Source organism: Geotrypetes seraphini, chromosome 3, assembly GCF_902459505.1.
Source record: "Geotrypetes seraphini chromosome 3, aGeoSer1.1, whole genome shotgun sequence".
Taxonomy (NCBI): domain Eukaryota; kingdom Metazoa; phylum Chordata; class Amphibia; order Gymnophiona; family Dermophiidae; genus Geotrypetes; species Geotrypetes seraphini.
The window spans coordinates 189,203,018-189,275,106 of record NC_047086.1 but is presented as its reverse complement, the minus strand read 5'-3'; the positions used below and the strand labels follow the sequence as shown (position 1 = coordinate 189,275,106).

The window sequence follows — 72,089 nt, the reverse complement described above, 5'->3', positions numbered from 1 at the left end:
AATGAAAAGTTATAAATAAAAAATAAAAAAAGTATAGCAACATATAATTTTCTGTTTTAATATATTTTAATGACTTTTACTAAACAGTTCTAAAAGAATTTGATTCTTTGTGTTGGGGTTTTTTTTTTTTCTTAAAGGGATCCTGATGCAGTTTCAAAACTGGACTTCTTTGCACATGAACAAGTAAGTATGCAATTCTTCTTTTATTTCTTCTTCTGTTGTAGGTTCCATTGGGTATCAGTGCTCTTCTTATTGGGTGGAACAGCTCCTCCAGAGAACAATAAACCTACTCCCTAACTATAAAAAAAACAAAAAGGCAAAAACCTATATCCCTATGAGTTGGTTTAATTTTCTAAAAATATATATATATATTGTGGACACTAGTTATCCAAGTAAAAAAACAGATAATTGAAGTTTCCCTCCCACAACATACATTAATTTTCAGACTAGATTCTAAGGTTAAAAATAAAATATTTATTTTAACACACTTTTACTGACAAAGAAGTTAAAGAGAGGTAGAAAAAAACCATACACCAATTTCCAACTGACCTCCAATATTTTTCCAGAAACACTGAATAGAATGTCACACAAAAAATGATTCAGGCAGACAAACCAAAACTTTGTAGGAATCAACTGTTACCACAGCAGCTTTAATTGTTACCACTGCTCAGTTTTTTAAAATGCCTAATTGACATTTTTTATTTTATAACCTCACATCAGCCAGAACCTAAACACCACAGCTCAAAAGTGATACACAAAGGGCTCCTTTTACTAAGGTGCGTTAGGGCCTTAACATGTGGAATAGCACGCGCTAAAATACTGTGCTAGCCGCTACCGCCTCCTCTTGAGCAGGCGGTAGTTTTACAGCTAGCGTGCGCTAATCCGGTGCGTGCACTAAAAACGCTAGCGCACCTTTGGAAAAGGAGCCCAAAATTGTTACTGTATCATTACATTAACATAGCCTCCTTCAGAATCAAGTGAAACTCATACCAAATTTTTTTTTTTTAATATATATCTTTATTGAATTTTCAAAGCAGCTAAAAAAATGCAATACAATATACAAACATCTAAGAATAATCATATATGCACTTATAAACTATCAGTATCCATACAATAATAAAAACCCCCACCCAACTAACATTTTCATCCGGGAATAAAATCACACAAAAGATATACCCCCCTCCCACCCACCCTCCTCTGGATGTGTGGGTACTAAAACAACAGGAAATAAAGATAAAAGACAACTATAATGAATCCACAAAAGATGTCAATGGGCCCCAAACTAACTTGAATATCTTAGAATGCCCCAGCATATCCGTGTTCATCTTCTCATACTTATAACTTAAGCATAAATTTGCCCACCAAAAAGTAAAATTAAGGCGATCCCAATTTTTCCAATTACGGGTAACCATTACATTAATATAGCCTCCTTCAGGATCAAGTGAAACTTGAACCAAATTTTAAAATTAGCTGAAAATTATCTTTAAACCTTAACTCTCACAAAAATAAACCTCCTTTTACAAGCCACAAACACTAACCCAGGGCTGCCCAAGTATCGAGATCTACTGGCAGGACAGGTTTCTGGATATCCACAATGAATAAGCATTAGAGAGATTTACCTGCACTGCCTTCTTGGTATGCAAATCTATCTCATGCATTTTCATTGTGGAGATCCAGAAAACCTGGTTTGCCAGTAGATATCGAGGACCGGACTTGGGCAGCCCTGCACTAACCCAACCTCTCCTATCAACAGCAAACCACTCAACTCAACTGACTAACTTGGCAGTTAGGAACTCTCCTGGAGGGAGCTGTGCTGTCCAGAATTCTGAAGGTGTCACATGCAGCTCTGAATTCTTAAAGCTACAGGCAGGCTAATCTTACCCCCAAATAGCTCTAAACATCTTTCTTTCTTTTCTGGGTTACATGTATACTTTGGAAGAAAGGCGTGAAAGAGGAGATATGTTAGAGACATTCAAATATCTCTTTGGAATGAAGATCTAGCTGTTCAACTATCAGTAACGGACTACAAAAAATATGTTTTGGATTTTATTTCTGTCACGGATAACACCCTGTTTTGGGAGCAACATTACAAATTTGCATTACGACTTTTCATTTCTCCTCAAAGAGCACAGCGTAGGGGCCTCTCGTCGACTTGAGCCTGTGTTAAATGTCGCCACTCCCCTGCCTCGTTGGGACATGTTTTGGTCCTGTTCTTTCATATAAGCAATTTGGAAGAGGCTGCTTTTTTATTTTTCAACCCTCTTGACTTGTGGAGTAAAGTTGGATTCTCTCATTCTGTTTGATTTTTACAGCCTGCAATCTCCTACACTGAGAGATTATCGCAAGTTTCTATGAAGAACGATTCTAATAGGAAAAAAGGTAATACTATTAAACTGGCTTGATGTCCGCCCTCCATCTATTCAACGGTGGTGGTTGCATATGATTATATTGCTTAAGTTAGAGTGTGCCTCTCTGGTTCCTCATGGAGGGCCTAAGAACACAACCTTCCAGGTTGTTTCCCATTGCACTCCAGCTCAACAACCCCTAGCAATCATTTGAAGTGATTTATAAATACATTTTCGCATGTGTGTGCCAATATATGTATGTCAAATGTTTATTATAAAACTACCCTACACATAAATGCACACATAATGGCAAGATCACACAAACTTGCATACATATTTGGTATATGAGTAGGTGTGCTCTGGGTAGGGAGTAATGAGCTATGTGTATACTTAAAATAGGCCTGCATCCGACCAGGTGTAAATATATAGGGGTACATTTTACCTTCAATTTATTCAGGATATGTGCTAGTATTTTAGAGGCACATTGGCATCTCTGCATCTTTATAAATCAGGCTTGCAAATGGTTGCCTTCATGCCCTCTCAGTTCAGGAAAACACCAGTGTGCCGACATTGCAGCGATGACAATTCGGCACAAGACACCAGCACGCTAGTGAAAAACTTACTTTTAAAGAGCTCCGATGTGGGGTATGAGTGGGGGATCCCCCCAGTTTACTTCATAGTCTTCATGCTGCCGTTGGGGGGGGGGGTTTTGGGGGGTTGGAACCCTCCATTATAGAGTATACTTAACTTTTTCATGATTTTTTTAGAAAAAGTTAAGTTTTCTCTATAATGTGGGGGTTGCACCCCCACCCCCCCGCCAACGGCAGCGCAAAGAGTATGAAGTAAAGTGGGGGGTTCCCCACCATACCCCCCCCCTGTCGGAGCTCTTTAAAGGTAAGTTTTTCACCAGCGCGCTAGTGTCTTGCGCTAAATTGTCAGTGCTGCAGTGTCGGTGCGCTGATGTCTCGTGTGTTTTTGTCCCATCACCCAGGAAAACAGTTATAAAATTACACCCACAAAGTTCTCTTTTAGACGCTGACTCCAACTTAGGGTTGCCAGATTTCCTCTTTTAAAAAAGAGGACACCTGGCCCCACCCCATTCTACTCCCAGTCCTGCCCCATCCCACTTCTAGCTTTGCCCCTTCCGCCCCCAGCCCCGCCCCCAGCCAAACCTCCTATCTCCTTCCCTGAGGTCTGAAGGGTCTCTGTGCATGCGCAGATGTTGATGTGATGACATCATGTACATACACATACACGTATTATGTCATCATGTCAATGCCCGCACATGCGCAGAGGGTCTCCAGATGCAGCCCATGAGCACGGGGATTTCTAAAACCCGTAAAAACTGCAGGGTTTTAGAAATCCTTCCGGGTATCTGGCATGTCCTCTAACAAGAGGATATGTTCAGGTTTTCCCAGATGTTTGGTAACCCTACTCTAACTTTTCTGAAAAAGGGCAACACCTTTGTCTCTGATCTTGCATCGTGGAACCATGCCTGGAAAATCTCACTTCACCTCAGGGAATGTCAAAGCATTTACCTGGCAGAGCCTTTCAAGATCTTTACACATTCATGATAACAGTTCATAAAAAGATAAAATTTTCTAATCAACTGTAGCTAATCACAAGGAAGAAACTGTTGGTGGAAAAATAATACCAAGCAGAATCTCTAGCAGTCTGCTTATGGAATTACAGATTTTCCACTGAAGAGCTCTTTTCTAAGGCTCTTTTTTCCAGCTTTATACTGTTCATAAATTTTCAATGTTCTAACTTCAAAGTGTTCCACCTTAATTTGAGGAACATTTTTTTCCCAAAATTTATGAGCTGCAAGAGAAAAACTATTTTGAAACAATCACAAACTAGTTTAGATATAGATACCAGTGTGATAGTATGTCTGAAAACGGGTTATTTGGAGTCTTGGAAATCCCTTCCCCCGCTTCGTGTTTCAGTCATTTTGTATGTACAGCGTTCTAAGTAGCATGTGATGTGGGTGGGAACCCCGATGTAGAGACCTGAAAGAGTTAACATAATTCCAATGAGTGAAAAATAAAGACAAAAGCAGAAGATAGAATAACCAGGGTAAAAGTATGCTGACAGGCCAGAAACCTTCAACAAAGCATAAACAATGTGTCTTAGTTGATGAATGGCAGCGGAATGTCTCTGGTCACTGACATATTCATCATAGTCCCTGAGAGCATTCTAAACTCAGGATTGTTTGTTCAGCTCTGTTCCATAAATATAGAGGTTGATAGTCAGCAAACCCGTGAGGGGAAACTTATCCAAAAGTCATCTACATATATTTTCTACTAACTAAAACTGGACAAAGTTATCCAGATAACTACAAAAGTTGACCCTTCTGTCTATATTATCAGATTAGTCAAACAACAATAAATATTAAAGAGGTTTATTTATTTTAAAACCAGGGGCTTTCATTTTTAGACAGCACAGGACAGTAAGGAATTCTAGTATCTTTTCTACTACCTTCCAAAACTGCCATCCTCTGCACTTGCACTGTTAATAAGGCACACTGCACACTTAAATGTCACTGTCAGCACAGCAGTGGCTCTTTGAGTGCCTGCTTATGCACCATACCATCCCCTCCAAAAGGAAGTCTGCTTTCCCTTCTCTTCCCTGCCCCTTTCCCTCTGTTACCAGCATTAGAGAATGACACGGTGACAAAATTCATCACCGTTCCCGTCCCCGCGGGAAACCATCTTCATGTCATTCTTTAAGGAGAGAGGGAAGAATCAGAGTATAATTGGGCACAACCACTGACCCTCAAGCTTTGCTTTGAAGAATGCTGGTGTAGAAGGACTGAGGTTGAAATAGACACTAGAAAATGACATGGGATTATTTCCCGCGGTTATCCGCGGGGACGGGAACGGTGACGAATTTTGTTGCCATGTCATTCTCTAACCAGCATCTCTCCCCTTCTGAACCTCCTCTCTTCCTTTCTTTTTCCTCGCTGAACCTGCTTCCTCCCTTCATCGCTGAGGCTGCTTCCCCTTGCTGTTGTGATCCCAACTCTGCTGGGCTATCCTGCAGTGTGCATGGCGCAGGATCCTTGAGTATATTCAGGTGCTCAAGGTTTGCCATGCCCTCCCCCCCTCCTGATGCATAATTCCATAGAGTGTATTCGGTGTGTATGATACCATCAGTAACAGAAGCATTAGGGCAGGGGTGCCAAAGTCCCTCCTCGAGGGCTGCAATCCAGTCAGGTTTTCAGGATTTCCCCAATGAATATGCATGAGATCTATTAGCATACAATGAAAGCAGTGCATGCAAATAGATTTCATGCATATTCATTGGGGAAATCCTGAAAACCCTATTGGATTGTGGCCCTCAAGGCTTTGACACCCCTGCATTAGGGGAATCAGCTGATAGGGATCCTTCCCTGTGTATTCAACATTGCCTCTACTATTCCTTTAAAGTTAACATAAAGGCTGTCCTCCAACCTAAGGGTTTTAACTTGCCCCACCACACCCTATCCCACCCTTCTTTAACCTACCGCACCTTAGCCCCCTCACACAGTTGAGTCATCAACCTCACAGATTCATCTGGATATCTTCGTGTTGATCAAAATGCTAGGCCTAAGAACATAACATAAATTTTTATTTATATACCGCAAACATAAGCAAAAGTAAAAATATGAGTATTTTAATACTTAAGTAACAGTAAAAGTACATTGAAGAACATACTCATGTACAAGCAGTATATTAAATATAATAAATACAATACATTATATTATATTATAAATTTTACTTATGTTCTTAACTTTATTGCCCTATGTTTCAATCCACTTTGCTTTTAGTAACACTAAATTTCTGAAAATGGCTGTCATTCATGTGAGTGTGCTTATAAGTCACGGAACAGCAAAATTTAAGATGAGATGATCCACTATTTATGTGATGAGGTTTCCAATAGAAAAATCTTATTCCCAGTTTTGCTGTTTCATTTAGTTTACTGTGGAATTGTCATATATCGGTACATCTTGCTTCTACTTTTAACTACAAGTATCATATGTAACTGAGTAAAAGTTGTAAAAATTGGTGAAATTATTACTACAGTAAAAGTAAAACATATGTTATCTTATACTTCTTTACAAGTAAAAGTAAAAATAAAATAACCTGTACTTAAAGTACAGTAACTAGTTACATTTACTTAGCTACTATACAACACAGGCTAACTCCCAAAGTTAGCTGGCCCAGTCTCATCAAATATCAACTCCCAAAGTTGGTATAATAGTCAGCTTACATCATCACCATTTTGTAACAGAAGCATACATTAATGAGTGATTTGATGGAGTTGTTGATCTCTTGGTTTGTGGGAAACTTAGAATGGTTACCATGGGGCTCATAATCAAAAAATATAAATGTCCAAAAGGTGCCCTAAATTGGCACTTGGACATCCTAATTGCTGGGACGACCACTTGCTGATAATCCAAAACCACCTTTCTGGATGTTTAGTGAGGCGTCCCAGTCTCTGTGCATCCAGAGCTCCAAATGGTCATGTGGGAGGTGTGTTATGGGTAAGCTTTGGGCTTACTTAATGGCAGGTTAGATTTGGACGTCTTGCAGTGATAATCAAATGTTTTGCAAGACGTCCTGGATGATACTTAGAAGTTTGGAGCTAGACCTTTTCTCAAAGCATCTAAATGCTACAAAGTTGCCCAAACTGACCAGTTGACCACTGTATACATCAAGTTAAGACTCCCCACACTCCCCCAGTGCTCAATGACCCCCTTCCACCACACAAAAGGTACATACCTGGCTCTAGAACAGCAGCATCTGGTATGGAGAAGCCTGATAGAGCATCACACAGGTGTGTAGAGTTACTTGGTGAGTAGTAAACCATAAAGAGGACAACGCATGCCCATAAACCATTCTAACTACTACATTTATGTTAGGAAGTGTGAGCTCACCCTAGTGGTGTAGCGAGGGCAAGTGGTGCCCGGGGCGGTGGCCCCCCTCCACCGCTCTCTTCTCTGCCCTCCGCTCCTTCCTGACTTCCCCCCCCTTGCCATGCACGCACCCCCTTCCCTTCCCCCATACTTTTTTTAATTTTTCAGGCAAGAGCAACAGCATGCACTTGCTGCCCGTGTCATATTGGCTTTCCCTTGGACGCCACTTCCAAGGCTTGGGGCCCGGAAGTGATGTCAGAGAGAGGCGACAGCAACATAGGCAGCAAGTTCGTAATGCTGCTCACGCTGGAAAAATTAAAGAGCTACGAGGGAAGGGAAGGGGCACACGCACATGGCAGGGGGGGTCGGGAAGGAGGAGGGTGGAGAGGAGGATGGGTACATGCGCCCTTTCCAAAGACCACACCCAGGGCAGACCACCCCCCACATCTCCCTTACTATGCCAACCCACCCAATCCCTGCTATACTACTATACAGGTGCAACTTGCAGCCATTAGGGCTATTGGGGTGGTACACAGGTGGGTATAGTAGGTTCTGGGGAAGAAAAAAAGGAAGGAAGCAACCTCTGACAGTAAGAGAATAAAATAACCCTGACAAGAGAAGAGATTTGCATTACATGAAGCAATAAGCGGTATTATCTCCAATGCTCTTAGGAATTCTGTGAGCGTTGGAACTTTTACCTCCGTGGCTGGCAATAAAAAAGCCTAACCCAGCTTCATAAAAGGGGGCCTAAGTTAGGTGCCCTTTATAGAATTTCCCTGCAATTGCTTCATGTAATGCAAATCTCTTCTCTTGTCAGGGCTATTTTATTCTTTTATTGTCAGAGGTTGCTTTCTTCTTTAATTGGCAAAATACCCTTAATAAGCTTTATAATTGAATTAAAAAAATAATTGTGTGACAGGCGCCTATCTGATCCTATAAAATATAGGCATGTAAATGTCGCCTAAGTATGATTGACATGAGGCCCGTGCTGGCCGATTTAGGTACCATTTATAGAATCAGCCCCCTAGTGCACTGATTATTTGTCAGTGTATTCATTCCTTATTGTATATCAATTGTATTGAACTTTAGTCAGCCAATTTCCTGAGAGTACAGATTGTAAGTTATGTGAATACAGAAGTATTTCTTTACATTACTGAGAGATCTGTGAGTAGTTCACAGCTTCACACAATGCAAGTTCTACAGTGACTGTTACAATAACTTTGAAAGACAGATCATTATCCAGATGGGAAAAAAAAAAGCTACAATTAAATGGGATTGATTACATCATTTATTCTGACAATAAAAATGTTAGGGGTCCAATTAGATTGGAATTTATCAATGAAATCACAAGTAGATTGGTAGTTCATAAAGGATTTGTAAAACTATGGAAGTTAAGGTCCATTTGTTCTTATTTTGAACCTTATCCGTTTCAACTATTCGTATAATCTTTTTTATTAAGTATCCTAGATTATTTCAATATAATATATTTAGCGGGTTCCTATAAAAATTTGCAAAAGTTACAACTTATCCAATATTCCGCAGTATGCCTGATATTTAATCTAAAGAAATTTGGTTATCTCTCTGGGTTTTTTTCACCAGAAATTACATTGGCTCCCAATACAGACCAGAGTATTATTCAGATTGGGATATGTTTGTTATAAGATCATGTAACACCATTTTTCATATATACACACATACAATATAATCGTATTAACAACACATAATGGTTAACCACAAAATTAAAATACGCAAAGCACACTGTATGCTTCTCAACATTCATTTCTACCAGAAAATAGATAACCCTATGCAAATGTAGGACCAAAAACTAAAAGTACTAATATTCACAAACAAACTCTAAGATGCAAAACTCTGCAAGCAGTATAACCCCAGAGAAAAACAAACAAATGCATTTCTTCTTGAACAGACAGTTAAGACAGGCAATTAGGGCAGATGTAAAATCACTAAATAAAAAAATAAAAGCATTTCCCCTACTGTTGTTGGCTCTCTCCCTCCATGTGTCTTGCCTTCTGGCCTGCCCCCTGGGTGTTAGCTTCAGGCCGGTCCACGGTGCGATCAACGTAGGGTCTTTGGGCCGACTTCCTGGATGCTGCATTGCACAAAGTTGTAGGAAGCGGCTCCTCGCGCATGTCCCGCACCTCATCTGGAAGCCTTCCCTCTGACGTTGCTATGTAAGAGAGAAGGCTTCCGGGTCAGGCACAGACCGCGTGTAGGAGCTGCTTCCCAAGGTTTTGTGCACTGCAGCACTCAGGGAGCCGGCCCGAAGACGCCGCATCGATCGTACCGAGGACCGGCGGCTACAGAACAATCTCTTGGGTCCGATAGAGGTGCTGGCCCTGTGGACCGGCAGAAAATTTCTGCATACCGGCGCCGGTCCACGGACCGCGATTGAAGAACACTGCTCTACATCATTACTGCAGTTTTTGTTTTTGTTCTTCGATTCGGTAATTCACTGCAGTTGCGTTGGATTTTTTGTTTGTTTTGGTCATATAAGAATTTATGTAATGTAATATATATGTATATATATATATATATTTGATGTATCCAGAGAGCAGGAAGGCTAAAGAATTTGCAATCCCAACTAAACTGCACAAATGCTCGACACTATAAAAAGCATAATAAAATTTGATAAAACTATATCCCAACTCCTCAAACATTACTTACAGCCATTGAATATCTCAAGCAGATACCTGCAAAAACTGCGTACATGCAGCAGGTTAGACATGCCTCTAAAGCACATGCTGCATACCATACTCTGCTAATTAGATATCCTCATCAGGCAGGCAGGGTTTACCAGTGCTCACGGTGTCCCTTTAAAACCATTGAATATAAAATCCAGTTATACGGTCTACCTGTACCTGCAGTAAAATTCATCATAGACCAAATTAATTGCCAATAGCCTCTAGTAAAAGTTGTGCCTCATATTATACTCTGAGCAGAAGAAAAACAACGAAGGTGACTGATTCGTATTCAATCTTATTTATTGTATTGAAATGATGCGACACAATCGTGTTTCGGCCCCAAAAGGGCCTGCCTCAGGAGTCTGAATATATAGCAAGACAATGTGCATGAAGATACACAATCTTCAATTCTTAATTCTGTAATCCAATATGCATTCACTGGATGGTTGGAACAATCATGTGTAATGAAATAGGGAGAAGTGGCAGTCAAAGAGGAATGTTCTCCGCAATTGCTGCCTGCGATGACTTGTTTTCACACTGTGAGCGGCAGAGATTGAGAAGTTGTTTTCCATGTTTGCAAGATACTGTTTGATAGTGACGGTCTGGCACGGCAGCCTAAGGCTAGGTTGAAGCCTGTAGGCAAGCAGAAAATACTCAGGGATAAAATAATATTTTGTGAGGTTTCATACTTACTGCTGAGTTCAGCCTGTCTTTGTGGTGGAGTGCATTCACTTGCTGGGGCCTAAGGAAAGTCCTTGTGTTTTGTGGACCATACATAAGGTGACCATACGTCCCGTTTTCAATGGGACAGTCCCGTTTTTTGATTCCCTATCCCGTTGTCCCCACACACAGCTTCGGGACGCCGAAGTGTCCCATTTTCAGGCTTCCTCTCGGTCCATCGCCGCTGCTGCTGGCCAGCCTCTCTCCAGCGCTGATTCAAACCACCCACACCCAGTCCGCTGCTTGCCGTCCAGAATCCGGTTCCTTAATTTGCCCCTTGACTCCAGCCACCTCTCGCTACAGATCGACTTTCGTTATTGCAGCCGAGTTAGGAGACGGGGAGGCAGCCCGCGGGTCATCCTGACCCGACTCAAGCTCGGAATCGCTATCACCCGAGACATTTTAGAACCGCTCCCATGTGGTGCAGGGCTCCATGCTCCGATCCTCCCAGCGGCAGCTTGTCAATCACCGGTATTCTTTTTGGTGGCATCACTCTGCTCCCCCACTCTTCCGATTGCAGGAACGCACTGATAAGGGCTGGGAAAAGGGGTGCTAGCGCTAAATCGGGAGGTTTTAAGTCTCAAACAGGTCGGAGCGCCAACTCTAGCCGGCCATACTGTTGGATGACGTCACCTGAAGCCAGGGAAGAAGGATTTTGGACAGCAAACAGCTGCAGCGGGTCGGGGGGGGTGGAATCGGGCGCAGTAGGGAGGAAGGTAGGCAGGCTGGCTGTGGGTGAGAGAGGCAGGCAAGCAGGCTTTGGGGGAGGGGTGCGATAAAGGCTGGAAGGCAGTGAGGGGGACATAGGAAGGAGGGAGGGAGGAAGGAAGGAAGAAAGGAGAGAAAGAGGCAGAGAAAGGGGGGGTTGTAAGTAGAAGAAAGACTAGAGAGATAAAGGCCTGGACCAAAGGGGAAAGACAGGAGGCAGAAGCAGGACTATGGGAGGTGCAGAGAGTGAGAGACCCTGAGGAAGAGCAGAGAGAGGCAAGATCATAACAGAGGAGGGAAAGAGAGGGAGACCTGGAACAAAGTACAAAGGAAGAACTGACACTGGATCTGGGGGCACTAAGGACAGAGGAAGGGGCACTAAGGACATAGGAAGGAGGCCCTGGGGGCACTAAGGACATAGGAAGGGGCACTAAGGATATAGGAAGGAGGCACTGGGGGCACTAAGGACATAGGAAGGAGGGAGGGAATAGAAAGGGATAATTGTTGGGCCTGAGTGCAGAAAAAAGAAATTAAAGAAAGGTTGCACAGTCAGAAGGAAACGCCAGAGACTCATGAAATCACCAGACAGCAAAGGTAGGAAAAATGATTTTATTTTCAATTTAGTGATTTAAATGTGTCAGTTTTGAGAATTTATATCTGCTGTCTATATTTTGCACTATATTTGTCTATTTTTCTATAGTTACTGAGGTGACATCTTTGAAAACCCCCCAAATATAAATGATAATTAACATTTTCTCTGCGCCTAATGTCACTAATGTAATGTAATGTAATGTATAGGGTGCTTTGTGGGTTTTTTAATTTTATGGTTACCATTATGAAATAATAAGATATTGTGTGTACATGAAAAATGAATGGAATAAATTGGGGGCGGGGCTAGGATGGGATTGGGATGGGGCTAGGGCAGGATTGGGGGCGGGACTGAATATTAATAGATGTCCCGTTTGATGAAAAAAATAAATGGTCATGTTATCCATACACTGAATGTTTTGAGTTTTCCACATACCTATGTGATGAACTGAATAAAAGCAGGATTTTTGCAGTTTGAACTTTGGATTGTTTTCTTTGAACCTTTTTCCAATAATCCGAGCTACCAACTCCTTCGCTCAGCTGAAGTTGGGTGACCCGGGCCTTGGTCCCTGGACACTTTCAGCATGACCATCCACTGTCACACCATCCATCTTCCTACTCTGTACCTTTCCTTCCACTTCCATATCCAACATTTCCCAGTGTCTACCATTTCTCTCTCTCTCTCTTCCTTGTGTTCTGTGTCAAACCTCTCTATTCCCTCCATGCAGCATCTCTCCCTTCCTCCCCTCCATTATCATGCCAAATGTTTCTTTCTCTCTCCCCATGCACCATCTCTCCCTGCCCTCCAACCTATGTCAAACTTTTCTTCCTCTAGCTTCTCCATGCACATCCCCTCCCCTCCACCATATACAGAATTTCTCCCTCTCACCTCTTTCTACCTCTTTGTTGCACTCCCTTCCTCTCCTCCACCCCAGGTCCATCAATTCTTCCTCTCTTTCCCCCTGTGCAGCAACTTTTCCTCCCTTCCTTCTATGCCTCTATGCAGCAGCTTTGCGTCCCTCCCATTCCCCTGTGCAGCACTTCCTGACTGACCTGCCCCCCCCCCCGAGATCTGACGTACCATCGGGTCTTCTAATGCAGCAGCAGCGGCGGAGGAGGACAGTTAGCAGATGCAGGCTCTGAACAAGCTTGTTCGTGGCCTACCCCACCAGGGCTTCCCTCTGCCGTGTCATAGGTGACATCATCAGTGATGAGGCAGAGAGAAGTCCCTGGCGGAAAAGGCCGTGAACAAGCCTGTTCAGAGCCTGCATCTGCTAACTGTCCACCGCCGCTGCCGTTGCTGCTGCTGCTTTAGTAGGCCCTGGAAGTATGTCAGGCCTCACCGGATGGGAGGGCTGTTCACTAAATCGGTGAGTTCAGTTTTGGGGGGAAACGAATCGATTCACCAAATTGAATAGGTGAATCGATTCGAATTGGCGAATCAGGCAGCACTACTATGCACAGTGTACTTTTTTATTTTTATTTCTAAATCTTATTGATTTTAATCACTTATTGTATGTTCACATTAATTCTCCAACTAATGTAATAAAACAGGCCTGTGAGTATCATACTATTAGATTAATCTTTGGAAATAAATGCCATGCACAAGATGATCGAGGTCTCCCAATATTTTTTTTTTATTTTTTTTAATTTATTCAATTTTTCTATACCGTTCTCCCAGGGGAGTTCAGAACGGTATACATGAATTTATTCAGGTACTCAAGCATTTTCCCTGTCTGTCCCGGTGGGCTCACAATCTACCTAATGTACCTGGGGCAATGGGGGGATTAAGTGACTTGCCCAGGATCACAAGGAGCAGCATGGGTTTGAACCCACAACCCCAGGGTGCTGAGGCTGTAGCTTTAACCACTGCGCCACACACTCCCCTTAATGACATATGATATGACATAATATAATAGATTTCTCAAAACATCTTCTAAGTCTCTCCACTGTTGAGGATATTAAGCTGAAAACTGCTTTTGTTAATTGGAGATTCTTTAGGGACAAAGTTGGTACTCTTAAAGATCTTTTCACAACCTTTAAATATTTTAGGAATTACTTATTCATGGCTTACCCCTGCAGATACTCTATATTTGAATTACATCTGCGCTATGGGATATGTAGCCTCTTGTACAACAGTAAATGAAAGAAGAGGGTAGACTTGTTTTAGTTTATTATTCTGATTTACATTTAAGACCAACACATTATTTCCATTATGATTATTCAGTATGAAAATTATTTGGTTTATATCCCTCTATACTGTGTTCAGACAAGTATTATCAGTTTTGTTGAGTGATTATCAGCATTGAATTATGATTTGTCAACACTGATTATTTGGGGGGAATTTTTTAATGTGCATTGTGATGCTCATTTAATGGTTCTTCCACATCTGCTGATTTTATTAACTACATGATGTCATTATAGGGGAGTTTATGGTGCAGGGCTTAGAGCTACAGCCTGAGGATGTGGGTTCAAATCCTTTGCTTTTCCTTGTGACCCTGGGCAAGTCACTTAACCCCCTCATTGCCCCAGGTACACTAGATAGAGTTTGAGCCCACCGGGACAGATAGGGAAATACGATAAAGTACCTAAAACTAAACTAAACTGAAACTTAGTTTTTTATACCGGGTCATCAACCAAACAAAGCTCGACACGGTTAACAATAATTAATAAAAATATACCAAAAGTTGCAAAGAGAATTAATTTTTAAAATATTTTGCAAATAGGAAAGCTTTTAGAGATTTGCGGAAGACTTGGAAAGGATTAGGATAGGGGTAGGTAATTCTGGTCCTCGAGAGCCGGAGCCAGGTCAGGTTTTCAGGATATCCACAATGAATATGTATGAGATGGATTTGCATGCACTGACTCCTTGAGATGCAAATCTATCTCATGCATATTTATTGTGGATATCCTGAAAACCTGACCTGGCTCCAGCTCTCGAGGATCGGAATTAGCTACCCCTGGACTAGGACATCGCAAGTTTAAGGAAGTTCATTCCATAGTTGAGATTGTCTTAGTAATAGTTGTAATGAATCAGTTACCAAACTTAGGGGCAGTTTTACAAAGCCACGATAGCAATTCACACCTGACAAATATGATGCAGCCTACTCAATTCTTATGGGCTGCATTGCATTTTCCATAAATGGGACTCGCTACTGTGGCTTTGAAAAAGGGGCCCTTAATCACGAGGAAATGATAATAAAAAGCACATAGGGAAAAAAGGAGCTAAATATGCTTCCTGTCTCACAAATGAGGTAAAACTTACAAAGTGGATATTGAGGAAACATGAAAGGCAATTGCAGAAAAATATGTTCTGATGACATGAAGTCAGCCTATTATTTTTATTTACTTTAGGTATTTATATACCACTTATATACCCCCAAGGGGATGTTAAACATTTTACATTCAGGTATAAGTATTTTCCCTATCTGTCCCAGCAGGCTCACAATCTAACTATTATGAGGCTATGAAGCTAAGAAGTATTTTCCAAAGCATATTACTTAAGACATTTTGCAATTGACTGAATTTTTTTCCTGTTGTCCAGGACCTTACTAAAGAGCTCCGTGACAATGAGAATTTAGACACACCATCTACTAAGGACTTTGCTAAATATTTTAAAAATAAAATCAATACAGACTGATGGCATTCAGATATTGTGCTAGGATATAGATATCTACAACAGAGCTTATGCATTATATCATGGCTCGCTATTCATATTTATACAGGGACATAATGCCGGTGTTCCTCTGTACTTTGGATATTGTATATGGTAATGGCTGCAGGTTGTGCTGACATTCTCTTTATAGATAGGCAGGGGTCAGCTTGTTGTATTGCATAGATAATATTTTATGATTCTTTGCTTTGTTTAACTTGTCTGTATCTTGCCTTGTTAACATTTATATTTGTATTACATTTGTGTTTTATTAAAACCAATAAAAAAAATTTTGAACCGGAAAAATAAAATCATCAGATTAAGTTCAAATCAGACTTTCGCTGTTAGCAGACCATTGATAGGGCAAGGTAAAAACAATAGGCTGAGTATACGAGATGGCCTAATTTTCAGTTAGTGAAAGCAGAAGAAATATTTCATTCTCAACTTATCCTTTGGACGGCATTGCTATAGCAAATGGGAAATTGATAAGGAGTCAAGTGGCTGGTTTATCAACTGCGGAATTCTAATCAGGGCCGCCTAGCGACACCTAAGTTTAGGATCTGCGCTGAACTTAATTGTTTTAATTGGCTTAATTGGCATTGGCCATGCCAGTTTTCAGCCAATCAAAAAAAAAATTAAAATTAAGTAATTAAGGGTTTGGCGCCAAACTCTTAGGACACCTGGCGAAGCCTAAGTGGAGGTGCTGTCCAATACCTAAGGACATCTAACAAAACCTATTTTAAAAAGTAGACGGAGTTATTGACAGAGAATAGGCATGATTGGCTTAGGCATCGTTAGGCGCCTGACATAGGCACTGCTAAATTAGGCAAATGAAAAGCTGGCCTAATGGAGTGGCGCCTATGTCTAGGACACCTAGCGATCCCTAAGTTTGCCTAGGCACCGCTAGGTGTGATTTTAAGAACAGTGCTTTTTTTTGATTGACAACCGCGCCAAGTGGTACTTACAATGTAGACGCTGCTCAGTGCCGTTGATAGAATCTGGTCCTAAGTGCCTTAGAGAATGGTTCTTTTTGGGAAGGATGATTCCTGTCATCCTTACGCATTCTCTAGTTTGTTCCATTCTTAATAAAAGAAAATGGTGAAATTGCTGATTGTTCTTATTCTAGACCAATTTCTAATGAAACTTTTTATGCCAGCCTAATTGAGCAGGTAGTGAGTGCTCAATGACATTTTACAAGAATACCAAGTTTTAAATTGGTACCAAGATGGGTTTTGAAAGAATCCTAGTTGTGAGACTCTGTTAGCTTTCCTAATCAATTCTGGGATCGACATTCAGCCGACGGCAATCAGCATTTTGCTGACCGCCACCAGCGTTATGCCAGGAAATTCAAAGCGCTTCAGCTTGGTTTCTGGAGCTAGCTAAACCAGAGCCGATTATAAGGGGAATTTTATCAAAGTGTGCTATTGTTAAGATGAGTTATTCTACCACAAGTTGTGCTCAGCACTCTGAGGTTGTGGATTCAAACCCCACATTGCTCCCTGTGACTCTGGGCAAATCACTTAATCCTCCACTGCCCCAGATATATTAGATAGATTTTAAGCCCACCGGGACAGAGAGGGAAAATGCTTGAAGTACCTATATGTAAACTGTTTTGAGTGTGGTTGTAAAACTACAAAGTCCCAATCCCTTTCCTTATTTTAGCTCAAGGCTTCATTGCATAAAATGGGCCCCTGTGTTAAAATAGCACAACTTTAGGCAAAATAGCACAGTGGCACACTTTGATAAATTCCCTTCTAAGTGTGATATTCAGCAATTAACCAGCTATGGGGCACTGCATAAAGATAGAACTGACTTTTATAGGTTTGATTTATGTGATGAACTTTGGTTGGTTATTTGCTGACTATCAGCCATGTGCTGATAGTCAGCTTAACTTTCTCTTTATCTACCTTCCCCCACCAGTATCTAAAACTTTACTTTCTACTCTTACCTCTATCATATCTGACTTTAATATCGCCTATCCTGATTCTATAATCCTTGGAGATTTTAATATCCATTTTAACTCTCCCAATCACTACAACACCTCTGAACTTCTAGCCTTTACCTCTGATCTATCCCTTCTCCCTCTCATTTCTATGCCTACACATTCCGGCGGTAACACTCTTGGCATGATTTTCTGTCCAATCTCCATTAACCATCTCTTCCAAAATTTTCAATATCATTCAATACCATGGTCAGACCACACTCTCATCACCTGGCAATTCGATTCTCCAGTCCACCCCAGCCATATCCAACAACAAAAAAACACCTTTATCACCCGTAACCTAAATAATATAACCCTCTCAGCCATCCAGACCTCCTTTAATCTAAACCTTAAAGATTTCTCTTCCCTTTCCATCACTGAACAATACTCTCTTTGGGAAACATCCACAAAATCATTATTAGATTCTTTGGCACCCAAATCAGAAAAAAACAAAAAAACTACCTCTACTCAATCCTTAAAAAGACAACAACAACCCTGGTATAATGAAAAACTGGTTCTTCTCCGCCGACAACTTCGGTCGACAGAAAACAAATGGCGAAAAACACGCCTCAACAGCTATCTCATTCTATTTAAAGAAAAAGCCATTCATTACAAAATAACCATACAACAAACTAAAAAAGAATATTACTCTAAACTTTTCTCTTCTACCCGTAACTTCTCTACTCTCTTCAGTCTTGTTCAATCACTCTCAAAATATTCCAAAAACAAAACTTACCTATCTCAACTTTACCTTCCGCAGACGAACTATCTCTTTTCTTTGACACAAAAATCAAAGACATCAGATCACACCTCGGACCTTCACTACCCACTCTATCTGTTCAAACCCTCAATGATTCTACTCAACTACCTGTTAGCTCTTGTTCTAACTTCAAAATGCCTTCACTAGCACATCTATTTCTCACCTTACAATCCTTAAACTCCCCCAATAATCTATTAGAAAGCATTCCCCCTTTGCTTCTAAAAAAATTATATTCTTTCTTCGGTCCATTCATCTGGGAAATGATTTCGAAATCTATTTCAGATAGTCTCGTACCTACCGCCTGGAAAACAGCCCTTATCATTCCAAAACTCAAACAATACAACTCAGATTCTTCTCTCCCCAAAAATTATCGCCCTATTGCCAACCTACCTTTAATCTCCAAACTTACAGAAAAAATCATCCATTCCCAATTGATAGAATTCTTCGATAAAACTCACGCATTACATCCATATCAAACAGGCTTCTGCTCCTCTCATTCCACAGAACTATCATTACTAGGCCTTATTTCGACCATACAATACTATCACGACCATCAAAAATCCATTCTTTTACTCTCTCTTGACTTGTCCGCAGCCTTCGACACTATCGACCACTCTCTTCTTATCACCAGATTAAAGGACTGTGGTATTACAGGCTCTGCACTTTCTTGGTTTATATCTTACTTTCACGAACGCAGCTCTAAAGTTCTTGTAAAAAACGAAATCTCTTCAACCATATTACAAACCTTCAGAGTCCCACAAGGCTCAATTCTATCCCCACTACTATTTAATATATTTCTTTCCCCTCTTCTTACTTTAGCACAATCTATAGGATTTACAATTTTTGCCTATGCTGACGATATACAACTCCTTCACCCAATCAATTCTACTAACTGCTCAGACATAAAAGATATAAACGATAAATTGGATAATATAAATGACTGGCTCTACTCAAACAAACTCTCACTCAATATTGATAAATCCCGTGGACTCCTATTCCCAATCAAAACATCCGAATCTCTATTGGGAACAATCTCTATTAAATCTATTCCACTACTCATGGAAACTAAAATTAAACTACTAGGTGTCATCTTTGATCGAGATCTTACTTTCCATGATCATATTAGTTCAGTCGTAAAGGTCTGCTTCTATAAACTCCGCATCATTCAATCATTAATTTCTATACTGGATACTGACTCAATTACCATTCTGATCCATTCTTTAGTAATCTCTCATTTAGACTATTGCAACTCTCTTCTCAACGGCCTCCCCCAAAAAGAACTACGACGTCTACAATTAATACAAAATACCGCAATAAAACTTATTCATAAAAAAAGTAGATTTGACCATGTTACTCCACTCCTAAAAGAAGCTCATTGGCTCCCTATCTCCCACCGCATCACCTATAAAATCATTTTACTTTCTTTTAAAATCAAACTCGCTCACCAACCTTTATTTCTCGATAAACTCCTTATACCACAAAGTTCTCCCCGCACATTAAGATCATCTGACCAAAAACTTCTATTCATACCGTCCCTAAAAGATTTCTATTATACACGTAAAACAAACTTTGCAGTAACTGCCCCTATATTATGGAACTCCCTGCCACAATACCTCCGCGACGAACTACAATTAGCCAAATTTAAGACTAACCTAAAGACTTTTTTATTTCGGGACGCATTCAACCAAACCTAGATTCTTTTCTTTCATCCTCTCCATGTTTCATTTTTTTTTTTTTTTTTCTTACTTCTTCTCATATTTCTTCCTCGTTTCTTCAAGCAAGTGTATATAACCACAACATGCCCTCACCCTTACGTTTTATCCCCTCCCCACTTTCTCCAAACAATGTAACTTTTTCCCACTCCTCCCCCACTACCCTCACTTTCTAGTTTGTCTAGTCTTCGTCATTTATGTTTAATTCAGATATTCCTATGCACTTTCTACAATCTTTAATTTCTCGTTACTATTTTTAATCTCTTATTTAATTTTATTGTTAACCGGCCAGATATTTGTTTGATGGTCGGGATATTAAGAACTAATAAACTTGGAAACTTGCTAACTCCATCTCTGGAACACCTCCAAAATAGCCAGTTTTGCTGGTTAAGTGCCACTGAAAATGACCGGTTAGCTCCAAACAGGCAATTTAACAGGCATTTATTTTTATAGGGTTGGAATTGTCTTACGTGGCATATCTGTTGCTCTTTATTGATTTATCAGTTGTACTTGATTTGGTTATACATGTAAGTTTTGATAGACAGGTCTCTCCAAATGCTTCAATTGATAGTCGCATTGCAGACTGAGATCTCAAGGATCTAGGAGGAATGTAATGTTTCAACATTTGAGTCAGATACCAGGGAGCCACCCTGGTATCAAAAATTTTACAAAAATATTTTCTAGTTCAAGTTGCAAGTTTATTATGGTTTGACATACCACTTAAAAATTCCTAAGCAGTTTACATAAAAATTAATATGATACTGGATACATCTATTCCATTGTCCTACGATATGGTCATCTGTGGGACATTGTTGAAAGCTAAACTTCCATTAGACAGATATAAAAGCAGACTTCATATCATTATGACTGGGATTGCCATGGAAATGTTTACCAAGATCTGGAAAAACTGGGACAGGCTTAATTTTTCCTTTTGGTGGGAAACTTTATGTCTATGTTTTAGATATGATAAAATGAATTCAGAAATATTGGGTCATAATAAACTCTGATTAGTTGTATAATGTCTTTATTTCCTATTTGATTTGCACATTTAGGGAGGGTGGGATGGAGGGGGAAAATATATTTTGTAGTATTCTTTGATCGAATGTAAGTGCTGTTTATGATATTAATTGTATGTATAATTTAATGCACTTTGTTCTCGAATTGAAAATTAATACAAACTTAATAATAAAAGAATTGTTTAAATAATCTAAAACAGGGAGAACAAACATGACTATTAAAGACAACAGGGGGGATGACATATGATACGAAAGGAGAACAGCAAGGGTTACACCATTTTATAAAATTTTTTAAAAAATGGGGATGGGAAAGCACAAAAGGTGGTGGGAATGAAATGATTCAAAAATCCTGATTTATATCCCATAGGCATCTTTATAAAGAGAGGTTTTGAGGCTTACTTTGAACATGGCATGGGTATCATGCAAACATGGCAAAATTGAACTGAGTATGTGCAGAGAATGCTGTGTCAGCGTCTAGAAGTGCACTGCTGACTTCCCTGCTGCTCAGATGGCATGAGGAGGCTCAAGCAGAAAACATCATCTGCTGACGGAGCATGAGCATCCTCACCAACCAAAGTATTAATTGGGGGAGGGGGGATAGAGGACAGAGAGAGAGAGAGAAAATGCCTGGCAGCGCATGATCATTCATTGTAATTAAATCTAGGAAAAAAATGGTACATAATGTACATTAGGTTGCCGACCCCTGTCTTACATAGTAACGTGGAGGAACATAATTAAAAAAAAAAGTATAAGTCTGATGTGGTCATAGGGCGCTAATCACCCATATTCGGTAGTGATTCTCAAAAAGTACCTCTATAATTTTTTATTTTTTTATTGTCTCTCTATACGTCCAGATGTTTGAGCATCCAGACCGCCACTACATCTATCTTTATACTACATTATCGACCAAAAATTTGTCCAAGTCCCAAACACCCAGTACAAGACCTATTGGATATGGGAGGGGCCAGCATTGTGATGGACTGGCCATCCAAACATGGCAACAAAGCAGAGGAGCACCTTATAGGGCACTGCTGTGACCTTCACAAAGAGGGTGCCACATAAATATCTCACCAGAACTCCCTTATAGGTCATAGTGAGCCCCCAAAACCCACTATACCCACCTGTCTACAACCCCAATAGTCCTTATAGCTGCAGGTGCCACCTATATGTCAGTATAGTAAGGGTTGGGGAGGCTCACATTTTCCTCCATTAATGTAGTGGTTAGAGTGGCTTATGGACCTGGGCCTCCTCTCTATGGTTCACTTGCCCACCCCCCAGACTACTTAAGCCACCTATGTGCAGCTCTACTAGGCTTTCCTGTAGCAGGTGCTGATGTTCTGGAGGCAGATATGTATGTTTTTATTCTGAACTTTGTGGGGGTGCAACGGGATCAGTGAACATGGGGGGAGTGTGTGTAGGTCTTTACTTTGTCCCTGCAGTGGTTATCTGTTCACTTTGGATACCTTTTTGGCACTTGTATCTGCTTTTACATTGTCTAACTCACAACATATAAGTTTTGCCTAGGAAGTCTCATCAAACATTCGTTTATCCCTGCATGACAACTAAGTCTAGGTCAGCTCACATCCAGCCCACATCCCACCCTAACCACTCCTCCAGAAATGCCCCTTTCATCTCTGGGCGCACAGCGAGATTCAGAGGCTTAAAAAGTCCCTAGATACATTAAAAAAAAGCTGTTTCGATTATCAACACTTGGACGATCTGTCTTTTAGATCATCCAATTGCGACTTGGGCTGGTTTTTAGACGTATTTAAGTTTCGATTAGGAGCCCCATAGTAAATGATGGCAGATAAAGACCCGAATGGTTCATCCAGTTTGCCCAATTGTACCCTCTCTTTGCCCGTGCTTCTTTACTAGATTGTAGGTTTCATAGAGCAAAAATTGTCTCTTAGCTATCTCTGTACAGCACTATGTAAATGGATTTGGATTTTAGGTTTAATTATTTACTTTTTCTAAATCCAAGCTCAAGGCAAATTACAATTAGGTCCACAAATTATTTCACTGCCTAAATGGGTATAAAATGCAATTTAAGTCCTAACTGAAGCAGTAGAGAATGAGTAACTTGCCCAAGACCGTGAGGAGCATCAGCGGAAGACTAAAATGGTCAAGGGGCTGGAGGAGTTGCCTTACAGTGAGAGATTAGAGAAACTGGGCCTCCTCTCTCTAGAAAAGAGGAGACTGAGAGGGGACATGATCAAAACATTCAAGATAATGAAGGGAATAGACTTAGGGCTCCTTTTACAAAGGTGTGATAGCGTTTTTAGCACATGCACAGGATTGGCATGTGCTATAGAGTGCGCTAGCTGAAAAAATACCGCCTGCTTAAAAGGAGGCGGTAGCGGCTAGAGTGTGCAGCATTTTAGCACGTGCTAAAACCACTAGCGCACCTTTGTAAAAGGAGCCCTTAGTAGATAAAGACAGGTTGTTCACCCTTTCCAAGGTAAGGAGAACGAGAGGGCACTCTCTGAAGTTGAAAGGGGATAGATTCCGTACAAACATTTGGAAGTTCTTCTTCACCCAGAGAGTGGTAGAAAACTGGAACATTCTTCCGGAGGCTGTTTTAGGGGAAAACACCCTCCAGGGATTCAAGACAAAGTTAGACAAGTTCCTCCTGAACCGGAACATATGCAGGTAAGGATAGTCTCAGTTAGGGCACTGGTCTTTGACCTAAGGGCCACCGCGTGAGCGGACTATTGGGCACGATGGACCACTGGTCTGACCCAGCAGTGGCAATTCTTATGTTCTTATCTTCTACCATCACTTACTATGTTACCGTTACCATGTTATATTATATTGTATAAATACTAGGCTACAATGGACAAGGCACAAGGCAACACTGCAGAATGAAAGGATTAAACTATAACTGCAGTCACAAGAAGACAGATTTGTTAATTAGGGTGAAAAGCTTGTATAGAGCCTGTTGTTAATTGGGGGGGGGGGGGTGAGCAACCTGGGATTTGGCAGGTTGAGGTAGGCCTTGATCTTCGGGGGGGGGGGGGGGTTGGGAATTAAGAATGTCAGCATTTGAGTTCTGGCAGTTTCTGGTAGAGTGGGGCCAACTTGACTCAGGATTGGATAAGAACAATTGTTTGAATGTGGTGGGATGACTCCTCCAATGGGAGCCTTCCTTTTGAGTGTTTGAGGTGGGGCTAAGGTGGGGTTTTTATGCAGGACCCCTCTGAGGTAAGGAAATTTCATTTCTGCTCCTGAGAGGCGACCAGATTTTCCTGCCCGCCCACCCACAGTTCTAGTTTGGAAATGATATGATTAATTTGTTTCTGTTGTTGCGGCTTTGGGGGTTACATGATTAAGGGTGGGGTCATGTGTCCTCTTTATTAACTTCACAGATATGATAACCCCAATCAGGGAACCATTACACATGGCTTCATTCCTTGTTCTTTCCCATCCAGTCATCATTGATCACCATGCATAGTTTTCTCCTACTTCCAATCCTCATTGGGGGATCTCAGTGCCTTTTCCTTCTGGTTCTCATCAATGAGTCATCATGCTTGGCTTCACTTTTCCCCTACCAGTACAACTCTTTGTTCTCACCGGGGCCACTCTCCTTATATGCTGAAATCTCTGTTTCATGAAGAATTCTGCCCCTTTCCTTTTGTTTATCAAAGTGCAAGTGAGGCTGCATTTTTTATGGGTTAGACTTAATCCTGCTATTGGAGCCATCTGCTCCAGGCAGACATTTTTCCCTGTACTAGAGGAAGTTTCAGCTTTCCACGAGGTCTCTCTCTCTCTCTCGCATGGGTTTTAGATTAGAAGAAGCAGGATGCAGCTTTCTGTTCATTGTAGGGTCTTTTGTTCATAAGAACATAAGAACATAAGCAGTGCCTCCGCCGGGTCAGACCATAAGTCCATCATGCCCAGCAGTCCGCTCCCGCAGCGGCCCAAACAGGTCACGACCTGTCTGAATCACCAGAAGGGGCCCCCTTGCCACCTTGGTTTCCCATTGAAGTCCTATCTTCCCATCGAAGTCCTAACCCTCCGGTCTTGCACATGCACGACCTGGTCGGGTTTCTATACTTATTTCCTGGATACTTCTCTCAGTATCCCACGATCCCTTTATCCCTCAGGAATCCGTCCAATCCCTGTTTGAATCCCTGTACCGTACTCTGCCTGACCACTTCCTCCGGTAGCGCATTCCAAGTGTCCACGACCCTTTGGGTGAAAAAAAACTTCCTTGCATTTGTTTTGAACCTATCCCTTCAGTTTCTCTGAATGCCCCCTCGTACTTGTTGTCCCCTTCAGTCTGAAGAATCTGTCCCTATCCACCCTCTCTATGCCCCTCATGATCTTGAAGGTCTCTATCATATCTCCCCTGAGCCTCCTTTTTTCCAGAGAGAAGAGCCCCAGCCTATCCAACCTCTCGGCGTATGGGCAGTGTTCCAGCCCTCTTACCAGTTTCGTTGCTCTCCTTTGGACTCTCTCAAGTACCGCCATGTCCTTCTTGAGGTATGGCGACCAATATTGAACGCAGTATTCCAGATGTGGACGCACCATCGCTCGATACAATGACATGATGACTTCCCGCGTCCTGGTTGTGATGCCCCTCTTTATGATGCCCAGCATCCTGTTGGCTTTTTTCGAGGCTGCTGCACACTGTGCAGATGGCTTCAGTGATGCATCCACCAGCACACCCAAAACTCTCTCAAGTCTGCTGTCTCCCAACAATGCCCCCCCCCCCCCAATTTGTAGTTGAACAACGGGTTCTTTTTCCCTATATGCATGACCTTGCATTTTTCCACGTTAAAGCGCATTTGCCATTTGTTTGCCCAGTCTTCCAGCTTCTCCAGGTCCCTTTGCAGGTCCTCACACTCCTCCCTGGACCTAACTCTGCCGCACAGTTTGGTATCATCTGCAAATTTTATAACCTCGCACTTTGCCTCCTTTTCCAGGTCATTGATAAATATGTTGAAGAGTAACGGCCCCAGCACCGATCCCTGTGGCACACCGCTTGTGACTCCCCGCCAGTCAGAATATTGGCCCTTTACTCCAACCCTCTGCAGTCTACCCGACAACCAGTGCTTGATCCATCTGTGCACATCCCCTCCCACCCCGTGGTTCCACAGCTTCCTAAGCAGCCTTTCATGTGGCACCTTGTCGAAAGCCTTTTGAAAATCGAGGTAAATGATGACTATGGGTTCCCCATTGTCCACCCGACTGCTTATTCCCTCAAAGAAGTACAGAAGGTTCGTTAAGCACGACCTTCCCTTACAGAATCCGTGCTGGCTTGTTCTCAGTAGGCCATTTCTCTCAATGTGCTCACAAATGCCGTCCTTGATCATAGCTTCCACCATCTTCCCTATAATTGAAGTCAGGCTCACCGGCCTGTAGTTCCCGGGGTCACCCCTCGATCCCTTCTTGAAGATAGGTGTGACATTCGCCAATTTCTAGTCCTCTGGTACCTCTCCAGTTTTCAAGGATAGGTTGCAAACATGCTGGATTGTGCCCGCTATTTCATGTCTTAGTTCCTTCAGAACCCTTGGGTGGATCCTGTCCGGGCCCGGTGATTTGCCGCATTTTAACCTGTCTATCTGTTTGAGGACATCCTCCTTACTTACCTCTATGTGCTCCAATTTTTCGGCCTGTTCCCCACTCGTGAGCTCCTCTGAGTCCGGTATATTAGATGTGTCTTCTCTCGTGAAAAACGACGAGAAGAACGCGTTCGACAATGATGATTTTCAGAATTTGAACCAGCAGCCTTCTGATTCCAAAGCTCCATGGGCATGTTGTGTGCTTCATACATCCTTCAAGCCAATATTAGTATTTTGGCTCTACTGAAACTATTCACAGGCAACGCTAGCTTGGTTCACTATATCATCTGCATCTGGAGTTCAGCATAAGAGGAGTTAGCCTCCTCTTTACCTGATACTCCCCTTACAATAAGTCTTTCCAAATGCAGCTGAGCCTCATCTCCCTCCCAGGTACTGCATACTCAGATGAAATGTACCCCATATTTATTTCAGCAAATTGCTTCTGGGCAGACACAGCACAGATATGCTCCTGCTGCCTGGTTGCCAATGCATTTTGTTTTATTTTAATGCACTGGCTCTTTTCCCCCCATGTTCATTTGCTCACCCTAATTTTCTCAAGGCTCATTATTCTGTAGGTTATAATCAAGCAATGGAGGGGAGCTGCCTGGCTCTGAACAAATGTCTGGGTTTATATTTTAAGATGAGAGATGGGGGAATTGGGAGTAGGATTGACGGATGCAGGTTATTGTCCTGTCTCTTGCACCCCTGCCTGATCCCTGCGCCAGACTGTGAGACATTTCATTGGAGGTGCCATTGGCAGAGAGAGTAGGTATGAGATGTCTCTACTTTGAAGCTCTTGGCATGGTCTGAGAAACACTGCGTGGTGCAGTGTTATGCTTCTGCAAACCTAGCCAAACTTGCTCTTCCGACCTTGGCACAGAATCCAGGAGAATGTGAACAGAATATATTTCAGATGAATCGTGCACCTGCAGAAAGCTGAGAGAAGGAGATTGCCTTATCTGTGTGTAGTGTTTTACTGTGGGGAAAGAGGGGGGAAAAGCAAAACAAAATATATGTGACAGGGAGATAACGATGGGAGCACAGCACAGAAAAAAGAAAGTGTGTGTGTGTGGGGGGGGGGGGGGGGGATAAAGAGAGAGAGAAAGAAAAGGAAGGTGTGTGGAAAGTGGAGAAATAATAGGATGGTAAGGATATATAGGAGACAGGAAAGGAAGGGGAAGATGAGAGAGGGAAGTCAGACAGACCAAGAATGACAGAAACTTGAATTTGATGGAGAATGAGGGAATGAAAAGAAGAACATTCAGATTTCAAGAATTAACAAGTATGTGCAATCATTGAAAATTACATCTCACTTTCCAGCAGTGTCCCCATGGACTGCAAATTAAATGGGCACATTAATCAATCAAATAGAATGCCATGCACTCAAAGGAACTGGTAATGAGCATTCCTCAGAGACAAGGAGAGACTGAGTCCAAAACATAGACTGGCTATGTGTGGGAGCAAGACAGACAGACAGACAGTATGAGAGACTGTAAGAGGATCAAGGAGAGAGGGATAGCAAGCTAGAGAAAGTCTATAAGACAAAGTGTGAAAAAGAAGAAGAGAGAAATAAAGTAAGAAAGCAATTATGTGAAAGAAGGAGACAGACAGAGAGAGAAGGAAGAAGGAAAGGATAGTGAGAGAAAGAGAAGAAGAGGATGAAAAGAAAACAAGGGACAACCCAGAAAGCCTATGAATGGTAATTTTTTAAATGAAAAAAAAATAATCTATTTTTTTAATGACCTCAGTACATCTGTCTTTTTTGACCATTTAAAAAAAAATAAAATGAACAAATGAAAAATGAACAAAACAAGCCATTGGCATGTAGGAGGGGCCAGCATTTTTAGTAGACTGGCCACAAAGGCATCCCAGCAGAGCAGTGAGACACCTTAGGGAGCACTACAGTAAACATCACATACTATGTCCCAGGTACATATCTCACTATGACTCCCTTATGGTATACAGTGAGCCCTCCAAAATCTACCCCAAACCTACTGGATCCAACTGTATACCACAACAATAGTCCTTATGCCTGCAGGTGTCACCTATATGTGGGTACAGTGGGATTTGGGTGAGGTTTTGGTGGGCTCACACGCTCCAATATAAGTGTATTAGAGTAGGATATGGGCTTGGGGCCCCTTCTCTAGAGTCCACTGCACTGACCATCAGGCTACTCCACAGACTTGCTTGCTGCTCTAATAGGATTGGCCATAACGTCCGCAGCTGTCATACAGGCAGGTATGTACTGCGTTTAATTCACATCGTTGCGGGGTGGGAGGGGGGTCAGTGACCACTAGGTGCGTGTTTGTGTGTGTGTGGGGGGGGTTCATGCATCCATCACTGAAGTGGTCATCTGGTCAGTTTGGGTACTTTTTTGGCACGTATTCATTTTAAAAACAGGTCTAGCCCAAAATGTCCAAATTGTGCCCTGGACGTTTTCTAAAATGTTTATGGCAGAAAAATGTCCAGGACATAAGCAGGCACTGGTCCTGCTCATGCCGTGCTTCTAACATGCCCCCTTGAGATTTAACCGAACTACAGATGAACAGCATAGAAGTCCATTTAGAAAATAGGTTTAGAAAATAGGTATTTGGACAGTTTGGCAAGAAAAACGTCCATCTGCCACTTTTTGGACATTTTTCTCTTTAGAAAAATGAGTCCCAGAGTGAGATAAACAGAGAAAGGCATCTGACTTAAAGATGGAAAAGATGAGAAAATGAGAAAGACAAACTGAAAGAGAGAGAGAGTGATCACAGCAAATGAAAAAATACATGATCTAATCCACCCGACGAGACTACACTGAGCCAGTTGGAAGGCTCAGGGAGTCTCCCAGCACCTGTTTTTAGTTTGTCTCTTTTTCTTTTTGCTTTATTTGAATCTCACTTTGGCCGACATCACTGGACCCAGGAGCAGGCAGGGAGGCTTGCCGGCGTGGGAGCGCACTCCACCCCTCCTCCCCACCCGACGGGACTACGCTGAACCAATAAAAGATTCAGCGCCTAACAGCACGCTGTCTAAGACGCTCATAGCACCTTTGTGAAGCGACCAAGAAGCGATCCACCCCCACAACACTACCAAACGTAAAACCAACCAAAAAACAGCAGCCAAACCACCAAAGACCCTTCTACCACCTTTCACCAACCACCAAACAAAAAAAACCAACAAAAAAACCCAAAATGAAGCTAACCTCACGAGCCCAGCACTTCATACTGTTAATCCTTCTTTTAACCAGTGGGAAGACAGCAGCAAATAACCTCCTCCCTACACCTGCTACAGATATAAATAAATCTCTCTTCCAAAATAGGAGAACATCAAGTGACAGAAACTCAAACCTACAATCTAACACTCTACACTCCATTACCACAGCATGGGGAAGAAGACCAACACACACTAAGACTAAACCACACTGGCACACCAAATCACTTATATATCCAAAAACAACCCACAACTATCACACAGAGATATCCACACTCAAATGCGCCTATTTAAATATCAGAGCGCTAGGTCCAAAAACAAAGCTTATAAAAACCTGGATAACACAAGAAAACCTGGACTGTCTTTTCCTCACAGAAACCTGGCTAACCTCTGACTCAGACCCCAGAATAACTGAAGTCTGCCCACAAGGATACAAAATTACAGTGATCTGCAGAGAAAAAAAAAAGAGGCGGAGGCCTAACAATCTTAATCAAACAAGATCTAACCCTTAATATAATTGAGAAAACATCTAACCCGTACATGGACATTTTAGCTTGCCAACTCTCAAGCACCACACTAAAAGACACACTAAACTGCATGCTCTGCTTCATAGCGCCGGGAAACTGGTCTTTAGCAAGAACCGAAGTGGAAGACTTCATATACCAAAACTCACTAATAGCAACCTACAACCTATTCCTAGGAGACCTAAATCTACACCTAGATGATCAAATAGAGAGAGAAAATGGAGAAAATTGAACTCGGATCATACAAAATCCGCCTGGAATAAAATCAACAAACAATACAAATCACAATTAAAGGACAAGAGAAAAGCACAACCTAATACACCACCTAATAGGCACTGAAACCCAAGACACCAAAAAACTATTCCAAATTCTAAAAACCCTAACCGACACCAAACCCTACCTGACCACTAACAATACTACCCCACCTCAGCCACTCTATTAGCAGAACACTTCCAAAATAAAATTACCAATGCAAGAGCTACCCTCAATGACACCTCTACCCATTCTAACGAATTCACAATTCTCCCCATAGATAGAGATTCTACTGCAGCAGATAGAATATGGTCTCAATTCCCCAACATACAATGGCCTGAATTCAACAAATACTACAAAAAATACAGCCATGCATCCTGTGACCTCAACAACTGTCCACCATATCTCCTAAAAACATCCAGCACAAAATTCCGCACTCTTCTTCTAAACTGGATACAAATCTCGCTAATAAATGGTCACTACCCTACCAACCTCAGCGAAATCATCATCACCCCGATCCTCAAAGACCCCAAAGGACCGATAGACCAAACAGCCAACTACAGACCCATTGCCTCTATTCCACTCTACGTCAAAATAATAGAAGGACTAGTTGCCAAATTCCTCTCCAATTACCTAGAAAACCATAACATACTCCATCCCACACAATCCGGCTTCAGAAACAACTTCAGCACAGAAACACTACTAGGATCTCTCTTGGACATAGCCAGACAACATCTTAGCACAGGAAAAAAAATGATGCTCATACAACTAGACCTTATCGCTGCATTCGACTTGGTGGACCATAACATTCTACACAAATCCTGGATACACATGGTTTGAAGGATTCCTTAAATCAAGAACCTATAGAGTAAAATCAGACAAACAAAAATCTGAACCTTGGTCAAACCCCTGCGGTGTTCCCCAAGGATCCCCTCTATCCCCGACTCTCTTCAATCTCTATACAGCCTCCCTCAGCTCTTACCTGGACAAACAAGGCATAACCTCCTACAGTTATGCCGATGACATTACCTTTCTCATACCCTTTAATCAACCTGAACTCTCCATGACGAACACAATATATCAAACACTAAAATCAATAGCAACCTGGATGAAAGATCACAAACTGAAATTGAACCCAGATAAAACGAAATTCATCCTCCTAGAAAACAACAAAATACCAACCATAACCAACATTGAAATCAACGCAGTCAACTACCCCATACAAACCACCCTAAAACTGCTAGACAGATGCTGCACCATGCAACCGCAAATCAATAAAACAATACAAAAGTCATTCTTAGTCATGAGAAACTTAAGACAAGTTCGGAAATTCTTTGAGAAAACTCAATTCCAGCTCATAGTTCAGCCTTAATACTAGGCCTACTTGACTACTGTAATATCCTCTACCTCCCATGCCCTACAACCATAACAAAACAACTACAAACTATCCAAAACACAGCACTAAGACTCATCTACTCATTAAAGAAACATGATCACATTACAGAAGCATATCTCCAATCGCACTGGCTTCCGATCCCAGCAAGAATACAATTTAAATTCTACTGCCTAATATTTAAGACTTTATATGGAGACAGTCCAATCTACCTGAATAACCGCCTCATCTACAATACCTCAACCAGACATAGGAAAACTCACACCCCATTCTCATACCCCCCAATTAAGGAGGTCAAACGGAAAAACCTATATGATGGCCTCCTGGCCACTCAAGCAGCCAAACTAGACAACCAAATCGCCAATCTACTGATGGCATCCCTCGACTACAAGACTTTTAGAAAAGAAAAAAAGACCATACTCTTCAAGAAAACTGCAAGTCTCAAACTCCACCTCTCACTAAAGCCAACTACCCCAAACAAATAACCTTACCCATTTCTTACTCTTTTTGAAAATGACCAATTTTATTTTTTTTTGTGTAAGTTCTTGTTGTAATACATCTTGGATAATTCTTTTGTAATCCGCCTTGAACTGCAAGGTAATGGCGGAATAGAAATACCTAATGTAATGTAATGTAAATCACTTAAACAACCCTTCATGATACAACAGTCCAAGCAGCAAATCTTCTTAGACTGCATAGAATATTTGTAATAGAGAATGACACGGGGACAAATTTTTCCCCGTCCTTCAGGAACTCAATTTCCCCGTCCCTGCACGTTTTAAACTAAACTAAACTAAACTAAACCTTAGGTTTGTATACAGCATCATCTCCACATTCGTAGAGCTCGGCACGGTTTACAGGAGATGGGATAGAAAGGAACTACAATGGAAGGTAGAGGTTTACAGGAGGAGGAGAGAAAGGAACTAAAATGAAGGTTAGAGGACCAAGTATGAAGAGTTTTTTTGTCGTTGTCCCTGTCGCTGCCCCACTCCTGTAAACTCTGCCTTAACTGCACAAGCCTTGGACACATGATTTTAAAGTGTTTGAGGCCTGTGCAGATGAGGACGGAGCTTTCAGGAATGAGACAGGGATAGGATGGGAAAGTGAGTTCCCGTGGGGATGGGGAAAAATTTGTCCGTGTCATTCTCTAATTCTTTATTCTACCAGTTTACACCAGTTAGGACACTTAGATCAACAGAACAGCATCTGCTGACTATCCCCTCTTTAAAATAGGTACTAGGAGATCTACTATTTTTTCAGTTTTAGCACCCCAGATCTGGAACAATTTACCAATTTACTTACGTGGTGAATCCTCACTAGAAAAATTTAAAAGCTCTTTAAAAAGTTAATTGTATAAGGACGCATTTGAGACATAGATAGCATAATTCATCTATCATTAATGCATATGCTCTAATACCTAATTTTAATCAGACTTTGGGGCTCATAATAAAAAAAAAAGTCTAAAAAAATGGCCTAAATGGGTACTTGGATGATCAAAAAGCCTGATCGTTCAAGTTCCCATAATCAAAGCTGGTTTTAGACATATCTAAAACCAGCTTAGGCCTTTCCCCTGCCTCTAAACCCATAGAGAGAAAAGAGGCATTTTTAGAGGTGGGGAAAGGGCGGGGTGGGTGGGAGGTGGGCCGCCCTACACCTAGGCATACAACAGGTATAACCAAATGTTTTGACAGGTTACCTAGTCGGCATTTATATGTTTTGACTTAGACCAAGTCAAAACAAGTATAAGTGCAGAAAAAGATGCCGCTGAGCTGATGGTGGCTGGCACGATCAGCTCAGCGGCCTGGCAACCTACCCCCCCCCCCCCACTGCAACCATCGGGGCAGGAGAGATGCCTCAACTCCCCTACCGCAATAGCGATACTACCAAGTGCCGCCAAACGCGGCACTTGGGAACACTAAAGCGACAGGAGAGATGCCTCTCCTGCAGCGATCCACCCCTCCCCCAATCTGATCGGGCTAGGAGAGAGCCTAAGCCCTCCTAGCCCTACCAACTACGATCGGGGCATGAAGGAGCCCAAGCCCTCGTGCCCCGGCGACAGCTCGACATTTCCTGACAGTGACAGCCCGACGTTCCGACATGATTGTGGCAAGAGGGAGCCCAAGCCCTCTTGCCCCAGCAGCACCCCCGACTCGATCGGGCCAGGAGGGAGCCCAAGTCCTCCTGGCCACGCAACCCCACCTCTACAAGATCGGGCAGGAGAGAGCCCAACCCCTCCGGCCCAGGCGAACCCCCTACCCTCCACACTAAAATACGGGCAGGAGGGATCCCAGGCCCTCCTGCCCTCAACGCACCCCCTCTTACACGCTCACCCCCGAACTCCCAATCCCCCCCCCACCGACCTGCAAGACCCCACTGCCAACCCCTCGATCCCCTCCACCTTCAATCCCCCCCGTACCTTTAAATTGTTGGCTGGATGGACGGGTGCCAAGCCCGCCCATCCAGCAGGCCAGCCATCCCCGGAATGGGGCCGGATTGGCCCAGGCAGCTCAAACCCCACCCACAGGTGGGGCCTGAGGCACCTGGGCCAACCAGAATAGGGCAAGAAAGAGGCACTGTGGATCAATTTGGAAAGAGGGAATGGTGAATATATTTCCATTGGTGTGATATACAAGCCTCCTTGTAGAAGAAGTAGATAGAGATTTAATAGTAGACATTTTAGAATATATCTAAAAAAGGGGAAGTCTTGATATATGGTGATTTTAACATGCCAGATGTTGATTGGGTATCTCTATTGCGGGGTATTCTGGAAGTAGGGAGATTCTGGATTCTCTACAAGGAGAACTGTTCCTGCAGTTGGTAATGAAACCCACGCAGGATAGGGTCATACTGGACTTAGTGCTTACAAATGGGGAAAGTGTTTCTGATGTTACAGTGGGTTATCATCTGGCATCCAGTGATCAGGGCAAAACTGAAAAGGGCGATTGTAAGGGCGACAAACCTTTTTTGTGAGGCAAATAAGTAAAAGTAAGAGGAAAAGAAGGCTGGTTTGGTTCTCAAAATTAATAGCTGAGAAGGTAAGGAATAAGAAGTAAGCTTTCATAAACTACAGAAGATCACAGAAAGAGGAAGACAGGCAAAAATATTAGGAAAAGTTAAGAGAGGCTGGTCGTGTAGTCAAGAAAGCAAAGATGCAAATGGAAGAAAAAATAGCTGACATGGTAAAACGGGGAGACAAGACCTTTTTTTAGATATATTAGTGTTAGGAAGAAGTGGAAAAATCTTAGTGATCAGTATAGTTTGCCGTTCATATGTTTTCAGGTGGACTTTCTGGGTCACCAGGCTGCTCAGTGGTACAAATTGATATCTGGATTTATGAATAAAAAACTAAAAACGGGTCTTAGGGACATTTGGAGCATTGAGATTAAGCATCAAATTACTGCGTCTCAATGGCCACGAATTTGGTCTTGGAGGATGAAATGTACAGTGTCAGCATCTATGAGACAAACTTGTTTTTTTTCTGTTACATAGAGCATTTTGGACCCCAGTTCGTTTACAGAAGTTAGATAGCTCTAAATCTAATAGATGCTGGCACTGTTATCTTGAAGCTGGGATATTAGATCATTTGTTATTCTATTGTCCATTGATTCTTGCTTTTTGGAAATCAATATGGGGTCAAATAAATTGTATGTTAGAAAATCCAGTGGCATTATCCTATGATATTATTATGTTTGGCATGTCAATGAGGGCTAAGAGCCAAATACCATCTAAGAACAACAGGCTTCTACTTATTATGATAGGGGTTGCCATACAACAGATTACAAGTAATTGGAAAAACTGGAAGAGACTTAATTACAGTTTTTGGTGGAACTCTATATGTCATATTTATAAAATGGAAAAGACAATAGCTACACAGCAGGGGAATTTTAGAAAATTTCAGGAGATTTGGGAGCCATTAACAAAATATTGTAATGATTGAATATTTCTTTTTCTTTTTTCTCTTTTTCCCTTAAAAATACATAAACAAGATGGGGGGAGGGGAGGGAAGGGATTTTTATTGATTTGAACATTAAATAAGGTATATAAGAATGGGGTTTATGATAGGTTTTCTGGAATTTTAAGAGTGTAATTGATTAGGGGGGAGGGGGATAAAGTCTGATATAATGTTTAACAGAACATTAACGTGTTGTATTTGAATTTTAAATGCTATAATACTGTTACACTTATTGTAAGTTTTTTAAAAAATGAATAAAGAATTAGAACTAGGAAGAAGTGCAAAAGTGGCATTGTGAGACTCAAAGGTGAAGGGGAGGAATATGTAGAAGCTGATAAAGAAAAGGCTAAATTGCTTAACAAATATTTCTGCTCTGTGTTAAAACTAAACTAAACTAAAACTTAATTTTATAAACCGGGTCTTCAACCAAAAGAAGCTTGACTCGGTTAACAATAATATAAGCATAATACATAAACATAGAGAAAGAATGTAAACCAGAATGGCATAGTTTCCAAAGTGTTTAGTAAACAAGAAAGTTTTCAGAGCTTTCTGGAATAAAACGAAGGGGCCTAAACTTCTATGTGAAAGCGGTAACTCATTCCAGAGCTTAGTTAGTTTGAAAATGAAAGAGTGGCTGAATTCTTGAAAGTTCTGTTTTTACCCCTAAGGAAAGGAAATGTAAGTTTTAATTTTTGTGAACTCCTGGCGAGAAGAGATCTATGCACATTCCAATCTAAAGGAACCAGGGTGATAAAGATGCCAAATAGAATCTTAAATGAAATACAAGCGCACTTGAATTGAATTCTAAGATACACTGGAAGCCAATATAATTCCTTGAGCAATGGGGTTACGTGATCAAATTTACTCTTACCAAAAATGAGCTTAGCAGCGGTATTCTGTATCAACTGAAGCCTCTGCAGACTGACCTTTGAAAGACCCAGGTACATTGAGTTACAATAATCCAACCTTGACAAAATAATCGACTGAACCAATACAGAGAAGTGTTGCTGATGTAAGAGTGCTCTTACTCTTCTCAGAATATGGAGGCTAAAGAGACACTTTTTAACAAGAGAATTTAGCTGATCCTTAAATATTAGCGAGGAAAACGTAATTTTTCAGAGATTCTCCTGATTCTAAGATCACAGCTAAGGGAAGAGAATCTAATTTTGGACCAATCCATAAGAGCTTGGTCTTGGCAGCATTTCATCTGGACCATCATTGCCCAGGACCAAAGCTTGGCAATGCAATGAATAATATTGGGAGTCAGATTAACAAGATCTGGGTCAACCTCAAGTAAAATGAAATTATCAGCGTATGGGACCGCAGAAGACAAATGTGAATTGGGATGGAGGAGTAATTGACCCTGATCAATTTTCAGAGGGTTGTGTTTGTGAGGAGCTAGCTAAAATAAAGGTAGACAAAGCAATGGGGTCGGATGGTGTAAATCCTAGAGTGCTCGAGATTAATAAAAAGCTTGAGAGGGTTAAACAATGGCTTAATTCCAACATGTTAGCTTTAAACATACAGAAAACAAAAGATTTACTTTTTCCATGGAAAAAGGGAATAAGCTTGAGTGCCCCTTTTACCCTAGATAATATTCACTTGGATTTGGTAACTTCATTAAAAATACCGGGAGTCATCATCGATGATAAATTTTCCTATCATGAACACATAAGTAATACCGTCAAATCTTGCTTTTATAGGCTGCAAATGATTCACTCGATTTCTAAGTTTCTGGAGCCAAAACCGCTAAATATATTAATTCACTCTTTAATTATTGCTAAACTCGATTACTGTAACTCTTTATTAATAAATATCATGCAAAAAGAAAAGAAGCGCTTTCAGGTAATTCAGAATACTGCTGTTAAACTTATTCATAATGGTACAAAATATGATCATGTCACTCCTTTTCTGATTAAATCTCACTGGCTCCCAATTAACCATCGTATTAATTTTAAAATTTTACTCTTAGTATTTAAAACCCTTTCCACTAATGAACCTCAATTCATTAATAAATTACTTATCCCTTATAGCACGTCGCGTTCTCTCCGGTCCACTAATCAAAAGCTTATAATGTTCTCCTCTTTGAAATTTATTGGAACTCGATGACACAATATGTTTTCAGTGATGGCTCCGCAACTTTGGAACACTTTGCCTCAGCATATAAGAGAGGAAAATGATTTGAGTCATTTTAAAAGTAACTTAAAGAGTTTCCTTTTTAAAGATGCTTTTAATCTTTAAATTATGCTCAAATTTTATATTAATTTTCTTCTAGGTTTCCACTCTTCCCTCCCTAATGTTCTTTCCATTTATGATTCTCCTCTGTACTTTAAAGCATTGAATTGTAGTTCTGTTCCTTTTTCCTTGTGTATTGATTGGTCTGTAAGTCTATTTGTCTAACCCATTATTTTAAATTTTAAATGATATGTCTAAATATATGCTAATATTTTTTATTAATGTTGTATCTCGCTTAGTAAAACTAAATAAGCAATTCATCAAACTAAAATAAAACTTGAAACTTGCTGAAGGAACTTATGGAAGTTCTGGTAACTCCACTGACTGACGTTTTAACGAGTCTCTAGAGTCGGGAGTGGTACCGGAGGACTGAAGAAGAGCGGATGTGGCCCCTCTCCACAAAAGTGTAAGTAAGGAAGAATTAGGGAATTACAGGCCAGTAAGTCTGATTTCTGTGGTAAGCAAATTAATGGAAACACTTTTAAAACAGAAAATAGGGATGTTTCTGGAATCCGATGAATTACAGGACTGGAGGCAATATGGATTCACTAGAGGTAGGTCTTGTCAGACAAATCTGATCAATTTCTTTGACTGGGTGACCAGAGAATTAGATAGAGGATGTGCACTAGATGTGGTATTTAGATTTTAGCAAAGCCTTTGACAGTGTTCCACACAAACGTCTAATAAATAAACGGAGTGTGCTTGAGATGGGTCCCAAAGTTACGGGCTGGGTCAAGAACTAGGTTGAGTGGAAGGCGATAGAGGGTAGTGATCAATGGAGATCGCTCTGAGGAAAGGGATGTTACCAGTGGTGTGCCTCAAGGTTCTGTTCATGGGCCCGTTCTTTTTAACATTTTTATAAGCAATACTGCTGAAGGGCTGACAGGTAAGATTTGCCTCTTTGCAGATGATGCCAAAATCTTCAATAGAGTAGATACCCCGGATGGTGTGAATGACATGAAGAAAGATATAGCGAAGCTTGAAGAATAGTCTGAAATTTGGCAGCTTGCTGCAAAAACCCAAAAGAACGGTACAGTTCAGGGGGTGAAGAACTTATGTGCACGATGTTTTGTGATGATGTTAAGGTGGCCAAACAGGTTGAAAAGGTGAGGGCGAATGCTAGAATGATGCTAGGTTGCATAGGGAGAGGTATGGCCAGTAGGAAAAAGGAGGTATTGATGCCCCTGTATAAGACTTTGGTGAGACCTCATTTAGAATATTGTGTGCAATTCTGGAGGCTGCACCTTCAAAAAGATATAAAAAGGATGGAATTGGTCCAGAAGAAAGCTACTAAAATGGTGCGTGGTCTTCATCATAAGGCGTATGGGGACAGACTTAAAGATCTCAATGTTTATACTTTGGAGGAAAGGTGGGAGAGGGGAGATATGATAGAAACGTTTAAATACCAACGTAATGTAAATGTGCATGAGTCGAGTCACTTTCATTTAAAAGGAAACTCTGCAATGAGAGGGCATAGGATGAAGTTAAGAGGTGATAGGCTCCGGAGTAATCTGAGGAAATACATTTTTACAGAAAGGAAGGTACGGTAGATGCATGGAACAGTCTCCCAGAAGAGGGGATGGAGACAGAGACTGTGTCTGAATTTAAAAGGGCTTGGGATAGGCAACTGGGATCTCTCAGAGAGAGAAAGAGATTATGGTTACTATGAATGGGCAGACTAGATGGACAATTTGGCCTTTATCTGCCATCATGTTTCTATGTTTCTCTAGGACTTTTGTTTGTTTGTTTGAAAATGGTACCTAGAGAGGGACACACTGAGCAAAAAAACTACAGCAATCTAGAAAATAATTTTCAAAACAAAGAAAGAAACTTTTTTTGGTTCAAAAATTGCCATGCTCAAGATGGGATTTCTAGAACTTTCAGAAACATGTCTACAATTTGACTTGGACTTCAAATTGTCAGGAATATCAAATTTCTTTGAATCCTCCTAATATTCTCATCTCTACCCCTCCTGGAGATCAAGGCTGGAGTTATTTACTTTCAATATTTTATTGAATTTTTATTTTCATTGTAATAATTTACTTAATATTATTCTTACTTCACTGATGTCTCTTAACTGTCAGAATTTGTGCTTCTTTTCTCTTTTATGCTTGCATTTTATTGAACTGTAAACTGCTCTGAGTCTGCTCTTGAGTGGTATATCAAGATCTAAATAAACTTGAAACTTGCATGGTGAAGGCTGCTGAAGTCCGTTGATCAGGTAGAGAGCTTGTGTCTTCTTCTGGGAGTAATCACCTGCCACAAATATACAATGGACCATATGATGTAGATTTTCTGTGATATGTTCTGTCACAGGCAAGCTCTTGTGGGAATGTGTCAGATTTATTTTGTAATGCATGTGGAATCGAGCTGTTCCAAGCATCACCACACAGTCGCCACAGCCTGGAGCATATTTCTTCCTGGAGGGGGGGGGGCAGAGATATTAGGTAGAGGGGTAAGACAGCAGGTAGCATTTCATGTAATGAATGTCTTCCTTCCATCACTGTTTTCTCCTCACCATCTGTTCTTCCTCCCCAATTACACATACACGAGCGTGCATAATTCAGCATTATGGTGATATTGCGTGACTTGCAAGCACTGTAACTGCATGTAAATATTCAGTGAATTATGAATCCTGCATCTGTGCGGGTCTGGGAAGTGGGAGGTGGAGGGAGACCTGAGAGGGTCACTGCAAAGTCAGAAGTAGGAATGAGCTCAAATCCCAGCTCTGTTACTGCCTCTCTGTCTGGCCTTGGACTAGTCACTTTATCTTTGTGTGTCTCAGTTCTAATCCCACCTCTTCCACTAATTCTCTGTGTGACCTTAGGGTGAGTCACTTTATCTCTGTGTGCCTCAGCTCTAATCCTAGTTCTCTCAGTATCTCTGTGTATAACCTTGGGTGAATCACTTTATCTCCCTGTGACTCGGTTGTAATTCACTGAGAGCCCCTCTCTTCTGCCTTTAAAGTGAATTTTCAGATTACCTGAGGTTCAATCGGAATCCTGAGTCCTTGGGCTGAATTCTAAATTTTTTTTCAGGGCAAATCTGTGTCTTTAGGTGACTATTTCTCCTTTTTCCAGATTCAGGAAACTTTATTTGCCTGACAGTTTGCATATGTATTGCCAAAGTAGTATGAAAAGTAATTAAAAGGAAATCCCCCCCCCCAAAAAAAAAAACCCACGTTAGTAATCAAATGAAAATGGTTTATCTGCTCCCTGTGATCTCTGCTTCTGTCCATATCTCCCTTTTTTATGCATCTCTCTGCCCCCCCCCCAATGGTTTGTCTCTATCCATGTCTCTCCATTATTCTTTCTCTTTTTCTGTTTTCTCAGGTTCAAGAAACTGCAATAGTGTGGTCATTTGTACAATTTGCAAAAGTCAAACGCTTCAAGTGATAAAAGGGAAAGAAGTAGAAAAAAAGTAAATACGAGAAAAGCTCTGTCTCCATGTCTCAGTTTCTCTGCATCTGAGACAGAACGTGGGGGGATCCATGAGCTCATACACTGGCTCTCAGTACAGGTATTTTATAGCTGGCGCTGCTGCCAATCAGCAGACATATTTCTTCCCAGAGAACAAAGACAGCATAAATTACATATGCCCCAGATCCAGCCTTCTCCCAGCTACATCCAATGGACAGTGACTCCAGGACTCCAGCCAGGAAAACAACCTTTCGGTTCCCTTCTTACTTACTCCCCAACCTTTTCACTAGCAGACCCTTCCTGCTGTACACCCACAGGGAAAAATATGCAAACACTTTATATCTTTTATCAATATGGGAAACAGTGAACGGTAATGGGATATCCTGGCAGCCCCCTGCAAAGCCTTCAGCCTGTGAGAGAAAGCCAGAGGTTGCCAGGTAACAGCTAGCCCTAGTGTGGGATAACATTTGTTGCCTTGCATTCTTGGCTAGTAGACTTCCCTATCAATCAATGGGGTAAAGCCCTAGCTAAGCTGAAAGTGAAGACACCAATCTAGAGCCCTCTGATATGAAAGAATAATAATCATCATATATTCCTTTAAATGTTTCGTCTATGTTTCTGATTATGCATGAGATAGAAGAGCATTAGTACAGAAGAATCACACCAGTCTCTCACGATGACCTCGCTAAAACAATTGGCATGCTATAACCCTCAGACTCCATCCTTGATCCATGTCCACCCAACTGCCTGATGTCCACAAAGGACGCCTTCACTAAAGCAATACTTCCCCTAATAAATTCCTCCCTTCAAACAGGAATAGTACCGCAATGCTGGAAATCAGCCATCATCAAACCTATCTGTAAAAAAAAAAAAAAAAAACACCTTGGACCCAAATGACCCCAGTAACTAAAGACCAGTCTCCAAATTTCGATTCATCTCCAAGATCCTATAAAATACCATATTATCGCAACTCTAGATTTTCATCGACAAGCAAGATGCACTCTCCTCCTACCAATCTGGCTTCAGGAAATTCCACAGCATGAAAACAGTCCTGGCAGACATCATCGATGACTGCTGGAACATGCTAGACAAAGGAAACGATGCACAATTGGTTCTTCTGGACCTCAGCACCGCATTTGGAAAAATCGATCATCCCTGCCTCCTTTCCAAACTCACAGATATCAGAATCCGAGAAATTGCACTCCACTGGTTCTCATCATTCCTAAGCCAAGAACCCAAAGCATTCTGCTAAGATCTGCTCTATCAAAACCAAACCCAATAAAATATGGAGTACCGCAAGTTATCTTCCTATCCCCTTTACTTTTCGACCTCTATATCAAACCAGTAATAGATATTGCCATAAAATACCAAATAAAGATCCACTCCTTTGCAGATGACATACAACTATACCTGCCACTAGGTTCAAATAGAGACACCCAAATATCCAAACTATACATAGGAACATGATGGCAGTGGTCGTGATCTAGGTTCCTGTTGGCGCCTAACCTTTGGTGATTTTTTTTTTTCCAGAATCCGGTCCTAAAAGTTCATAGGTATAAAATGGACTTTAGAATTTAGCACACACTACTTCCCTTAGTGCACGCTAAAGATGTGTTAAGCTCTAACTCTGCTTGATGAATTCCCCCCAAATAATAATAATAATAATTTTATTTCTTATATACCGCCAAAGCCATAGTAGTTCGAGGCAGTTTACAACGAAGAAGGGCTGGACAATCAGCAAAAATGGTACAATGGTACAATCAGAGAAAATAGGTGTCTGAGAAAAAAATGGTACAATCAGCGAAAATAGGTACAATCAGGGCAAAATGGTACACTGAAGAAGGTCAAGACAATCTGCGTAAAGGATCAATCCAAGAATGAAGGAATAACAAAGGGGTACAGTGGAAGTGGGAAAGTAGGTAAAAAAAACAGGAGGTGCAAACAGCAGGTGAAGATGTGGTTTAATGGGAAGCAGTTTAATGGGAAGCGGGACATGGTGAGATAAAAGGGGCCACGGGTAGGGCATAGGGGTCTTAGGGTGTGAATCGGGTGAATAGATTAGTTTTTAGTAGTTTCCTGAAGTTTAGGTAAGATGAAGTGCTGACTATCACAATGTCACTGACTATCACAATTAGCGCCAAACACAAAGCTGGCTATATTGAGGATGTTCCGGGTTGGAGTCAGCACTTGACCACTTAAGTAGGATTACCATATGGCTGCAGAAAACAGAGGACGGATTGAGACATCCGTGTTTTACTTCGACTGAAAGCAATGGAAGTACAACCTGGATGTCTCAATCTGTCATTCAATCTCTGGAGCCATATGGTAACCCTACATTTAATTAAGGGCTGATATTCAGCCAGGTTTACCGTATGAATGGAATGGCATAAAAGTCTGTTCTATTTTTGTGTGGTAATCTATGATGAATTTTGACATAAGCGGCTATGTGTGGCTGTCTGGCCCCTGCCCTCCCTTACAGTGCCACTGGGTAGACTTCTATGGTCTGTGTCCCATGCATGGCAAGACTGATTAGGATGTGCTGCACTGAACTTTGACGTTAACACTAGAGAATGGCACGGTGACAAAATTCATCACCGTTCCCGTCCCCGAGGATAACCGCGGGAAATAAACCCATGTCATTTTCTAGTGTCTATTTCAACCTCACTCTTCTATACCAGCACTATTCATAGCAAAGCTTGCGGGTCAGTGGTTGTGGCCATTCATACTCTGATTCTTCCCTCTTTCCTTAAAGAATGACATGAAGATGGTTTCCCGCGGTTATCCGCAGGGACGGGAACGGTGATTAATTTTATCACCATGTCATTCTCTAGTTAACACCAGCAGTTGGGACATAAGGACAGCACCGAGTGAACTTATACAATCTGTGTCCCAAAAATGGTAAAGATCAGGATCAAGTATACATATGGTTTAATCATGAATTGATAAAAGAGTGTGACTGTTGGGTAAACTGGATGGACCATTTAAGTCCTCATCTGCTGTCATCTGCTATGTTACTATGGGGCTAATTTTCAAAAGAGAAAAACTACTACTGCTACTAATCATTTCTATAGTGCTCCTAGACATATGCAGCACTGTACATCAAAATACAGAAGAGACAGTCCCTGCTCAAAAGAACTTACAATCCAATCAAGGCAGACAAACTGGACAAGAAGATGCATCAATACACAGAGCTCAGGTGGGGGAATTGCAGAGGGAATGATAAGACAGATATTGGTGCTTAGAAGGTGGGTTGAAATTTGGAACTGAAAGAAGTGGGCTTTGAGTCTGAATTTGAACACTGCCAGAGATGGAGCTTGGCGTGCTGAGTCAGGCAGTTTGTTCCAAGCATACGGTGCAGCGCAGTACACTTCCCCCTCCATATTCGTGGGGGTTAGGGGCAGAGCCAGCCTTTGAATATGAAAAAAACCGCGAATAATATTTGGGCCGGTTCTTCCCATAACCCCTGCGTCCCTCGCTATTTTAAGCCCTGAAAGCCTCCCCCCCTTAAGCCTTACCTGGTGGTCTAGCGGGTTTTCAGGCAGAAGCGATCTTCCCACGCTCCTGCCCCGTGCAGATCGCTCACAGGAAATGGTTGCCTTGAGCTCCCGTAGTCTCTCGAGCCATTTCCTGTGAGCGATCTGCACAGGGCAGGAGCGTGTGAAGATCGCTCCTGCCCCGAAAACCCGCTAGACCACCAGGTAAGGCTTATGGGGGGGGGGCTTACAGGGCTTAAAATAGCCCAAAAAATGAAAGTAATTTTTTTCGTTTAAAACCGCGAATAAGCGAATCCGTAGATACGGAATTTGCGAATATGGAGGGGGAAGTGTAGAAGGGATGGAATCTGGAGTTGGCCATAGAGGAGAAGGGTACAGATAAGAGATCTGATGAGTGGAGTTCCCAGAGGGAGTGTGGGGAGGAGGAGCTGCGGAGTGAATACACTCGTTGGTCAGTAAGAGGAGTTTGAATTGTATGCAGAAACAGATAGGGAGCTAGTGAAGTGACTTGAGGAAAGGGGTAATATGGGCACAGCGGCATTGGCATAATATGAGATGTGCAGCAGAGTTCTGAACAGACTGAAGGGGAGAGAGATGGTTTAGCAGAATGCTAGTGAGAAGCAGATTGCAGTAGTATAGGAGAGAGGTTATGAGGGTATGGATGTGCTCAGAAAGGGTGGGTCTGATTTTAGCAATAGTGTAGAGAAAGAAGCAACAGGTTTTGGCAGTCTGTTGGATATTTGAAGAGAAGGAGAGGGATAAATCAAAGATTACCCTACAGTTGCGAGCCAATGAGCAGGACCAGCATTAGGGGGAGCAAACAGGACAGTTGCCCTGGGCCCCAAGGCTCTGGGAGGCCCCCGTGGGCCAGCATATCTTCCCCCTTCTCTCCGCACCGGTCTGATGTCACCCTCACCTTCTGTCTTGCTGAAAAATCCGCTGGCCTCAGCAGCGCATTACCCATGGCTCCCCTTCCTGCTTTCTGTCTGCCATGGTCCACCTGGGCAGAAACAGGAAGTTGCATCATTGGGGAACAGACCACGGCAGATGGAAAGCAGGGAGGAGAGCAGCGGGCAACATTTCGGAATCATTACCGAGGCCAGTGGATTTTTCAGCAAGACAGAAGGTGAGGGCTACATCAGACCAGCGCAGACAGAAGAAGGAGAACATACTGGGCCGAAGAAGCCCCCTGGACTAACTTCTTTATTTTAAGTATGAAGCGGGAGCATATTAAAAGAAGTGCCAGACTGGGCTTGAGGGGAGAGCTTATGGGGCCGGAAACAGAAGAGAGAGAGAGAGATGCTGGGCAATGGTCTGAAGGGAGAGAAGTTAGACCTGGGGAAAGAGATATTGAAGGGAGAAATGTTGGGAAGGAAGATGGTGGACCTGGGGATGAAAGGAAGGGAGAAATGTTAGGCCTGGGTGGAAGGGCGAGAGAAATGCAGCATCTTTTTTTTCCCCCTCCATTTCATTGTTCATAATCAAGAGGGGAGGAAAGAAGAACAATAGAAAACAAAGGGAGCAAAATGTTGGATCACGGGGGAAGTGAGGAGGACAGATGGATCCAAGAGAGGGCAGGAAGAAGAGAGCTGGGATAAGAAGATGCTAGGGAATGGAGATAAGGAGAGAGGGAGGAGTATTTTGAAAGTGGTGAGCCATTTTTATGAGGTCAAAAGGAACATGGCACAGTAAGTGAGAAAACAGTGAGTACAGTGGTAGAAATGGGGTAATGGGGAGTAGATATAAGGACATAGGAGGCTGGAAAGGAATGAGATGGGAAATGGGAGGTAGTTCAAAATTTAAAAAGAAGAAGGGTGAGAAAGAGGGCAAGATTTGAGTGGACAGAGGCAGAAAAGAAAAAGTTAGGAAAGCTGAAAGGGAAAAATCAATATGTTGGAGACAGGCATAAGGAGAGAATGGAACAAGAGAGAAGAGGAAAGAGAACTAGTAGAAGATAGACAAAAAACAGAAAGAGAAACTAGGACCAAGATGATGGAAGAACAAAATGCCCCGACAATAAAGTAGAACAGATTGTTTTATTTTGAATTTATTAACTGGAATATGTTAGCTTTGGGATATGTGCATCACAATTATTTTTGTATTGTATTCAGTTGCATAGTCATAAAGCTGACTTGGGGGGAGGTACTGGAGCCCAAAATTAGTGGATGGGTACCAAAGTTTCTTCCCGCCTGAGTGCAATATATAAATACTTGAGCTAGTGGGGATTCCCAAGCCATACAAACTGAAGACATCGTCCTCCAGTCTGGCAACCAGAAATCTCAAAGCTTTGCAGCTAATGGCAATATCTTCAAGCTGCCACTGCTTTCATGCATGCATGAAAGCCAAGCGGGGGAGGGGAGAAGGGAAAGCAGCAGCAACAGCTCTGCAATATTGCTGCCAGCTGCAGAACTTGGAAAGTTCTGGTCACTGGACCGGGGGGGGGGGGGGGGCAGCGGGAGATGGCTATCAGTTGGTGAGGCTTGTGGATCCCCACCAGCTACAGCAAGAGGGATGTTCATTTTGAGGCGGCCTAAGCTCAAAGTGGGAGGTCCAGCCCCCTCTCATGGTTATGCCACTGACTGTGTTCAACATGAAGTACAGTACTTGCCGAGTTTAAAAATTTTGGGATTTCCAGTTCAGCTTTGGCATTCATATTATTCTATATTTGGTGAAGGTCTGTCTGTCTGTCTGTTTTGTGTGTGAAGAAGTCATTTAAATGGGGAGAGTGTGGTGCAGTGGTTAAAGCTACAGCCTCAGCACCCTGAGGTTGTGGGTTCAAATCCACACTGCTCCTTGTAACCCTGGGCAAGTCACTTAATCCTCCCATTGCCCCAGGTACATAAGATAGAGTGTGAGCCCACCGGGACAGACAGGGAAAAATGCTTGAATACCTGAATAAATTCATATAAAATGTTCTGAGCTCCCCTGGGAGAACGGTATAGAAAATTGAATAAATAAAGGTGGTTGTGGAAATTATGAGACGGATAGGTAGAAAAGGGGACCCCTCCTTAATTTCTGCCCTAGGCACCAGCAGGTCTAAAACCAGCCCTGCCAACAAGACAGGGCAGATGAGGGTGTTGTTCACAGAATAGAGAATGGGGGAAAAGGAGAGACAGGTTTAGGTGGAAAGATAACGAGCTCAGTCTTGGCCATGTTTAATTTTAGATGGCGCTGAGAGATCCAGGTAGCGATATCAGACAATCAGGTTGAAACCCAGAACTGAATAACTGTCGAGATTTCAGGTGTAGAGAGATAGATTTGAAAATTATCAACATAGAGGTGATCATGAAAGCCATAGGAGGAGATTAGAGCACCAAAGGAAGAAGTATAGATGGAAAAAAGAAGTGGTCCGAGAACAGAGCCCTAAAAACATCCTAAAAATAGCAAAAAGTGGCAGTTGGATGTTTTGTTTGCTCTTTCCCAGCACTTTCAATTCTCTAAAGCCCAATAAAAAACATTTGTCCCCCACACCAAATTCCATCATAATGCCCCCACCTATTATTTTGTATGCCGTGTACCTCTATACCTCTAGTCAGGACTGGCATTAGTGGATACAAGGACAATTGCTCTAGGGGCTCCTTTTACTAAGCTGCGCTAGCGACTTTAGTGCATTAGACGCTAACGCCTCCATAAAGCTGGCGTTAGTTTTTCCACATAGCGTAGGGATTAGCACGCGCTAATCTTCAGCAGGCGCTAAAAACGCTACCACAGGTTAGTAAAAGGAGCCCTAGGTTTCCATGTCACAGGAGATCCAAAATTGCTTAAAGCTGAAAGAGATGTAGGGCATAATCAAAACATATGTCTAAGTCCGATTTGGGTGTATAGTGCTAGACGCCCAAAGTCAGCGGTGGGAAAATGCCCATTTAAAAAAAAAAACACATCTAGAATTTTTTTTTTTTTTTAATCATCTATCTGAACATTTTCAACCAAAATTTTGTACAGGTCCCAAATGCCCAGAACAAGACCATTAGGACGTGGGAGGGACCAATCTTGTAATGGACTGGTCACCCAGACACGGCAACAGAGCAGTTGGTCACCTTACAGGGCACTTCACAAAAACGGTGCCAGATAAACATCTCACCAGAACTCCCTTATAGGTTATGGTGAACCCCCCAAAACCCACTATACCTACCTGTCTACAATCCCAATAGCCCTTATGGCTGCATGTGGCACCTATATGGCAGTAGAGTAGAGTTTGGGGGGAGGGGTTGGTGGGTGCACATGTTCTACCATAATGTAGTAATTAGAGTGGCTTATGGGCCTGGGTCCTCTATGGTTCACTAGCCCAACCCCCCCCAGGTTATTTAAGACACCTGTGTGCAGCTCTACTAGCTCTATACCAGGTGCTGATGTTCTGGAGACAGGTATGTACTTTTTTATTCTGATCTTTGGGGGGGGGGGATGAGGAGGGGTCAGTGAACACTGGGGAAGTCTGTGTGGGTCTTTACTTTGTCTCTGCAATGGTTCTCTTTGGATACCTTTTTGACACTTATACCTGTTTTTACATTGTCTAACTCACAACTAAGTTTTGTCCAGGATGTCTAGTAAAACATTTGATTATCCCTGCAGGACGACTAAGTCTAGGTCGGCCTCCATCCAGCCCACATACTGTCCTAACCACTTCTCTAGATATGTCCCTTTCAGCTCTGGGCACACAACAGCATTCAGAGGCATAAAAAGTCCTGCGACACATCCAGAAAGTCAGTTTGATTATCGGCACTTGAACAACCTGTCTTTTAGTTATCCAAGTTCTGACTTGGGCAGGTTTTTATACGTGTTTAAGTTTTGATTATGAGCCCCATAGCATATAAGTGGGCTATGGAGGTCGCTCCCCAGCTTCTGCCCTAGGCCCCAGTATGTCAAACAATGGCCCTGCCCATGGTGCACAGTAATCTGGCATCAGCTTGCACTGCGGTTGCCTGAGCTGTATGTGTTTTGTGGTGGAGCAGTGTGAAAAAGAAAAAGGGTAATATTGAGTCTCTAGTATTTTCATCTTATACTAAGTTTTCTAAAAAGCATTCCTATTGCTGAGCAGAAAGTTTTCTCATCAAATCCCTAGTGCATGGAAGCTTCTGTTAGCATATTATGCATTTTTACTGTTAATTACTGACTTAATTTTTATGTTGTAGTAATAACGGTTTCTTGACTTGAAAAATGTTCTGTTTTTTCATATAAAGATGATACAATAGTCACTATTGGAAAGTATTCTGAGATTGATTTTGACACATGCCATTGATCATAATGATAAATTAAGCAATGTGCTCAAATCTGGATTCTCCTCTGAGTGATATTTGCATTTGCCACCTGCAATAACTTATGTTTATGTGGCCATTACCAGAACAGTAATGGCTAACAAAGCCACATCCAAGCTCTGGCCACTAGAGGGTGTGCAAGATGACATTTCCAAACTTGTAAAGGCTGTAAAACTATTGCAGTCAATGAAAAACAGGATCCGGCTTTGAGAGTTCTTATGCTCCTGAATAAATCTCTTCCAAAACTTACTAACAAACTTGAAATCGCACTAAACTCCTAAATTTAGGAGCATATAAAGTGGGTGGATTTAGGATGGGGGAAAAAAGTTAGGAGTTTAGCACTGATTTTCAGCACTAAGCTCATAAATCTAGGTAGATGAACGGTGGCCCTAAATGTAGAAGCATAGAGATCAATATTCAAAGCTAGTTAAATGGCCAGAAATAGCTCCTGATCATTTAAATAATTTGTCCGGGGCTAATCAAGCATGTTGAGCAGCACTTAATCGGACAATGCTGCTTAAAATAACTTGCTAGATACACACACACATGTTGGAGGATTCAGAGATGTTTAGATGTGATCAGGGAGGGGGAGGAGGGTTCAGTACTATGGCAGGATTCCTGATCCGGGCAAGTCCGACAAATTCAGGAAACAAAAATATGCAGATGGGGGCGATCGGAGGAACACCCCCATCTGCCTGCATGGCTCGTGCATGCGCAATCAGTGTGCATGCACAGACCACGCAGACCCGTCCCAGCCGCAACTTTTCTTTTTAAACTTTAAACTTTTGCAGCCCGTGGGTTTAACCCACTTCGGGTTAAACCCACAGGCTTGCACATGCAGTCGGGGCAGAAGTGTTCAGGGCAGGCAGGCAGACAGGTATGTTCGGGCCCGACTCTCCTGCTTCCATGCGGCAGCGGCAGCCTGCTCCCTCCTTCCCTTCAGTGCGATCCCATGGGTTTAAAGTGGGGCTGCACTGTGGCGTGCAGCCCCGCTTTAAACCCGCAGGCTCGCACTGGAGGGAAGGCAGCAGAGCCAGGGGGAGCAGAGAGGACATGTCAGGCAGGCATTCGGGGCTGGCAAGCCCAGGGGTGCAGGACTGCGAGAGCCAGGGCAGGCAGATCGAAACAGGCAGATCAGGGCTGCAGGAGGCATTCAGGGCTGTAGGAGATCGTGGCTGACAGGGCAGAGAGCAGGGCTTCAATAGAACAGGAGAGTCGGAAGGACGTTTTCGACTGCTCCCCAGCAGTCGCTTCTTCCGTTGATCAGCCAGCCCTGACAGATGTGAAATTTTGTGTAGTGAATCGCGTCGCTGTCCAAGTTGCATGCATTTCTCCTCATTTGCATGCATGGATTGGAAGCGGATTGCAGGAGATGTAAGTGAATCAGGCCGGAGGGAAATTTGCTCATTAAGGGGTCGCAAACCAATCGGTACACAATCAGTTTGCTTAGTTAATCTAGCCCTATGATTGGAGAGATTGGATTGTGGGGGTAGTAGGCTTGATCTGATGGGATTCTGGCTGGGGGAGCCTGGGATATGGGACGTTGACCGAGAGGATTGGATTGGGGGACAGATGTGCTGGGCAGGGTGTCCCGCTGCAGCATTTCTTTTTTTATTTCTAGTAGGCCCGCTCATGTAACATGTGGTGCCTGACAGTCTGGGCGCTCCCATGCTGTCTGGCACTGCATATAGGTTTCCTTTTACTAAGTACGCTAGCGTTTTTAGCGCTACATGGAAAATACTAACGCCAGCTCTATGGAGGCGTTAGCATGTAGCGTGCGTGGCAATGTAGCGCACGCTAAAACCACTAGCACAGCTTAGTAAAAGGAGCCCATAGTGTTCTGCCATGCAGTTACTGGGCATGTCCCCAGCATTTACCTCACAATCTTTACACATGAGTGCACATTAATTTTTGTTGTAAAACACAGGAAGTGCAAAACTTCTCACATTTTAGTAAAAAAAAAAAAAAAAAAAAAAGCCCCATTCCCTTAGTTTGCTTTATCTGGATGTTCTTCTTGCATTCTGGAGGCTCAACCTGCTTTCGCCTTGAAACCTTGGCCTCTAATGATCCCAGATAGTGGCGCAGTAAGGGTGAGCAACACCCAGGGTACTGGCATCCCTCCTCATCCCCCTGACACACGTGCACACCCCCTTCCCCCGTACTTTTTTAACTTCTCTGACGTAAGCAGCATGTCCATATCGGTGTCGGCTGCCCTCTGACATCACTTCCTAGGTGCGGGTCCCAGGGCAGCAACCTCGCGCTGGGGAAATAAAAAAGATACATGGGAAGGCAAGGGGCACAGGTATGGCAAAGAGAGGCGTGGGGGGAAGATATAGAGGAGAAGGGGTGCCACACCCTTAGGAAGACCGTGCCCTGGGCAGACTGCCTCCTCCCGCACCCCTCTTACTACATCACTTATCCCATAACCTTGCCTGAGCCTGGAAATTGTTTGCCTGGAAATCCAGTGTCTGCCCAGAGATGCCAAGGGTGGCCCATCCGCCAAAAAAAGAGATTTGCTGCCTCAGTGAGGATCATTGAAAGCCAATGAGACTTAGGATTTTTCCATGGAGAAACCCGGGCACGTGGCCCCTCCCCATTCTGCCCCAGCCCCGCTTCCAGCCCCAGCTCCAGACCTATTTTTTTTAAAATGTGTTGTAGGTGAAGCCTGGGGAGCTCCATGGTCTGCTCTCAGTGCCACAGCTCTGGGACTCTCTCTTGCATTCTACCCTTCTCTCACTCCAATTCTCTGACCACAGGGCATGGGAAGCCCTGTGGCTGCTCACTGCCATTACTCTGCTGCTGATCTCCAGTTCAGAATGCATGATAGAAGATAGAGGGGAGCAAGTATGAGTGTGAGTGTGATTGTGTGTGTGTGTGTTATGTAGGGTGACGGGACAAAAGCGCGTGAGACAATCGAGCGCCGACAATATGGAGCAGACAATCGCATGCAAGGACATCAATTTTAAAGTGCTCCGAGGGGGTGTGAGTTATACTGTTACCGTTGCCGTTAGGGGGGGAACCCCCCACACACATTACAGAGGAAATTGATATTTTTCCCTAAAAAAGGGAAAAACGCCTCTTCCCTGTATAATGGGGGGTTCCCCCCAACACCCCCACCCAACGGCAGCACAAACAGTACTAACTTAACTGCGGGGGTTCCCTCCCCAAACCCCAATTCGGAGCACTTTAAAATTAAGTTTAAGTCCGGTGCGCTGATGTCCTGCGCGCGATTGTCTGCTCCGTATTGTCAGTGCTCGATTGTTCTGCGCGTTTTCGACTATGAACCGTTATATAGCTGTCTTGTCTCCCCCCACCCCAGTACCTGTGTTGCTGATGGTAATATACAAACAATAAGCCAAAAAGAAGTGGGGACAAAGCAATGAAATTTCAAAACCACAGCAAATTTACTCAATAACTCATAAAAATGACTCGATACAGAACTGTGTTTTGGCGATATAGTGCCTGCCTCAGGAGTCAAAATTTCTATAAAAGCAGAGAATAAAATACACAGGCATATTAATATACATACAGAAATAAAATACTTCATAAATAAAAAACAGAATAAAACATGATAAAACATAACACGAAGGGGTCCTTTTATCAAGGCGTGGTAGGGGTTTAACGTGCGGAATACCGCGCGTTAAACCGCCTGCCGTGCTAGTCGCTAACGCCTCCATTAACGAGGCGTTAGTTTTATGGCTTGCCGAAGGGGTTACCACGTAATGAAATGTCCAACGCATTAACCCCGTAGCGCGCCTTGATAAAAGGAGCCCAAAGTTGTACATGGATGCAGTAATGCATATGCAGGAGAGAAAAATCTGGGGGGGGGGGGGGGGTGGTTAGCAACCACTGAACATGTTTATAGACCAGTAAAAAGTTACAAGTAAGCAAACTTAAAAAAAAAAAAAGAAAATTTTTCCAGAACAAAAATAATACTTCATACATAGTTAGCAGTATTTCATATATACAGTAGACAAGCTGTGATCAATAGCTGTATGGGAACATCCTAACATTTTGAACCAAAACTCTTTGTCATGGACCACCCTCTGAATCTTTTTAAGCACATGGGCTTGATTTTTGACAATCCCCTTTCTCTGAACAGATATTTTTGTTTGTCCAGCCTCTGGCATCCTTGGGTCATAATCTAAAATTAGCTCCTTTAGACTGACGCAAGACTGTAAAAATATATTTTCTCACTGTTTTCACTGTTCAGTGTATAGGTGTCATCCCGGGGGAGACCACAGGGGCCATGGCCTCCCCAAAAATTGGTAGTCAGTTATGGCTCTACTCCCCCACCTACTTTCCCCGGTTGCTGTAATTTAAAATCTTCAGACAGCCACCGCGCGTCAACGAGCAGGCCTGCCACAGAACCCTTCATTCTGCAGCGTCCCGCTTATGCGGGAACAGGAAGTTGCTGCAGAATGAAGACTTCCTGGGCAGGCCTGCTCATTGAAGCTGCGTGGCAACTGCCCAACTGAATAACTGTCGAGCAACTAGGAAGGTAGATGGGGGAGTAGGGAGCTGGAGAGAGAGGTTGTGCTGCAGGATTCTGCTGGGGCTACAGTGGAGATTCCCCTCCCCCTCCCCAAATAAAATAATAAAAAAGCATTCTGCTGTCTTTGGTTCAGTATTATTCCTTTTACCTTCATGCAGGTGTCACTGTTAGATAATTTATACCCATAGGTTTTTTAGGCCAGCCAAGACAAGATCTATGATATGTTCACTCTTAGGGATCTTGTTCGTTAATTCACCTAAATATGAGGGGATGCTGAAAAGTTCTCAGCCCAAGTAAGAAAAGAATGATGTGGATATGGTTCAATAAATTAAATGAAACAATGCCAAAACGTAGAATTTTATTTCTGAAAATTGGCACTTAATGAAATAAGTTAACACTCTTTACAGCTACAGTAGCAAAATAACGCTCAGAATTTAGGAAGTTGGTTGGTTGGGTGGGAAGAGAAATTTTCAGCACCCCCTCGTGATTACCCAAAGGAGGATTCCATTCACCCTTTTTGCTCACAAAAATCACCAAGTCAGTTCCATCTTTGTTGGGTGGAAGATGACAAAATGAAGATGCAATGCAAAGAACTTCTTTTGGAAGTAATGAAGAGAGTGAAGCTGCTATCAGAACAAACTGCGCCAGCTTCAGCCAGCAGCAATTGTGGTTATGAGGATGACTTATTCCGTTTTCAGAATGCTGATAACAGCGAGAAAAGTCATGTTGCTGCTGAATTAGACCTAGTTCTAAATGACAGTTTTCGTGAAGTAATCAGTGTATCACAATTTCTTCATATCAAGACACTGTTTTTGAAGAATAATGCAGGTTTTCAAGTTTTCCTTTGAAAGATTTGCAGCATGGACGGATTAATTAAGACTCCAAGACGATGCAGCATGACAAACATTTTGAAATTTATTTATTTAATTTATTTAAAACATTTCTAATCCGCCTTTATCTAAAGCAGCTCACAAATTTCCATACATAATAAAAAGAACATTTTAAAAGAGACATACGTCACATAGAGGAAAATACAAAGTCACAATATTATATCATCGTGTCTTAAGCAAGACTAGATCCAGACAATTATCAAATAACATCATTCTTCAATTTAGTGCACCGTTTTCCAATACAGACAAAACTCAAAAGATGTTATATATTCACTTAGAGAAGGCTTGAACAATCAGGTTTTAAGCAACTTCCTGAATTGCAGGAGATTTCTACAAAGATGTAGCATTCCATACAAGGCATTCCATATCAATGGTCCGGCTATAGAGAAACAAGAACTCTTTGTTCGTACATAGTGAGTATTGTTCTGTCTCTATGTGTCCAGCAACCTATGATTCTCAGATCTCAACTTCCACGGTGGAGTGTACAGTTTTCCAGATAATATGGCAGAAAATCATAAATACCCTGGTGTATGAATTTCAGAACTTTAAGTTTAATACGGAATGCTATGGGCAACCAATGCAATCTCTCCTTCATTGTACCGGGAAACCGTTTAATGTATTAGCAGGTGAAGATGTGTCTTATGTCTGATTAAATTGAGAAGTTGAAATCATTAAAATGGCCTCTGATTTTGAAATTAAGGTGTGAAGTTTCTTTCAACACAACTAACAGAATTAATTTTATCTAATGTCATAACTATTTATACCCCACAATTATAAAATAACTGAAAGTAATATATTACTTTTCATAGTGTTATTTTTATCAAACACTGACTAGTTACTGTAATATATTACTTTTTCCTTGCAAAAACTTGTAACTGCAATATATTATTTTTCTGAAGCAACTTAGACAACTCTGTGGATATAATTTGGTTGAACTACAGAAAAGCAGTCTGAGTATATCAAGAATCTAATAAACATACGTACGCGCATAAATGACTAGACTATGTTTTATTAAAACTTGATATAACCAGTGGCATAGTAAAGGGGCCACTGGTTATATCAACCACTGGTTAATCAACCAGTCTGCCCCGGGCCCCGTTTTGGTGGGGGCGCCAACACCCGTCTTCCTCTTTGCGCCTCCCGTTCCTCCCCTCCTCCCCCCACTACCGTGCACACATACCCCTTCTCTCGTACCTCTTTAACATTCACAGTGCGAGCAGCAACCCCAAACTGCTGTTCACACCAGCGTCTGCTCTTATTCTGATGTCACTTCCTGGACCCGTGCCTAGGAAGTGACGTCAGAGGAAGAACCAACACTGGCACAAGCAGCAGGTTGGGGTTGCTGCTCACACCACGAACGTTAAAGAGGTACAAGGGAAGGGGCGTGCACACACGCGGCAAGAGGGAAGAAGTGGATGGGGGTGTGATGGAGAAGAGGGCAGGGAGGGGTCCACTGCCCTGGGCACCTCTCTCCCTCACTACACCACTGGATATAACCACTCAAATTACATAGTTGGAAGTAGAAGAGAGCAGAAAAAAATGTCTGGAGGAGAGAGAAGATGCTGCAACATGATTAAGTTTTTAAATCTCAATTAATATTGAATGCATTAATTGCAGAGTTAACTGTGATTATTTTTCAGACCTAATAAATATCATGTTTTACATGTGGCTATGCTTCAAAATAGATCCCCATTTTACAAAATAAAGGTCTTAGATCCCCATTTTACAAAAAATGTAGAGATCAGAATTAAGATATCCAGGTAAAATGGGGGATCTAAGACCTTTATTTTGAAACATAGCCACATGTAGTTTATTTTGCCTCCAAAATGAAGCCAAGTTAAAACTTAATCTCACTACTTTATTAGCAGCTCTTATAACTGTTTGGAGAGGCTGCATCGGCAGATCCTTTCCCGAAATGCCACCGGTAGTGAGACCGGTGGTTTCTTTTTGGAGGGGAAATAAAACTACATAGAGTTGAGATTGATGAGTTAGAAACACAGAAATATGCTGGCAGAAAAAGGCCACATGGCCCATCCAGTCTGCCCATTCACAGCATCCACTATCTCCTCCTCTCCCTCAGAGATCCCACGGTCTTTGTCTCCACCACCTCTATCAGGAGACTATTCCGCACACCTATCACCTTTTCCATAAAGGTGTATTTTCTTACATTGCTCCTGAGCCTATCACTTCTTAATTTCATCCTGTTCCCTTTCACTCTGGAGTTTCCTTTCAATTGAAAGAGGATGGGACTTATATACCACTTTCTTTGTGTGGTTTACACAATCAAAATGGTATACATATATTAGACAGGTACTTATTTTGTACCTGGGGCAATGAAGTTTTAAATGATTTGCCCAGAGTCACGCTGAAGTGGGAATTTAGCTCACAACCTCAAGGTGCTGAGGCAGCTGCTGTAACCACTAAGCCACTCCTCCACTCACCTCATGTGTATTTATACCACATAGGTATTTTAATGACTCTATCATATCTCCCCCTCATCCACCTTTCCTCCAAACTATACATATTGAGATCATGAAGTCTGTCCCCTCCCCATACACATTATGATGTATGTCAGAATTACATTACTGTGTTTTGGCAGGTCCAGAGTGCAGGCAAAAGGACTCTGGGATATTATATTAAACAAATACCTACCTAAATACCACTAAATGCCACCAAAGACCACTAAATACCTCTATAAAGACATTAAATGCCACTAAATATTAATTACATATTACATAAATACCAGTACTTGAGATTAACAAAGTACCCTTGGCATAATACGGGGGAGTATCCTACACAGTCCTGGAATGGCTCCAGCTATCTTTTCTTAAAGACAGGTGCTTATTGTCAATTGAGACAGAAGGAAGATACTATTTTTAGAACAAACTATAAATACAAGCTAAAACCCTCCCCTTGTCTCTCTTGCTTATCTCTCTCTCTGCCTCCTATCTTCCCTCTTCAACCCCAACACACCTCCACACCTAACCTATTCAGACACACATGACATTCATTCTTACGAACTGACTTTTCTCTCTCATTCACCACAGAAGCAGTTGTATAGCACATTTCTCTAAACATTGTATCTCTGTAATGTTAAGCTTATTTCTATACAAAATATACTTTTTTTTATGCAATCTCCTGGCTGTTGTTTCATAATTCTACTTCCTGCTGCCTCTTTGAAAGTTGAACCCAGGATCCCAAAAATATAATAGAAAATGCAAAAACACAAAAGATTACATTTGGTGGATTGTCTCAGTTACTCAAGAGGATCTCCAGCTGGGTAAGTAGAATTTAATTGTTTTTATGTTGTATGCACTAGGTAGGATGTATACTGCATAGACAGGGTGAGAGATTGTATGTACACCCCAAAGGCCTTGTGCAGCTTTCTTGATTGAAGATTTGTACCTAGATATCAGACAGAATGAGATAGGAATCAAAAGACCTTGTGAACCTTTTTATAGTGGGTTTTGACTTGGTGAGATTTCTTGTCTAAAGGCTCTGTATTAATCCTTGATTTTTATTTCTACCTGTGCCTGATGTAATTATATAGGGTGGTTTGCATTTACTGATCTGTTGTTATAGGCTTGTCAGAGTGTGCTACATGTCACAAAATTCAGTTTAATGTTTGAGCTACTCAGAAAAGACTGTTAGAAAATCCAACTAAGGTAAGCAGTACTTCATTTAAGACATCTCATATCTGCCCCTGGTATCAACTTTACTATTTGTAACTTTGTTTTGTTTTTTTTTAATTCTCTTTCTTGCCAGTATCTGCCTTGGTGAAAGTGCCAGTTCAGGCTGGATTGGAACTGACAGCTGACAACTCTGATCTTCCAACACCTGTTTTATACTTTTCATGCTAAATTTCCGCCTGTTCCAGGTAGTACCCTTCTCGCTCAAAGTGTGGGCATAGGCGTGGTCTTCATGCCAAACTTGCTTAACCTCTACTTTTTCTGCCTATTACTCCAGTCTCCTTTCTCCATACAAGGGAGCATTTCTACATCCAAGGATACACACTTATATAGGTCCTCCTCCTCACTCAGCCCCTTTTGTTCTATGAATAAAAATGTATACAAATAGGAAAATTCTATAATCTTTTTATCTCATTTAAAATACTGTATATAGTTCTAGAGATCTCACCTTTAAAAAGTTATAAACAGGATTGAGTTGGTCCAGAGGATGGCTAGTAAAATGGTCAGTGGCCTTTATCCAAAAGTGTATAGGGAAAGATTTAAACATCTCAGTATGTATACTTTGGGAAAAAAAGTGGGAGGGGGAAAAAATGGTAGAAACAAGTACACAGGAGGTGAGTCTTCAATTAAAGGACAATTTGGAATGAGGGGGCATAGACTGAAGGCAAGAAGGGACAGACTCAGAAGTAACCTGAGGAAATGCTTCTTTACAGAAAGAATGGTGAATTTGTGGAACCGACTCACAGTGGAGGTGGTGAAGATGAAAACTATCTGAATTCAAGAAAGCTTGGAACAAGCACATTGGAGAGTGGACATTGTCTCTGAATGGCTAAATGGCTTTTTTTCTGTCAGTCAGACTATGGCATTATGAAGAGTGTGTATATAATTGAAAAGGAAGCTCTATAAATGTTCAGGCTGTTATGTTCTTGTTTAACTTGCATTTTTTTCTTACATTCATAGTTCCTCTTAGAGGCTTGTTAATGTTTTCACTACATTACTGTTCAGTGATTGTTTTAAAATTCCTCTGAGCAGATCAGAAACTTGGTGTTGGGGAATTCCTCGTACCCCTCCTTCTCCTATCTTCTTCTGTAGGGCTGTCATCAGCTTTAGTACGAACTGAAGGGGGCAGCAAAAACTGGGGAGAAGGAGGAGGAACTGAAAAGCTGTGATTGACATCTTCTGCAGAATGCTCATCAGCAGGCATGGACAACCCTATGGTTTAGTATACCATCCCTATCTACTAGAAAAGATATTATCAAGGTAAGACCCTAATCTCTTTATCATCAATACGGTGGACCTAAAAGCTAGGACGTCTGATGCCGCTTAGGTGGCACTAAGTATGATTCTATACAGTGCACCTGACTTATATAAAATCTCGCTTAGCTTCACTAGTCAGTGCTGAGTTTTTGGGTGACATATATAGAGAATTGGGCCTTTCCTCTCTTTCTTCCTTCAAACCCTGTTTTCATCAGGGAAGCATCACTCACAACCTCCCTCCCGGCTTGTCTTTGTCTGTGGCCACATCGGGTACAATCATATTTCTACTTTGTGTCTCTCACATGCAGGTCGTATCTTACAATAAATAAAGCCAGATGCAGTTAGAACATAAGAACATAAGCAGTGCCTCCGCCGGGTCAGACCATAGGTCCATCATGTCCAGCAGTCCGCTCCCGCGGCGGCCCAAACAGGCTGCTTTTTACCCTCCTCTACAGCATTATCAGTTCCCAGGTCTACCCTTTCCTGAGGCCTCAGCCTTACTTCAGTAGCCCCTTAGGCCCAAATGACTTCATGCACAAGAGGAATGAAGCCCTGTTCCAATTTCAACTTTTGGCAGATACATTGCTTAGTTCAGACCCTTCCGGATAGCCCTGTCATTCACAGCTCTCACATTCTATCTCTGCTTATCTGAAACTCTTTTATACCATTTTCTGTATACTATACAGTATTTATTTAAAATATTTATAGCCTGCATTATCTCACAGTTCTAAGTGGGATATATACCATTAATACATACACAATATACAATATGTACAAGATAAGACATATAAAAAAAAAAAATCCAAAAGTTACATACTGCTTTGGATAACTAATACTTAGACAGATCATGTCAGAGTGTGCTACATGTCGCAAAATTTGGTATAATGTTTGGGCAACTCAGAAAAGACTGCTAGAAAATCCAACTAAGTTAAACAGTCCCTCACATCTGTCTCTGGTATCAACTTTACTATTTGTAACTTTGTTCTTTTTTATTTCTCTTTTTTGCCAGTATCTGCCTTGGTGAAAGTGCCAGTTCAGGCTGGATTGGAACTGACAGCTGACAACTCTGTTCTTCCAACACCTGTTTTATACTTTTCATGCTAAATTTCTGCCTGTTCCAGGTAGTACCCTTCTTGCTCAAAGTGTGGGCATAGGCGTGATCTTCATGCCAAACATTCTTAACCTCCACTTTTTCTGCCTATTACTCCAGTCTCCCTTCTCCATACAACGAAGCATTTCTACATCCAAGGTTATACACTTATATAGGTCCTCCTCCTCACTCAGCCCCTTTTGTTCTATGGATAGAAATGTATATAAATAGGAAAATTCTATAATCTTTTTATCTCCCTCCAGTGGCATAGTAAGGGGGGGGGAGCAGACTGCCCCGGTTGCCTTCTTCATGGGGGGTACTGGTGCTGTCCCCTCTCCTCCTCTCTGCCCACTGCGTACCTCTTTAAATGTTCACCGATGCGAGCAGCATCATCCACTTTCTGCTTGCACTGGCCTCGGCTCCCTTCTGGCATCACTTCCAGGTCATGGGACCAGGACATGATGTCAGAAGGGAGCTGAGACCAGCGTGAACAGCAGGTGGAAGATGCTTCTCATGCCAGAGAACATGTGAAAAGGTACATGGGTGGCAGGGGCACTCAAGCATTAGGGAAAAGTGGAGTGGCGATTCTGGGTGCCTATCTCCCTCGCTACGCCACTATCTCCCTCCTAAACTTTCCTTGTGTCTATCCCTTATTCCCCCCACCTCATCCCTGTGTCTCACAGTCTCTCTTTCTCCTTTTGCCCCATACCTTGGTCATCACTTTCTTTATATCTCTCAGGCTTGGTGTTTCCCATATTCTCCACCCCTCTATTTCTCTCTGTTGCTGTCTCTCCCCTTCATTCCCTCTTTCAGCCTTGAGGCAGCTTTTAATTATGAAGTTGATTAATCTTCAATGACATCAGTTTTCTTCCTGGTAAATGGACTCCCCTGCTGTTTTCTTAGAAAGTACTGCTTGATATACAGAGCAGAGACGCTGATCTTATAAACTCATGAGAATTTTTGGCAGCCTTTACAAGGAGGAAAAAAGCAACAGAAAAACACCAGAGACAGTTTGCTTTCCTCAAATCATGCAAAAAAAAAAAGAAGTTTATTTAGTTTGCTTATGTTTTCTTTCGTACTGTAGGAGGGGTCCTCAGGACCCACCCAGCCAGTCAGGCTTTCAGGATAACCGCAATTAGGGTTACCAGATTTTCCGTCTGGAAAATCCAGACCACTAGACCTGCCCCTAGGCCCGCCCCATCCCACCCATCCTCACCCCGTCACACCATGGTTCCGCCCTGTCACACCCCAAGCCCCGCCTCCAATCCCACTTCAGCCCCGCCCCCACTGCCTTCTCTCGTCAGGCAGGACATCCACACATGCGCAGATACAATACAATGATGTCACATGTGCATGACATCATCGCGTCGTATCCACTCATGCGCAGATGCCCCCCTACACCAAGGAAAGCTTTTCAAAACCCAGACAAAGTGCCGGGTTTTGAAAAGCCGGCCAGACCTCCAGACATGTCCTCAAAATGTACTCAAAAGGGGGAAATCCGGACATCTGGTAACGCTACCCACAATGAATATGTATGAGATAGATCTGCATACAGTGGAAGCAGTATATACAAATTTATCTCATGCATATTTGATTGTGGATATCTTGAAAAACAGACTAGATGGTATGTCTCCAGGATTGGGTTGAGAACCTCTGTAAAATGAACGTATTGGATTTAGGCCTGATCTCAGAGAGATAGTATTTAGCAATCTATCTATTGGGGGGGAGGAAATTCTTCATATATAAGGGAAAACATTGCAGTAAATTACAGCTCCTCAAAAAAATCATAGTGGCTCTTTACATTTATTTCTGTCTCATCTGAGGCAAGATCTCCTCAGATCAGTTTATTTCTGGCCTGTAATGCTTATTCTTTAGAAATTGTGTTCCTGTTTTATGCATCCAATGTTCCATTCCACAACTAGGGAAATAAAGCTAAAGCACTGGGGAGGTTAAGTGATCTTGTTGAAGGTCATATTGTGCATGGTTGATAAAAAGGGGGGCTGTATGACTCTTATACAGCAATTGCAAACTATATAAAATATGATAATTTCATTGATATGCTCTTTCAAGAAATTTGATAAAATTATCCCCTATTTTAAAAAAAGGTAAGGATAATTTCCTAAAAGAGAAGTCTATAGGCCATTATTGAGATGGTTTGGGGAATTCCATTGCTTATTCCTAGGATAAACAGCATAAAATCTGTTTTACTATTTGGGATCTAGCTAGGTGCTTAGGACCTAGGTTGGCCACTGTTAGATAAAGGATACTGGGCTTGGTGGGCCTTCAGTCTGTCCCAGTTTGGCAATTCTTATGTTTTTATTCAACTACACTGGTTACCTGTTGAGGCCAGCATCTCTTTCAAACTGAGTTGCTTAATATTTAGGGCTCCTTTTACAAAGGTGCATTAGGGCTTTAATGCGTGGAATAGCGCGCGCTGAATTGCTGTGTGCGCTAGACCTTAATGCCAGCATTGAGCTGGTGTTAGTTCTAGAAGCATAGTACGGGTTTAGCGCGCGCTAAAATCCTGCGTGCGCTAAAAACGCTAGCGCACCTTAGTAAAAGGAGCCCTTAAATTTTTTCATGGAATAGCCCTAATTAATTCTAACAACCAAATCTGCACTTTTTAAAAATTGGCTTTTTCATCAAGCAGCCAAATTATGGAATAAATTTACCTGAACAAGTAACTTCCTAAGTAAATTACGTCACTTTTTGTAAAAGTATTAAAACCATCTTAATTTTAAAATGATGTAACCTCTAACCAAATATAAAATTGCCCCTGATAGCTGAATTATTTTATTAGTTAGTTTGGCTATTGTTTGTAATTATTAATTTAAATGGTAATTCCCATCTATTTGCTGGTTCTTAATTTTGTAATCCATTTCAAACCATTATAATAATAATAATAGCTTATATACCGCAGTACCGTGAAGTTCTATGCGGTTTAAAAAGATTAAGCAAAGGTACAAATTGATTGACTTCAAGAGGGTAGAAGAAAGAGAATTAATAGGACAGGAAATTAATTGTTGAGGAAAAAGTGATCAATAGGACAAGTTAATCGCTATAGGTGTAGGCAAAATATAAACCATGGGCAATGTGATGAACACTGTCTTATGCTGTCATCTTTGGATAATTTCCAGCAAAAAGGGCCCCAAGAAGGCCTAGATCCAAGATGGCGCTGTGCAGAGATGACATGCCTGCAGACTTTCATACCATCCTAACTAGAGTGCAGCCAGTTTGACTCTGATGCTGTCAACGATGGGCAAAAGATGGGGGGAAATGAGGGTGCTTCCCCCAGCTTCCTCTTTTACCCCCTTGTTGCAGCAGACAACCCTTCAGGGTTTTTGGGTGCCTATCAGACCAAAGCAGTCCTCCCCTTTATCAAGCCTGCCTCAGGAGCGTCAGGCAGCAGAGTGGATGGAGTTTTTCTTGAGCCCCATTGAACTGGCAGCTCCACCTCAGCCCCAAAGCAATGCAATAGTGGAGCAGTTCAACACCAGAGGGACCCAGGAACTGGATAAACTGTAGGTACTGAGTGGGGGGAAGTCCAGAGAGAAGGCAAGCTGCGACCACGATTCTTTCAAAAGAAACTGTGAGTGGCCTTGCAAAGGTTCAGAAAACTGCTTCTTTTACTTCTGCTGAAGTTAAATCAGATAAATCTGCCATGGTGGCATTGGATTCACTATGGGAAGTAATTCAAGGCATGAACTCCTCTGCAATTAGTGGTTAAAGATTATTCTCAAGACATTAAGGTACTATCTAATTCTAAGCAGCCTTGGAACAAGATCAAGTTATGGATCGTTACTCTGTAGAGATGGACTTACTTAAAAAAAGGTACAGACTGTGGAGAGCTTTGAAGATGCCTTGCTGAAGGATAGTCACCCAGCGCAGACTGGAGTATTTAGACAATCAAGTTAGAAGATATAACTATTTGGGGATCAGTGGCATAGTAAGGGGGAGTGAGGCGGAGGGTGAGCGAGGGGGTGGTCTGCCCCGGGCACCATCTTCCTCGGGGTGCCATCATTCTTCCTCCTCTCTTCCCCTCCTTCCCACTCCTACCCCTGCCATGCACGCGCCCCTTCCCTTCTCCCATACCTTTTTTGACTTTGACGCAAGCAGCCTCCAACTGACTGCCCGTGTCAGCTTCGGCACTCGTCCTAAGTGCCAATAATCGAAATTGACTTTCTGGATGTCCAGCAGCACTTTTAAGCCGCTGTGCATCCAGAGCTCAAAGGGACATGTTGGGAGGTGTGTTATGGGCGGATATCGGGTGTGCTTAGACCTGGACATCCTATAGAGATAATCAAAGCTTTCCCAGGATATCCTAGATGGAACTTAGACACCGGCACTTAGATCTGCTTTAGTTGCATCTAAGTGCCCCAAAGCTGCCAAAACTGATCAGATGATCACTGGAGGGATTAAGGCCTAATCCCCCCTTACTCCCTCAGTGGTCACTGACCCCTCCCACCACCCAAAGATGGGGGGGAAAAAAGCAGCAGAGGAATCCCCATCAGCTGAGCTGGTTTCGGGGATTCCTGCCAGCTCAGCTGATGGGACTTCCTCTGCCTCAATCAGCTGATGGCAAGCTGTTCAAAGGGGGTAGGACAATTGGGTACCACATCCAAACAGCTTGCTTTTACACGTTTTTCATATGGATGTCTTTATATTTGGGAATGTCAAAAAAAAAAAAGACGGACTAAAGCAGGGGTGTCCAACCCGCGGCCCACAGTCCACATGTGGCTCCGTGAAGTATTTTTTGCGGCCCCGCTCACACTCAAGGGCGATGCGGTATTTTCCTCTGCTGCTCCCGGGTGTTTACCGTCTTGCCGACTCCCTCCTCCGTCTTGCTGCAGTGTTTGCTCAAAGCCGCGAGCAGCGGTTCCTATGTGCCTCTTGCGGCTGACCCACAACGTCAGAGGGAGCGCTTCCAGATCAGCCGCAGGAGGTGCATGGAAGCCACTGCCCACGGCTTTGAGCAAATGCTGCAGCAAGATGGAGGAGGGAGCAAGCAAGATGGTAAACACCCACGGCACAGAAGGAAGGGAGGGAGGGAGAAGGGTGTGTTGGGACTTGAGATGGAGGCGCTGCCCGCGGCTTTCAGCAAAAAAAATGACTAGCAGTGAGGAGGGAGCCGGCCTGAAGGTAAACACCCAGGGCACAGAAGGGAGGGAGGGAGAAGGGCGTGAGACTTGAGAGGACTTGAGAAGAAGGGAGCACAAACTTAGGAAAAATGACGGAAGGAAGGAGGGAGGGGCATGAACTTAGGACAGAATGAAGGGAAAGATAGAGGGGTGCATGAGCCATAAGATGGAAGAATGGAGGGAGTGAGGGAAAGAGATGCTGAGGTGAGGGAGATAATAGAAAGGGAGAATTGGGTGTTTGAGAGAGGGAAAGAGATGGTGCATTTGGGGAGATAAAGAAAGAGGAGAACAGTTGGGCAGAGAGAGGAGGTATGGAGACAGAGAGAGAATTATTGGACATGGTGGTGGGAGAGGAGTGAGGTAGAGATGCATGGGCGCAGAGGGAAGTGGGAGAACATGCTGGGCAGAGGAAGCCTCCTGGACTTTTTTTTTGGGGGGGAGGGTAATAAAAAAGTGCCAGATTGGGCATGGGGGGAGAGCTTATGGGACCTGAAACAGAGTACAGAGAGAGAGATGGTGGGCAATGATCTGAAGGGAGAGAAGTTGGACCTGGGGTGGTGTGGAAGAAGAGGGAAAGAGATACTTGAAGGGAGAACTGTTGGGAAAGAGAAAGAAAGAAATGGTGGACCTGGGAAAGGGAGGCAGGCAGGCAGGGGGAGAGATGGGATTGGGGGCAGTTGGGAAGAGAAAGGGAGAGAAGATGGATCTGGGGATGAGAGGGAGGGAGAAATGTTAGGCCATTGGATGGAAGGCAGAGAGATACAGCATCTCTCTTTTTTTATCTCCATTTCATTGTCCAGCATCAAGGGGGGAGGGAAGAAGAAAAACAGAAAAGAGAGGGACCAAAATGTTGGATCTTGGAGATAGAGGAGGGGAGATGGAACCATGGAAGGGCAGGAGGGAAGAGAACTGGGATAGGATGATGCTAGTGGATGGAAAGAAAGGGACAGGGAGTTATAGTCTGACCAGTGGAGAGAGGAAGGGGGATTCTGAAAGTGGTGAGCCATGTGGATAAGGTCAAAAGGGAGATGAAAAGATGAGTGAGAGAGCGTGAGTACAGTGGTAGAAATGTGGTAATGGGGAGTAGATAGAAGGGAATAGGAGGCTGGGAAAGGAGTGAGATGGGAAATGGGAGAGCTAGGGACTGAGAGAAGATGGAGAATTGAGAGGTAGCTGAATATTTAAAAAGAAGAAGGGTGAGAAAAGAAGGGAAATCAAAAGGTTGGACACCCCTGTACTAAAGTTTAAAACGTCTAGAGTTTATTTTCAAAAAAAAGTCAAGACGTATGGCAGCTTTGACAGTGGGCATTTTTACCACTGAATTTCTGAAAGTCTTTCTCAAAACATCCAAACTCTGACTTAGGACTACTTTTACTAAGGTGCCCTAGCATTTTTAGCGCAAGCACAAGATTAGCGCGCACTAGCCTAAAACTTTTCGCCTGCTTAAAAGGAAGCGGTAGTGGCTAGCGCGCGCAACATTTTAACATGCACTACTCTGCGCGTTAAGGCCCTAACGCACCATTGTAAAAGGAGCCCTTAGACATCCTATCAAAAATGCCCCTCCATGTTGGGTTACCAGACATCCGGATTTCCTCAGTCATGTCCTCTTTTTGAGGACATGTCTGGGGATCCGGAAGGCTTTTCAAAACCAGGCACTTTGTCCAGGGGGGTGACGAACAGGCAGTGGGCGGCAGAGCTGAGGGTGGAGCTGGGGCGTAACGGGAACAAAGACTTTCCCAATCCTGGGAACAAAGACTTTCCCAGGTAGCCCATAAACGTGGAGGTAAGGTTACCAGATAAATCTGAACCCCTAGCCCATCCCCTCCATGGCCGGGGATGGGTGGAACTGGGTGGCCCTGGAGGGGCGGGTCTAGGGGTTCAGATTTATCTGGTAACCTTACCTCCACGTTTGTGGGTTAAAAAAATTTCTGTGTTTCCTGATATTGCTAGAGGGACGCAAATGAGGCAGAAGGAGCTAAATTTGCTCTTTGCTTTCCTTTATGGTGTTTAATATGATTGTTTGGAACCATATGTTCACTGTGGGATGGCTGGGGAGGAATTTTAGGGGCAAACCTTGCTGATTTATTTTTCTTAATAATATATCCTTTATCTTGGATCTAATTGCCTATTTTTGAGGACGATAAAAGTGGTATTTTTTTCGATTAGAATTTTGTTTTTTTTCTTTTTCCTTTTTGAAATAGTTTTGATTTCTGATGTATCTTTAAATTTTGAGATATGTAACACTGAAAAGTTTAAAAATAAAACCTAAAAAAAAAAAAAAAAAGTGCCCCAAGAAGAATAAATGAAAACCTCGTAACACAGATGTTGACAAATAAGAGCCACTTAGTCCATCCACTTGGATCTGCCCACTGTGCCACGATAGGTCTTACTTGATCTGTGGTCTCCTCCCTCCCTCCACCACTAGGTCCCTTTGGGGACAATTTTATAACTGGGCACCTCAAGTTCAGCGCGCTGATGGTACGCGATGAGCAACAATTCTATAATGATATCTGTGTGACGTGATTCAGTTATGGACCACTAGAATAAGTCAGCAGCTGTGGGGAAGGGGTAAATCACGACATTATGGACCTCGTGGATCTAAACCCGTACGGCCTTAAAAATCTGAGGTCCATGTCGGTCCGTGTCCGTGGCGCTTGTAGTTTCTGTCGCTGACAGACCTTGATGAGATTTTAGCGCTGACGGATCCGTCTCAGCATAGGGAGGGAAAAGTGTTAGGATCCGTCAGCGCTAAAAATCTCTTCGAGGTCTGTCAGAGCTAGTGCTTTGGAGTTTGGAGTCTTCTTTTCCATAACGCACGTCCAAAACCTATGTCCCCACTCTCTTGGCTTCTGCTCTGCCGCTCCAGCACTAGTCTCTGGCTCTGACAGACCTCGAAGAGATTTTAGCGCTGACGGATCCTAACACTTTTCCCTCCCTATGCTGAGACAGATCCGTCAGCGCTAAAATCTCATCAAGGTCTGTCAGCGACAGAAACTACAAGCGCCATGGACATGGACATGGACCTCAGATTTTTAAGGCCGTACGGGTTTAGATCCGTGAGGTCCGTAAGGTCCGTGTGGTCCACGTTTTACCCCTTCCCGCAGCTGTGCACTTTCATTTAGGCCCTAATAGTTACACCAGGTCCTTGGCTGGAATGAATGTTAACACCTCGGTGTGACACTGACATGCCTCATTTGTAGTATTCTGTAAGTTGAGCGCATAAATGTTAGCCCATGCCCATCCCCTATGAAGACAAGAGCTGAGCCATTTTGTTGTTGTTGTTATTCAATATTTTTATTAGTTATAAAAATTACAGTACAATGGTAATTGCAGTGACAGAGTCAAAGTGAATAACAATACAATAGAAACTGAACAAACAAACAAATCAGACGACAGTTCAATGTCAGAAGTAAAGATATAACTCAAGTATGACAACATAGAGCTGAGCCATTGTCACATGCAGTTATACGATGCCGGGTAGATACCTCAGTTCCAGGGGTGTAGCTACTACTGAGAGAACCCAGAAAAATGCCCAGGGCCGCTCAATGGTAGGGGTCGCCTGCAGCTGAACCCTCCCTTCCATGTGCTGAGGTCCAGCATCTCCCACCCCCCTGCTCAGCTACTTACCCGCCTACTGGGTCTTCTATAGCTACAGCATCAGAGACAGTGCTAAAGGTTGCGTCTCTGGCATGGCGTAGCGAAGGTAGGAAGCGCCTGAAGCACTGATGCCACAGTCCTCTTCTCCATGCCCCCCACTCCTTTCCCGCTCCTCCGCCATGTGCGTGCCTTCCCTTCACCTGTACCTCTTTAACTCTTCGCTGGCATGAACAGCATCTCCAATTTGTTGCCTGCGCCAGCCTTGGATCTCCTTGTGATGTCACTTCCTGGCCCTGTGACCAGGAAGTGACTTCAGAGGGAGAGCTGAGGCCGGCACAGGTAGCAGATTGGAGATGCTGCTTATGCTGACAAGGAGTTAAATGGCAGAGAGGAGGTGATGGTGTCCCCACCAAGATGGCACCTGAGGCAGTCCGTCCCCACCCCCACTCCTCTTACTGCTTTATGGCCAATGGGACCTATCCTCTGTCACATCCCACCATGCTAATACAACTTCCTGTAGGGGGGACGTGGCAAAGGAAAGGTCCCACTGGCCAGAAAGGTAGCCTTTAGTACTGTCTCTGAAGCTGTAGCTGTAGAGGACCCAGCAGGCAGGTAAATAGCTGAGCCCGGAAGGGAGGGAGTACCTGACACAGGGGAGCATCTTGGTCCTCCTCCTTCCTAGGGCCCACTGAGTCCCAGCTACGCCACTGGTCAATACTGTTTCCATCTCTGAGTATTCTATTATTTTAGCATGCAAATGGCGATTAACTTTAGGAAACCTATCTAACCCATGCATGCTTGAATTCAGCTCCCATAACCTCTGCTGGCAGTCTGTTCCAGGTTCTGCACCATTCACTCACTGGAAAAAGAATTTTTGCATCTCCCGTTTGAACTGCTCTCCCATATCCTTAAGCTTTTCATTCTACGGAAAAAGCTTCCCTCTCCCTTCCCCCACCCCCTGGTACTTTATTGAAATCTTCTAGATATTTGAATGTTTGAATGGTGCCTATCCTTCCTCTTCTTTCTTTGAAGCCAAGCTTGTCCGAATTCAGTCCTCAAGAGCCAAAAATGAGCCAGGTTTTCAGGATTTCCCTAATGAATATGCTTGAGAAAATTTGTATATAAAGGAGGAATTTGGCATGCAAATCTATTGTATGTGTATTATGTATTCATTAGAGATATCTTGATAATCCAGCTTGTTTGCGGCTCTCAAGGATTGAATTTAGACAAGCTCTTTCTAGACAATATATCTTTAGCTTCCCTACCCTCTCTGTCTGTGTACCTTTTATAAAAGACATACAAGTGTAGATACATGCTAAAAGATTCTGACGTGATTCTGTTTGTGGTCAACTGCTCTGGTTTGGCAGGTCTTTGTACTCGCACTGGGACAGGCTAAACTCCAACAAAGCAAGAATCTATTGCATAAACAGATGTTCTGTTTACTGCTCCATTCCCTTTCCTCCAGAGAGCCTACAGGAAACACGAGGGAAGACCGAGGCTGCTGACGAGAGCAAAGTAATTATTTTCTGTTCTTCTCTACTTTTGCCCCAGCCTTACCTCCTTCCTACCTGTCTG

The 72,089-nt window shown here is 42.6% G+C and overlaps 1 long non-coding RNA gene across 1 annotated transcript; it reads left to right on the top strand.

Moving 5' to 3' along the window:
• The first annotated feature begins 49,451 nt into the window (after positions 1–49,451).
• Positions 49,452–60,344, top strand: LOC117356600. The gene is made up of 6 exons (XR_004538677.1): positions 49,452–49,470; positions 56,067–56,156; positions 58,927–59,023; positions 59,326–59,408; positions 59,509–59,620; positions 60,146–60,344. It is a non-coding gene; the product is annotated as an uncharacterized LOC117356600 (long non-coding RNA).
• Positions 60,345–72,089: the final 11,745 nt, after the last annotated feature.